We start from the raw sequence: 72,089 nt of genomic DNA, 5'->3' as shown, positions 1-72,089 counted from the left end.
ATCTTCGTCTACTTTGCATGCATCTCGATCAACTCTATTTTATAACAAAGATTGTCGATTTTGGCTAGCTTAAAGTGGGAATTAGCTAATTTCGTGGGGGGCAATTGAGTTCTTGTTACAGGCAGAAGGAGAGGCGCCATTATTGGAACTGATGAGTTTTGTTCACTGACTATTATATATTGAAAGGATATATATTTTCTCCTAGAGGACACGGACTATTAGATATATTAAGGTTTATTAAGATATAGTGAATTTTATTTCTTTTTTTGTTTTTGTTTTTAAGCTACTGCCTACTGTGGTTACTCCCTCCGTCCCGGAATACTTGACCTGTTTTCCTTATCGGGCCGTCCCTTAATACTTGACCTGTTTCTAAAAATGGAAATATTCTAACAATATTATATTATTTCTCACTCCACCCCTATTAACCCACCTACCCCATACTCCATACAAAAAATAATTAAAAATTCAACCCTTACTCTCCCCCAACCCCACCTCTTAACCCACCCCCCACTAACTACATTAAAATAATACCCCACTATCAACTACTACCTATTAAATTAAATAAGTCAATTCAAGTCCCTTAAACTCTGTGCCGGTCAAACCGGGTCGAGTATTCCGGGACGGAGGGAGTATTAATTGTGATATGTGAGCGTCATATAATTTTATATTTTACACTATTTACACTACGACTTTGATCATTTTTTGTGATTTATACATAACTAAATTTTATTCATGTGGGGTCATGTTAGATTCGTATCGATATATATTTCTAAATATTAATTTTTATAATTCTTACTTAGACAAAATTTGAGATATTAAGAGTCAAAGTAATGGTTAGAGGAGTAAAAGTCAACCATGGCGCGCGATATTCCCGAAACGGGGGAAGTATATGTTATTACACACCATCAGTTATATCAACTACTTGTTAAGGGCACTAGATTATATAAATCACAAAGAGTTCATGTTTGGTCTTATTTGATCTGAAAAAAGTATTATTCTAATTATTTTTTTTCTAAAATTATTTTTGTTTAGACGTAGTGTTCGGAAATTAGAAAAAGTATACTGATTACATAGGTTGTGCAAGATATAATGTACAAGAACCATAAGTTAGACCACCCCATGTAATTAGCTCCATTAGTATATAAATAAAACTAACGGTATATCACTATGTATTTTATAAGCCTATAAGTCTAACAAACAACATAATGTGTTACGTGCAACGCACGTATTTCTAACTAGTTGTATATATAAACATAGAATAACCAATACATATTTTTGTCGAATATCAATTTTGTAAAATTAAAAGCATAGTAATTGATCGTCTTTTTTTTACAATATGATTATTTTTGTAAAATTAAAAGCATAATAATTGTATGTTTAAATTAACTTATAAAGGTAAACTTGTAAAACGAATTATTTATAGATCGAGATTAACTGTTGAGGATAACTAGTGGATATAATATTATATGAGACGATAGAGTAATTTTATATGATATGAGATACTCCCTCCGTTTCTAAATAAGTGTCACATTTGGGCTCGGGCACGGTAATTAATAAAATTGTAAAGTGTGTAAGAGTTATTGATTGGGAATTTTTTTGGCGTTCCTAAATAAGTGTCACATTTCCATTTTTGGCGTTCCCTTATAAGTGTCACATTTCCATTTGGGTTCGGGCACGGTAATTAATGTCTATAGGACTTAGGAATCATACGAAGTGTAGGACATATAGTTTGTAATATAAATAGAGACGTATGCCCACGAATAATTTGAGACAAATATCAAATAATATATTGCTCCATATTTTAAACGACCCAATCTCGTGGACATGTTCACGAATCATGACTAGTATGAAAACCAACTTTAACCAATTCAAATGTAAACGCATCTATATGATCTTAATTTGACATCGCTTAAACTTGCTGCAAATTATATACCAACTCTAAACAACTCTATCAATTTGTACCAATAAATAAATGTTAAAAGAGAATTTTTCAAAACGAATCAGTCTAAATTATGCATTAAATTGTTTGATTAATCTTACACACGCTTAGTTAGAATGTAGTAAAATATTTAGCTTTATATTTGCCAAAAAAATATTTAGCTTTATACAATTATACCTGACAATAGAATTGTTGTCATATGTGTATTCGACAGCAAACATAAAAAAAAACTCTATCAAAAAATAAATTAAATAAGTGTTGATAAGTTCAGGTTGATAAGGGCTCATTAGGCTAGATTATACTCAAGTTGGCCAAGTATAGTTTATAATTAAATAAGTTCTAAAAAGTGTGATAATTCAGATATGTTTAGACAATTTCCGTTATTCAGATAAGTAAAAATTAGCCGAGTAGAAGTAGAACATATCCTAACATGTAATTTGTACATGATTAATAATTGGATTTTGAACTAGCTTTTATAAATGGAAGTTATTAAAAAAATAAATTATTAAACTTATAAAAAACTTGTTTTATGGATCTCTATTCTACAAGGGAATGACTGACTTAGTGTATCCTTTTTGGATTTCCTATGTATTATGCTCACATACTTTGTGGTTAGTGAATTGTCTGTAAAGTAGTACTCCATAGTATCTATTACGAAGTATGTTATACTTGAATGTGGTAATCTATTACTATATACTAAAAGAGACATCTGGAATGACACGTGTCACTTCCTGGTGCGATTTTTTTCCGTCAAAATATTTTTTATATTTTTACTTTAAAATAAATAAATTACATTACGTTCTTTTAGGAAATTAAGATAAAAATATATATTAATTACCATAGATGTGTACTGCATAATATATTATAAGAGGAAACCTAAATCAATATTATTTTTCCTTTATGATATAATTTTATTTATGTATTAGCATAACTTTTTAGTCTGATAAGAAATATTAAAAATATTGATAAATGAACTTCTAATGTTAGTCTACTATTAATAATATAATACATGGTAACTGGTAAGTAAGAATGTTAATTAAAGTAATAATACATGGTAAGTAGACTAACATATAAGTTTATTTATCAAGGTTTTACTCAATTCAAAATATGTTGTATTTGACTAACTCGGTTATGCTCGGGTCTCTTCGAAAATTAATCTTGAGTCATTCGGGTTTTGTTAACGTTGTTAAATCGTTCTACATACAAGTAATCGACTATAATTTTTAACTTTGTATAGTAACATACAAATTTAGTTCATTTTTACACAACTTTGAATTTATACTTTTTCATATATCCTTTTTACTTTCATGTTTTCCTAATATCACAAGTCTTTTAGTTACTATTAAAATAATAAATTGTTTTAGTAAGGCACGGGGCCTAAACTAGTATCATGTTATATCTTAGTCATCTATATATAAATAAAGTAAAAAAATTAAAAAAATAATAAACTACACCAAAAAAAAAAAGCATGCAAATATGCAATGACAAGTTTTATGACATGATGACCAGGTCTGCCTGTGGGACTAGCGTAGATTGGCCCAATACATCCAGTTCTGAACTTCTGGTAAAGACAATCAATCGCTAACTGCTGTATCCGGGTACAGCCAGCTCTGGTTGTACCCCCAAAAATGATGCGTTCATATTGTTTGTTCATTCTTGTCGACTGTTTGTTCTTTTTTATTGTATTGTTTGTTCTTTCTTATTGTACTGTTTGTTCTTTCTTGTTGTACTGTTTGTTCTTTCTTGTTGTACTGTTTGTTCTTTCATGTTGTTTTTAAAATTCATCATCAAATTTTCATAAATGTTGTATTTTTTGTTCTTTCTTCTGGAATTTTTTGTTCTTTTTTATATTGTTTGTTCTTTCTTGTTTATTTGTTTGTTTATAATAATCATATGGTTAATGTTTATAATTAAACTCTTCATTAATCTTTTATTCTTTCTTTTTGTATTGTTTGTTCTTTCTTGTTGTACTGTTTGTTCTTTCTTGTTGTTTTTTAAATTCATTCATCAAACTTATTGTTGTGTTGTTTGTTCTTTCATGTTGGCTTTAAAATTCATCATAAAATTGTTCATAATTGTTGTATTGTTTGTTCTTTTTTCTGCAATTTTATGTTCTTTTTTATATTATTTGTTCTTTTTTGTTGAATTATTTGTTCTTTCTTGTTTATTTGTTTGTTCACAATAAATATATGGTTAATGTTCATAATGAAATTGTTCACTTCATTGGTCTTTTATGTTTTTACAAGCGCCTATATTGTTTATTTCCAAATAAATAAATAAATGTTCATTTCCAAAATAGAAAATGTTCATTCCAAATAAATAAATAAATTCTCATTTCCGAAAAAGTAAATGTTCATTTTTGTAGTTTATTTCCAAATAAATAAATAAATGTTCATTTCCAAAATAGTAAATGTTCATTCCAAATAAATAAATAAATGTTCATTTCCGAAATAGTAAATGTTCATTTTTGTAGTTTATTTCCAAATAAATAAATAAATGTTCATTTTCAAAATAGTAAATGTTCATTCCAAAAAACTAAATAAATGTTCATTTTCGAAATAGTAAATGTTCATTTTTGTACCAATATATTAATGTTCATTTTAAACAACACAAAACGATATCGTTTTGGATGGGGGTACAGCCAGCTTTGGCTGTACCCGGGTACAGCCAAAAATTCCTTAAAGACAATACCCAGTTCTTGAATTGGGCCACGGGTCCACAGTTGCTTGTAGAATCCAAATAGCCAAATATTCACAGAAGCTAATACTTTCTCCGTTTTACGAAATTCCTTAATTATTAATATAAAGATAGGTATCCACCTATCTATATATGCATATGCAACAATACAGCGTCGTTTTGATCATTAAATTGAACGCGCGAAGCACATGCTTCTTACCAGCAACAGGTATAAAAGTTGCTCCTGACGTCATTGGAAGAGAAATCGACATTTTCTCTATCCTCAACATCTCGCCATTTTCTCTCTCATCAAACCGCCCACTCTCTCTCATCAAACCGCCCACTCTCTCTAATCAAACCTCCCACTCTCTCTCATCAAACGTCGAATTGCAGTACAAAAGCGCAATTCAGTGACAAAACTGAACATCGAGGCGGTTTCGAAACCCTAAAATGGATATTCGTGAGGAAGTGAAGCTCAGTAGAACAAAAATTACATTTAATAGAGGAAAAAACGCAAAAGTAAGTAATGTACATAATTTTTCGTGTTTTCCAGATTTTAATTTGATTTTTGTTCATAATTTTTTGCATTTTCCAGAAAAAAGAACAATCGAGTGGAATCGAGTACTGCGGATGCTGTATTGTAAGTGAATTTAAGTGTTCTAAACATTTCAATTTAGAAGTTGTATGTGAATTTACGTTTTGAAATTGATCATGTTCATAATTTTGGACCAAATGTTCATTATCCTTTACTATAAGATCTGAAGTGTCCCTGTCTAAATATCATCATAGTTCTAGAGCGTGTGGAAACATGAAATATTCATGTTCAAAATATGAAATATTCATGTTCAAAATATGAAACAACATGTTCAAAATGTGAAACATCATGTTCAAATAGGTTATAATAAAATTTTTGGTTTGATTAGCTGTTCAAATATTCGTGTTCAAAATATGAAACAACATGTTCAAAATGTCAAATAACTTGTTCAAATAGGTTATAATAAAAATTTTGGTTAGATTAGCTGTTGAAATATTCATGTTCAAAATGTGAAACATAATGTTCAAAATGTCAAATAACTTGTCAAATAGGATATAATAAAAAATTTGGTTAGATTAGCTGTTGAAACATTCATGTTCAAAATATGAAACAACATGTTCAAAATGTTAAACTACATGTTCAAATTGTGAAATAACATGTTCAAATATGTTATAAAATTTTTTTTGGTTTGATTTGTCTGTGCAGAAATCAAAAACCGTTGAATTCTGTGAAACCAGTGACAGCAGATGAATCTGATTCTGAAACATGAGTGAATTTTTATGTTAGAAACTGTTTGGCAGTTGATCATTATATGAAACTAATAGTTATATTTGCAGCCTAAGGATGATCGATGAAGAAGAACATATTCCATTAGCAATCCTAAAGAAAAGAAAGCAACAAGAACCTGCAACAACTTCAAAAGTGGTGGATCCAATACTTCTGCAAAACATAAATGAATCATATACAGAGGAAGCTCTGAATGATGCGTATGTAACTGTTTATGTTCACTTCTATAATTATAATATACATATTTGAAGGAAATAATGCCCTTGGTCCAAGTATGCATTCTATGTTAAGTCTAACAAATGCGGTTCAGTATTAATTAACAAGTTAATAATTCAGTGAGATCAAGTGAGCTGAATGCCTAGCTAGAGGCCGCTTCAGTTCAAGTGGAATTAATGATATTAATCCACAGCTTACTCTTGACTGAACCCGTAGGGTCACACAAATAGTACGTAAACGGATCAAGTATTTAATGGCATTAAATACTCTATCTATGGATATTCGGAATCGACGGATCTTGGTTTCAGTGGGAGCTGAGATCGTCACAGGCAAGAAATGAATACTCCGGAAACGATGATATTGCCGGAAACGGAAATATGGATCGTATCGGAAATATAAATATTATCCAAGTCGTAGATGTTGCCGGAAACGGAAACATGGTACGTATCGGAAAATATTATCGGAAATGGAAATATTACCAGAATCGGAAATATTGCCGGAAACGGAAATATTGTCAGAATCGGAAATATTACCGGAATCGGAAAATAATTCCGGAAACGGAAATATTAAATATTTGTTCGAAACGGAAATTAATTCCGGAATCGGAAATGTTAAATATTGTTCGTATCGGAAATGAATTCCGGAATCGGAAATTTAATCGGAAGCGTATCGTACGAATAAGCATCGGACGAGGCTTGCCGGACGAGGCCCAGCACGAAGCCAGGCCATCGCCCAGCAAGCCAAGCGCGCCGCACAAACAGCCACGCCAGGCCCAGCGCAAGGCCAGGCCCAGCAGGCCGTGGCAGCGCGCACAGCGCGCGCAGCGCGCGCGGGAGCTTCGTGGGCTTGCAGCTCGCGCAGGCCTCGCTGCGTGGGGTGCTGCTCGTGCGCACGCATGGGCGGCCCATCGTGGCTGCCGTGTGTGCGTGTGTAAGTGTTTGTGTTCGTGCACGTTTCCTAAAACGTGCAGAGTTCGGTTAATGATTAAATTCCTAATTCTATTTGATAAATTAATTAAATTAGAGTTCTTGTAGGATTCTAGGTTTAATTAATTTGTATCTGAATAGGATTCCAATTCCCTTTCCATACCCCTATAAATATGTGGCCTGGGTTCACAATTTATGACGAGTTTCAAAGTATTCAAAGTGAGTTTTTGAGAGAAAAATTCAGCCACACATCTTGCTCAAAAGTGCCGAAAATTCTAGTACCTTAAGGGCGATTCTAGTTGGTCAATCTTAAGGCGGATCCGGACGTGCTGTGGACTATCTACGGAGGGACGACACTTGGAGTCCTAAAGACTTGTTCTGGTTCGGTTCGGGCGCAGCTAGGGAGGGCACGCAACAAAGAGTATGCATCTAAATTATGCTATATGATTATGTGTAAATAATATGTAATCCTGGGTTAATGGTTGTTTCCGCATGATTTATGTAATATCATATGTATCATAACCTAACAGTGGTATCACGAGCCCCTTATTATTTTCATAATCTAAATTGCATGAACATGGTTAAATATTACAAATTTGCAAGAATTAAAAGGGGTGATTAATTTTCGTAATTGTTAATTAATTGCAAATTGCGTTTATTTAATTATACGTACGCAGTTTTTCGGCAGTTTCTTCGTTACTCATCCAAATCGAGTGATTTTTGTGTCAATTTCGCATGTAAAAGGCATTCTAAAATTTTGACAAAAATAGTAATTTTCTGCCGAACCCAGAATTCTCAAATTCGAAGCCTAACTATGACTTTTTGAAGGTTTTAGTTTTTCGAATGCAAAATTTCGTAAATTTAAGATGTTAAATTAAATATTTGCGATTCTTGTTGATAAATCTTGAATTTTTGATTGACCTACTGTATATGTTTAACAAGTTTGAATGCCTAGCCTTGTTAATTATGCAATCTAATTTGTAATTATGATTAATTTGTTGAAAATTAGAATAATTTAGAATTAATTTGATTTTCATAATTAATTATAATTTAATTAGAAACCTATGATTAAAAACCACCATAAAAATTGTAAATTTTTGATAAATTTTAAATTTTTATGACCTAGACTTGAATCCATGTAAATCGAAAATCAATTGAATAATAAATTTTCGATTTTTCGCCCTAAAATTATGAAATTAATAATATTTATTAATTTGTCATTAATTTTATAAATTTTAAATTTTTTATGCGATTCGTTCATATAACTTGCACGCACAAAGCAATGGACGCTTCGTGTTACCCTTAAGGGGTGTTGTATAGTGCGGGCATGCGACGACGAGCAAGGGAGATCGTCGCCCGTGCGGCACGAATGCAATGAGCAAGGCATGGTGCACGTGCACAAGGCAGCAGCCCTGCCTTGTGTCGTGGGCCACGAGCAATGGACGAATGGGCATGGGCGAAGGGCGAGCCAAGGCAGTCGCGTGTGGGCAGCAAGCGAGCTGCGCCACAACGCGCACTGCCTCGCGCAAGAGCGCGCAGCCTCGAGCGCAGCGAGCGCAAGCTCGCGTGCCACGAGCGCTGCGCCCAGCGTTGCTCGCGCGCACAACGAGCGATGTCGCGCGCCCAGCGAGCGATGTCGCGCGCCCAGCGAGCGATGTCGCGCGCCCAGCGAGCGATGGCTCGCACGCATAGCGAGCGATGTCGCGCGCACAGCGAGCGATGTCGCGCGCCCAGCGAGCGATGGCTCGCACGCACAGCGAGCGATGTCGCGCGCCCAGCGAGCGATGTCGCGCGCACAGCGAGCGATGGCTCGCGCGCACTGCGAGCGATGGCTCGCGTGCGACGAGCGCTGGCGCGCGCGCAGCGTGCGATGGCTTGCGATGGAAATGCAGCAGCTATGCGACGAGCGCATGGGCTGCGCGCACATGGCCAACGATGGCTGTGTGCGAGCGGCCCATGGGCGTGCAATGCGTAGGGTGTTTGCGTTACGATTAGATCGTTTTGAATGTTTAATTTGAAAATTTCAGTTCACGTAATTTTAATTAATTTTAAAATTAATAATTTAAATTATTTTCTTGGATTTTAATTTTGAATATTGTAATTATAATAAATGTTATTTATTCTAATTATTTTACTAAAATTAAAATCATGAATTAATTTAAATAACGACTGAAATTAAATTAAACTTTTTGGATTCAATTATAAATTTATATGAGCTTTAAATTTTAATTAAATTTGTATGTTTCCGGTTAGACTAGAAATACATTTTTATGTTTAAAATTAGTAAAGCATATGAATTTTTTGGTTTAAGTGGGAGCGTTTTTTTTTTTAGTCATAAACTCTTGATTAGGTCTACAAATCCTTAAGGTTAAAACAACTTGATTAGAATTAATAAGGACTGAATAATTGGTAGATTATTGGTGCCCTTGATTAATTGCTGCAAATGTTTACGTGATGCATAATGTGTTTTACTAACTAGCTATGTGGGCCATTCATGATAATGAATGGGTGAATGGTATATATTGTATATGTACTATTTTGCAGGTTATGAAGTGACTAGTATGGCCCAAATAGGATAGAAAATATGGTCTGCGTACCATTAATTTGAATGTAATTGGTCTGAAGTACCAAAGTTATTTTTCAATTCAAATATGGTCTGCGTACCATCAAATAGTTGTAATTAGTTATAGCTTATCCTATTTGAAGAAAATGGTGCCTCCCACGGAGATTTTCAAGACGGACTTTGAAGTTAAAGCTTCAAGATGAAGTCGGGCCATACTAGATCACAAATATCTTATGCATGTTTTAAGTTATTTATTGCTTTTAAATATGTCTTAAAATGCATGAGATCAAAAGCTTGATTATGTTGCATGATTAAGGATTTTAGTTCACTTAAAATCTAACCAACATAGTAAGAGCTTTAAGTTCCAAACTTAAAAATTGAGTTAAAAGGTGCCATGCCAAAATATACACTTGCTTGGATATCCTTTACATCAATCTAGTAATAGTTTTCGCTCAGCGAGGTGTTACTTATTGGTCCTAAAGGGGCAAGGTACACAAATAATTGTGAGTACATGTTAGTTTTGGTGAAACTCAACGATATAAGTAAGGAGTCCTTTTATGTCGTGGCAAATTCGATAGGTTTACCTAATAAGTTCTTAGACGTACCTATCAACCAAGAATAGTTTCTAGACTATTAGCAAAAGGCTTTTGCTTACCTAAGATGTTCTAGGATTAAGTCGACAAACTGTGCTTAGTTCTTCAATGATTTTAGGATCTTGGAATCATTTTATTCACACCTGCCGGAACACATAATTTGAATAAAATGCTTAATAAACATTGAATTATGCATGTATGCTAGAATTTAAGTTTATTAAGAGAAACTGTGAATGGTTATTTATTTGTTTATTCTTTTCAATTGTAGTTTTTAATATGGCAAACAACAATTCATTCAACATTCGATCAATTCTCGAAAAGGAGAAGTTGAACGGGAAAAACTTCCTTGACTGGCAAAGGAACTTGCAAATAGTTCTTATGCAGGAAGAAAAGGAGTATGTCCTAGATGAGGCGATGCCCGAAGCTGCAGGCGACGGGGTCACTCAGGCAGCCCTCAATCGTTGGATTGATGCCAACAAGGATGTGAAATGTCTAATGCTCGCCACCATGAGTGCGGATCTGCAGAAAACGTTCATCAACTCAGATGCTTTCACAATCATCAGTGAGTTGAAGAACATGTTCCAAGATCTGGCTCGAGTCGAAAGATTCGAGACTCATAGGCAAATTCTTGAGACCAAACTTAAGAAAGGCGAGCCCGTAAGTCCACATGTTCTCAAAATGATTGGACTCATTGAGAATATGAGTCGGCTGGATCAGCAATTTTCTCAGGAAATGGCTATAGACACCATCCTCCATTCTCTTCATAGCGGGTATGATCAGTTCAAACTGAACTACAGTATGAATAGTCTGGACAAAACGCTCACTGAGCTTCACGGTATGCTGAAGACCGCTGAAAAGACGCTCAAAAGTGATAAGCAGGATGTGCTTATGGTGCGTGGGGGCAAGTTCAAGAAATCTGGAAAGAAGAGGAATGCTAAGAAAGGTGGCAACAAGGCCAGCCCAACTAAGCAAACTGGCGCCAAATCTGCAAAGAGGAAGGTCAGTCAACCCACTTCTGAATCCGAATGCTTCTACTGCAAGAAGAAGGGACATTGGAAGAGAGATTGATTGAAACTAAAGGAAGATCAGAAGAACGGAACAGTCGTTCCATCTTCAGGTATTTTCGTTATAGACTGTATACTTGCTAATTCAACTTCTTGGGTATTAGATACAGGTTATGGCTCACACTTATGTTCCAATCCACAGGGACTAAGAAGAAGTAGAAAGTTAAGCAAGGGTGAAGTCGACCTACGAGTGGGAAATGGAGCACGGATTGCTGCATTAGCTGTAGGAACTTACTATTTGTCGTTGCCCTCCGGGCTAGTTTTGGAACTGGAAGAATGTTTCCATGTTCCAAGTCTTACTAAAAACATCATTTCAGTTTCTTGCTTAGATGCTAAGGGATTTTCCTTTTTAATAAAAGACAATAGTTGTTCGTTTTATTTTAAAGAGATGTTTTATGGATCTGCTAGATTAGTCAATGGACTTTATTTATTATATCACGACAAACAAGTATATAACATAAATACCAAAAAGGCCAAAAAGAATGATTCAGATCTCACCTATCTGTGGCATTGTCGATTAGGCCATATAAACTTGAAACGCTTAGAAAGACTTCAAAAGGAAGGAATTCTAGAACCATTTGACTTAGAGGATTATGGTAAATGCGAATCATGTTTACTTGGCAAAATGACAAAGCAACCTTTCTCTAAAGTTGGAGAAAGAGCAAATGAACTACTGGGTTTAATCCATACAGATGTATGTGGACCAATGAGTACAAATGCTAGAGGTGGTTTCAGCTACTTTATCACTTTCACTGATGACTTTAGTAGGTATGGTTATGTCTACCTAATGAAGCATAAGTCTGAATCCTTTGACAAATTCAAGGAATTTCAAAGTGAAGTAGAGAATCAATTAGGCAAGAAGATTAAGGCACTGCGGTCTGATAGAGGCGGTGAATATCTGAGCTATGAATTTGATGACCATCTGAAAGAATGTGGAATTCTATCAGAATTGACTCCTCCTGGAACACCACAATGGAACGGTGTGTCGGAACGGAGGAACAGAACCTTGCTAGACATGGTCAGGTCAATGATGGGTCAGGCCGAACTTCCATTAGAATTTTGGGGACATGCACTAAATACAGCTGCACTCACTATAAATAGAGCTCCGTCTAAAGCTGTCGAAAAGACTCCATACGAATTATGGTTTGGAAAGCCTCCAAATGTGTCCTTTCTTAAGATTTGGGGATGTGAAGTATACGTCAAACGATTAATTTCAGACAAACTTCATCCAAAATCTGACAAATGTATCCTTGTGGGCTATCCAAAGGAAACAAAGGGGTATTACTTCTACAATACATCTGAGAACAAAGTGTTTATTGCTCGAGATGGTGTCTTTTTGGAGAAGGATCACATTTCCAAAATGACAAGTGGGAGAAAAATAGACCTCGAAGAAATTCGAGTCGAACAACAAACTCTAGAGAATGCTCAAGATGACATTCAGGATGAAACTCAGAGATCTTTAGAAGAATCTGGTGAGAATCATGGTCAATCTAGAAATGTTACCCCGCGTAGATCGCAAAGATATAGATCTCAACCGGAAAGGTACTTAGGTATTTTGACGAACGAGAGCTATGACGTTCTATTACTTGAAAGTGATGAACCTGCGACTTACAAACAAGCTATGACGAGCCCTAGCTCCAAGCAATGGCAAGAAGCCATGCAATCTGAATTAGACTCCATGTCTGAAAACCAAGTATGGGATTTGGTCGATTTGCCAGATGGCTACCAAGCCATTGGAAGCAAATGGGTTTTCAAACTGAAAAAGGACAAGGATGGGAAACTTGAAGTTTTCAAAGCTAGATTGGTTGCAAAAGGTTACAGGCAAGTCCACGGTGTGGATTACGATGAAACCTTTTCACCAGTTGCAATGTTAAAGTCTATTCGGATAATGTTAGCAATCGCTGCATATTACGATTACGAAATATGGCAGATGGATGTCAAAACTGCTTTCTTAAACGGCGTTTTAACAGAAACTGTGTTTATGACACAGCCTGAAGGTTTTGAGGATCCAAAGAATGCTAAAAAGGTATGCAAGCTAAAGAAGTCAATCTATGGATTGAAGCAGGCATCCAGGAGCTGGAATATACGTTTTGATGAAGCAGTCAGTGACTTTGGTTTCATCAAGAACGCAGACGAATCTTGTGTATACAAGAAGGTCAGTGGGAGCAAAATTGCTTTCCTAGTATTATATGTCGACGACATATTACTTATCGGAAATGACATTCCTATGTTGAACTCTGTCAAGATTTGGCTTGGGAAATGTTTTTCGATGAAGGATCTAGGAGAAGCACAGTACATATTGGGCATCAAGATTTACAGAGATAGATCTAAAAGGATGATTGGACTTAGTCAAAGCACTTATATCAATAAGGTGCTTGATAGGTTCAAGATGGCGGACTCCAAGCGAGGCTACATACCCATGTCTCATGGAATGACTCTAAGCAAGACTCAGTGCCCAAAAACACTTGATGAGCGTAGAGGAATGAATGGGATTCCATATGCATCATTGATTGGTTCAATAATGTATGCTATGATATGTACACGCCCGGATGTTGCGTACGTACTCAGTGCTACGAGCAGATACCAGTCAGACCCAGGAGAGGCGCATTGGACTGCTGCCAAGAACATTCTGAAGTACCTGAAAAGGCACAAAGATGACTTCCTGGTCTATGGTGGAGATGATGAATTAATTGTTAAAGGCTATACGGACGCAAGTTTCCAAACCGACAAAGATGATTTCAGATCATAGTCTGGGTTTGTCTTCTGCCTCAACGGAGGAGCAGTAAGCTGGAAAAGTGCTAAGCAAAGCACCATTGCGGATTCTACAACTGAAGCGGAGTACATTGCTGCACATGAAGCAGCAAAGGAAGCTATATGGCTAAGGAAGTTCATAGGTGAACTTGGTGTAGTCCCCTCCATTAAAGGACCAATAGCCCTGTATTGTGATAATAACGGAGCTATTGCACAGGCAAAAGAGCCTAGACACCACCAGAGAGTCAAGCATGTACTTCGTAGATTTCACCTTCTACGAGAGTTCGTTGAAAGAAAAGAAGTCGAGATAAGCAAAATTGGAACTGATGACAACATATCAGATCCATTAACTAAACCTCTGCCGCAAGCGAAGCACAACTCGCACACTGCAGCTATGGGAATCAAGCATATTGGAGAATGGCTTTGATGTCTCTGTTTAATGTTTTAAAGTTTTAGAGTTTAAATCTTTGTAAAACATTATTGGTTAATCATTCACAATAAATGAAAAGAATTCATTTTTCCATTTAATTTGTGGTTTATTAAATGATGAGTCCCTTCAATTTGACGATATATTCAAGATAGACTGTCAGGACCAGTCCTGTGACTAAGAAATGTCTATCAAGTGAACTTGAATGTCAAATGTTGAAAATGGTCCCTAATCGAAGTTTTCTATAAAATTGGACGCATAGAAAACGTTAGACGATTAGAATGCAAGATGACTAGTAGTTCTGTTTCTTGAACTATGTGGACATGGCAATGTCATAATCATTTGCATAGATACTTACTTTGGGAAGACTAGTATCGGACAAGACCTATGAAACTTTACTGTAAGAGATGAAAGTCTGCCATAAGTAAATTTCATTAAATTATTAGACACTAAATCCTCAATACCTGAGTGATTTGAGATTACTTGTTTGAGAACTGGTTGCTTTGACGTTGACCAACCGTCGCACCGTAAAAGGAGGCTATAAAGGCAACGCTCAGGTAATCACCTATCAAACGAAGTCTAATCTCAAGATCGCAAGATTGGGATTGTCCTCCCATAAATCGGGATGAGATGCTTAAAAGTTGTACAAGGCCACTCGGAGAGTTAGAAACTGTGAAATGCATGGCCGTGCTCGGATGAATCATAGGCTATGATTATCTGTTTATTTGATCAGTTGAACTCTGAAACCGAGGAACACCTCTGGACATAATAAGGATGACAACTCTTACCTTATGTTCAAGAGCAAGCATCGAGCGACAAAGGAATTAGGAAATGCACACTTGTCCCTAAGGACAAGTGGGAGACTGAAGGAAATAATGCCCTGTTAGGTTATGATACATATGACATTTACATAAATCATGCGGAAACAACCATTAACCCAGGAAACATATTATTTACACATAATCATTTAGCATAGTTTAGATGCATACTCTTTGTTGCGTGCCTTCCCTAGCTGCGCCCGAACCGAACAAGAACAAGTCTTTTAGGACTCCAAGTGTCGTCCCTCCGTAGAAAGTCCACAGCACGTCCGGATTCGCCTTAAGATTGACCAACTAGAATCGCCCTTAAGGTACTCAGAAAATTCGGCACTTTTGGGGCAAGATGGGTGTTTGAATTTTCTCTCAAAAACCTCACTTTTGAATACTTTGAAACTTGTGTATAAATTATGACCCCTAGGCCTTTATTTATAGAGTTATGGAAAAGGAATCGTAATCCTAGTAGGATGCGAATTAATTGGAATTAGAATTCTACATGAATTCTACTTAATCAATTTATCCAATAGGAATAGACATTTAATCATACACTGACTCTTGCAGATTCAGGAATCTCGCATGAGCTCAAACTCACACACACACGGCAGCCACAAGGGCTGCCCACGCATGCGAGCAGCAGCCCACGCAGCGCGGCCCACGCATGCGTGGCCTTGTGCGCGCTGGGCTGTGGCGTGCGTGCTTGCTGGGCGATGGCCTGGCTTCGTGCTGGGCCTTCGTCCGGCAGGCCTCGTCCGATGCTAATTCGTACGATACGCTTCCGATTAAAATTCCATTTCCGGAATCTATTTCCGATACGAACAATATTCAATATTTCCGATTCCGGAATTAATTTCCGTTTCGAACAAATATTTAATATTTCCGTTTCCGGAATTATTTTCCGATTCCGGTAATATTTCCGATTCTGACAATATTTCCGTTTCCGGCAATATTTCCGATTCTGGTAATATTTCCATTTCCAACAATATTTTCCGATACTTACCATGTTTCCGTTTCCGGCAACATCTACGACTTGGATAATATTCATATTTCCGATACGATCCATATTTCCGTTTCCGGCAATATCATCGTTTCCGGAGTATTCATTTCTTGCCTGTGACGATCTTAGCTCCCACTGAAACCAAGATCCGTCGGTTCCGAATATTCATAGATGGAGTATTTAATGCCATTAAATACTTGATCCGTTTACGTACTATTTGTGTGACCCTACGGGTTCAGTCAAGAGTAAGCTGTGGATTAATATCATTAATTCCACTTGAACTGAAGCGGCCTCTAGCTAGGCATTCAGCTCACTTGATCTCACTGAATTTATTAACTTGTTAATTAATACTGAACCGCATTTATTAGACTTAACATAGAATGCATACTTGGACCAAGGGCATTATTTCCTTCAGTCTCCCACTTGTCCTTAGGGACAAGTGTGCATTTCCTAATTCCTTTGTCGCTCGATGCTTGCTCTTGAACATAAGGTAAGAGTTGTCATCCTTATTATGTCCAGAGGTGTTCCTCGGTTTCAGAGTTCAACTGATCAAATAAACAGATAATCATAGCCTATGATTCATCCGAGCACGGCCATGCATTTCACAGTTTCTAGCTCTCCGAGTGGCCTTGTACAACTTTTAAGCATCTCATCCCGATTTATGGGAGGACAATCCCAATCTTGCGATCTTGAGATTAGACTTCGTTTGATAGGTGATTACCTGAGCGTTGCCTTTATAGCCTCCTTTTACGGTGCGACGGTTGGTCAACGTCAAAGCAACCAGTTCTCAAACAAGTAATCTCAAATCACTCAGGTATTGAGGATTTAGTGTCTAATAATTTAATGAAATTTACTTATGACAGACTTTCATCTCTTACAGTAAAGTTTCATAGGTCTTGTCCGATACTAGTCTTCCCAAAGTAAGTATCTATGCAAATGATTATGACATTGCCATGTCCACATAGTTCAAGAAACAGAACTACTAGTCATCTTGCATTCTAATCGTCTAACGTTTTCTATGCGTCCAATTTTATAGAAAACTCCGACTAGGGACCATTTTCAACCTTTGACATTCAAGTTCACTTGATAGACATTTCTTAGTCACAGGACTGGTCCTGACAGTCTATCTTGAATATATCGTCAAGTTGAAGGGACTCATCATTTAATAAACCACAAATTAAATGGAAAAATGAATTCCTTTCATTTATTGTGAATGATTAACCAATAATGTTTTACAAAGATTTAAACTCTAAAACTTTAAAACATTAAACAGAGACATCAAAGCCATTCTCCAATATGCTTGATTCCCATAGCTGCAGTGTGCGAGTTGTGCTTCGCTTGCGGCAGAGGTTTAGTTAATGGATCTGATATGTTGTCATCAGTTCCAATTTTTCTTATCTCGACTTCTTTTCTTTCAACGAACTCTCGTAGAAGGTGAAATCTACGAAGTACATGCTTGACTCTCTGGTGGTGTCTAGGCTCTTTTGCCTGTGCAATAGCTCCGTTATTATCACAATACAGGGCTATTGGTCCTTTAATGGAGGGGACTACACCAAGTTCTCCTATGAACTTCCTTAGCCATATAGCTTCCTTTGCTGCTTCATGTGCAGCAATGTACTCCGCTTCAGTTGTAGAATCCGCAATGGTGCTTTGCTTAGCACTTTTCCAGCTTACTGCTCCTCCGTTGAGGCAGAAGACAAACCCAGACTGTGATCTGAAATCATCTTTGTCGGTTTGGAAACTTGCGTCCGTATAGCCTTTAACAATTAATTCATCATCTCCACCATAGACCAGGAAGTCATCTTTGTGCCTTTTCAGGTACTTCAGAATATTCTTGGCAGCAGTCCAATGCGCCTCTCCTGGGTCTGACTGGTATCTGCTCGTAGCACTGAGTGCGTACGCAACATCCGGGCGTGTACATATCATAGCATACATTATTGAACCAATCAATGATGCATATGGAATCCCATTCATTCGTCTACGCTCATCAAGTGTTTTTGGGCACTGAGTCTTGCTTAGAGTCATTCCATGAGACATGGGTAGGTAGCCTCGCTTGGAGTCCGCCATCTTGAACCTATCAAGCACCTTATTGATATAAGTGCTTTGACTAAGTCCAATCATCTTTTTAGATCTATCTCTGTAAATCTTGATGCCCAATATGTACTGTGCTTCTCCTAGATCCTTCATCGAAAAACATTTCCCAAGCCAAATCTTGACAGAGTTCAACATAGGAATGTCATTTCCGATAAGCAATATGTCGTCGACATATAATACTAGGAAAGCAATTTTGCTCCCACTGACCTTCTTGTATACACAAGATTCGTCCGCGTTCTTGATGAAACCAAAGTCACTGACTGCTTCATCAAAACGTATATTCTAGCTCCTGGATGCCTGCTTCAATCCGTAGATTGACTTCTTTAGCTTGCATACCTTTTTAGCATTCTTTGGATCCTCAAAACCTTCAGGCTGTGTCATAAACACAGTTTCTGTTAAAACGCCGTTTAAGAAAGCAGTTTTGACATCCATCTGCCATATTTCGTAATCGTAATATGCAGCGATTGCTAACATTATTCGAATAGACTTTAGCATTGCAACTGGTGAAAAGGTTTCATCGTAATCCACACCGTGGACTTGCCTGTAACCTTTTGCAACCAATCTAGCTTTGAAAACTTCAAGTTTCCCATCCTTGTCCTTTTTCAGTTTGAAAACCCATTTGCTTCCAATGGCTTGGTAGCCATCTGGCAAATCGACCAAATCCCATACTTGGTTTTCAGACATGGAGTCTAATTCAGATTGCATGGCTTCTTGCCATTGCTTGGAGCTAGGGCTCGTCATAGCTTGCTTGTAAGTCGCAGGTTCATCACTTTCAAGTAATAGAACGTCATAGCTCTCGTTCGTCAAAATACCTAAGTACCTTTCCGGTTGAGATCTATATCTTTGCGATCTACGCGGGGTAACATTTCTAGATTGACCATGATTCTCACCAGATTCTTCTAAAGGTCTCTGAGTTTCATCCTGAATGTCATCTTGAGCATTCTCTAGAGTTTGTTGTTCGACTCGAATTTCTTCGAGGTCTACTTTTCTCCCACTTGTCATTTTGGAAATATGATCCTTCTCCAAAAAGACACCATCTCGAGCAACAAACACTTTGTTCTCAGATGTATTGTAGAAGTAATACCCCTTTGTTTCCTTTGGATAGCCCACAAGGATACATTTGTCAGATTTTGGATGAAGTTTGTCTGAAATTAATCGTTTGACGTATACTTCACATCCCCAAATCTTAAGAAAAGACATATTTGGAGGCTTTCCAAACCATAATTCGTATGGAGTCTTTTCGACAGCTTTAGACGGAGCTCTATTTATAGTGAGTGCAGCTGTATTTAGTGCATGTCCCCAAAATTCTAATGGAAGTTCGGCCTGACCCATCATTGACCTGACCATGTCTAGCAAGGTTCTGTTCCTCCGTTCTGACACACCGTTCCATTGTGGTGTTCCAGGAGGAGTCAATTCTGATAGAATTCCACATTCTTTCAGATGGTCATCAAATTCATAGCTCAGATATTCACCGCCTCTATCAGACCGCAGTGCCTTGATCTTCTTGCCTAATTGATTCTCTACTTCACTCTGAAATTCCTTGAATTTGTCAAAGGATTCAGACTTATGCTTCATTAGGTAGACATAACCATACCTACTGAAGTCATCAGTGAAAGTGATAAAGTAGCTGAAACCACCTCTAGCATTTGTACTCATTGGTCCACATACATCTGTATGGATTAAACCCAATAGTTCATTTGCTCTTTCTCCAACTTTAGAGAAAGGTTGCTTTGTCATTTTGCCAAGTAAACATGATTCGCATTTACCATAATCCTCTAAGTCAAATGGTTCTAGAATTCCTTCCCTTTGAAGTCTTTCTAAGCGTTTCAAGTTTATATGGCCTAATCGACAATGCCACAGATAGGTGAGATCTGAATCATCCTTTTTGGCCTTTTTGGTATTTATGTTATATACTTGTTTGTCGTGATCTAATAAATAAAGTCCATTGACTAATCTAGCAGATCCATAAAACATCTCTTTAAAATAAAACGAACAACTATTGTCTTTTATTATAAAGGAAAATCCCTTAGCATCTAAGCAAGAAACTGAAATGATGTTTTTAGTAAGACTTGGAACATGGAAACATTCTTCCAGTTCCAAAACTAGCCCGGAGGGCAACGACAAATAGTATGTTCCTACAGCTAATGCAGCAATCCGTGCTCCATTTCCCACTCGTAGGTCGACTTCACCCTTGCTTAACTTTCTACTTCTTCTTAGTCCCTGTGGATTGGAACATAAGTGTGAGCCACAACCTGTATCTAATACCCAAGAAGTTGAATTAGCAAGTATACAGTCTATAACGAAAATACCTGAAGATGGAACGACTGTTCCGTTCTTCTGATCTTCCTTTAGCTTTGGACATTCTCTTTTGTAATGGCCTATTCCATCACAATAAAGACAGCTTGATGTGGACTTGTCCTGCTTTGATTTAGCATTGCCCTTGGACTTTCCACCTTTCTTGAATGGTCTCTTTCTAGCCTTGAGTAAATCCTTGGCTTCACAGTCCAGTACTATTTCAGCCTTTCTGACAAGGTGAATAAATTCTGCAACTGTTTCTTCTCTTGGTTCACTTAGGTATTGTTGCTTGAAGCGACCAAACCCACTGTGTAGTGAATTGAGCAAGACAGAGACTGCCATCCTTTCGCTTATTGGTGTTCCTAGTAGACTTAGGCGATCAAAATATGAACACATAAGATCCACATGGAACCTCAGTGGGACGCCTACCCTCTGTTTAGTGCGAAGGAGCTGAACATGTGTTTCTTGGACTTCCATCCTATAACACCTGTTGGGAGAACTAACCTTTAGTCCAGACATTGATTCAATCAACTCATGGACGTTCAGGTCCCTGTCCTCCGTACTTCCACGACAGATATCCCTCAGATTCTTGATGAGCGTAAAAGGTTCATAGGCTACAAACCTTCTAGCCCAATCATCAGGGATATTGTTCAGCATGAGACTCATAACCTTTTTGAGATCCGCATCCCAGGCGTAAAATCTCTCAGGGGTCATGTCTCTGGCATAGTAGCTTGGCATGGGATGTGATAGTACATACTCAAGTCCATTGAGTTTGACTATTTCAACTAGCTTAGCTTCCCATTCAAGAAAATTTGTCAGGTTCAGCTTGACCATAAGCTCAGAACCCATGATGATGTTTTGATTGTTGTTTGCCATATTAAAACTACAATTGAAAAGAATAAACAAATAAATAACCATTCACAGTTTCTCTTAATAAACTTAAATTCTAGCATACATGCATAATTCAATGTTTATTAAGCATTTTATTCAAATTATGTGTTCCGGCAGGTGTGAATAAAATGATTCCAAGATCCTAAAATCATTGAAGAACTAAGCACAGTTTGTCGACTTAATCCTAGAACATCTTAGGTAAGCAAAAGCCTTTTGCTAATAGTCTAGAAACTATTCTTGGTTGATAGGTACGTCTAAGAACTTATTAGGTAAACCTATCGAATTTGCCACGACATAAAAGGACTCCTTACTTATATCGTTGAGTTTCACCAAAACTAACATGTACTCACAATTATTTGTGTACCTTGCCCCTTTAGGACCAATAAGTAACACCTCGCTGAGCGAAAACTATTACTAGATTGATGTAAAGGATATCCAAGCAAGTGTATATTTTGGCATGGCACCTTTTAACTCAATTTTTAAGTTTGGAACTTAAGGCTCTTACTATGTTGGTTAGATTTTAAGTGAACTAAAATCCTTAATCATGCAACATAATCAAGCTTTTGATCTCATGCATTTTAAGACATATTTAAAGCAATAAATAACTTAAAACATGCATAAGATATTTGTGATCTAGTATGGCCCGACTTCATCTTGAAGCTTTGACTTCAAAGTCCGTCTTGAAAATCTCCGTGGGAGGCACCATTTTCTTCAAATAGGATAAGCTATAACTAATTACAACTATTTGATGGTACGCAGACCATATTTGAATTGAAAAACAACTTTGGTACTTTAGACCAATTACATTCAAATTAATGGTACGCAGACCATATTTTCTATCCTATTTGGGCCATACTAGTCACTTCATAACCTGCAAAACAGTACATATACAATATATACCATTCACCCATTCATTATCATGAATGGCCCACATAGCTGGTTAGTTAAACACATTATGCATCACGTAAACATTTGCAGCAATTAATCAAGGGCACCAATAATCTACCAATTATTCAGTCCTTATTAATTCTAATCGAGTTGTTTTAACCTTAAGGATTTGTAGACCTAATCAAGAGTTTATGACTAAAAAGTGCTCCCACTTAAACCAATAAATTCATATGCTTTACTAATTTTAAACATAAAATTGTATTTCTAGTCTAACCGGAAACATACAAATTTAATTAAAATTTAAAGCTCATATAAATTTATAATTGAATCCAAAAATTTAATTTAATTTCAGTCGCATTTAAATTAATTCATGATTTTAATTTTAGTAAAATAATTAGAATAAATTCCATTTATTATAATTATAATATTCAAAATTAAAATCCAAGAAATTAATTCAAATTATTAATTTTAAAATTAATTAAAATTACGTGAACTGAAATTTTCAAATTAAACATTCAAAACGATCTAATCGTAACGCAAACACCCTACGCGTTGCACGCCCATGGGCTGTACGCACACAGCCATTGCTGGCCATGTGCGCGCAGCCCATGCGCTCGTTGCATAGCTGCTGCTGTCCCATACGCAAGCCTCCGCACAGCGCCCCATCGCACGCGAGCTATCGCTCGCAGTGCGCGCGCGAGATCGCTCGCTGGGCGCGCTGGTTCGCTCGCTGGCGCGCGAGATCGCTCGCTGGTGCGCGCGAGCCATCGCTCGCTGGCGCGCGAGATCGCTCGCTGCGCGCGCGCGAGCCATCGCTCGCTGGTGCGCGACATCGCTCGCTGGGTGGGCGACGTCGCGCGCTGTGCGCGCGAGTGATGCTGTGCGCAGCGCTCGTGGCACGCGAGCTTGCGCTCGCTGCGCACGAGGTTGCGCGCTGTTGTGCGAGGCAGCGCGCGCTGTGGCGCAGCTCGCTTGCTGCCCACATGCGACTGCCTTGGCTCGCCCCTCGCCCATGCCCATCCGTTCATTGCTCGTGGCACACGACACAAGGCAGGGCTGCTGCCTTGTGCTCGTGCACTACGCCCTTGCTCATTGCATTCGTGCCGCACGGGCGACGAGCTCCCTTGCTCGTCGTCGCATGCCCGCATTATACAACACCCCTTAAGGGTAACACGAAGCGTCCATTGCTTCGTGCGTGCAAGTTATTTGAACGAATCGCATAAAAATTTAAAATTTATATTTAAAATTAATGACAAATTAATAAATATTATTAATTTCATAATTTTAGGGCGAAAAATCGAAAATTTATTATCCAATTGATTTCCGATTGATATGGATTCAAGTCTAGGTCATAAAAATTTAAAATTTATCGTAAATTTACAATTTTTATGGTGGTTTTTAATCATAGGTTTCTAATTAAATTACAATTAATTATGAAAATCAAATTAATTCTAAATTATTCTAATTTTCAACAAATTAATCATAATTACAAATTAGATTGCATAATTAACAAGACTAGGCATTCAAACTTGTTAAACATATGCAGTAGGTCAATCAAAAATTCAAGATTTATCAACAGGAATCGCAAATATTTAATTTAACATCTTAAATTTACGAAATTTTGCATCCGAAAAACTAAAACCTTCGAAAAGTCATAGTTAGGCTTCGAATTTGAGAATTCTGGGTTCGGCAGAAAAATACTTTTTTTGTCAAAATTTTAGAATGCCTTTTACATACGGAATTGACACAAAAATCACTCAATTCGGATGAGTAATGAAGAAACTGCCGAAAAACTGCGTACATATATTTAAATAAACGCAATTTGCAATTAATTAACAATTACGAAAATTAATCACCCCTTTTAATTCTTGCAAATTTGTAATATTTAACCATGTTCATGCAATTTAGATTATGAAAATAATAAGGGGCTCGTGATACCACTGTTAGGTTATGATACATATGACATTTACATAAATCATGCGGAAACAACCATTAACCCAGGAAACATATTATTTACACATAATCATTTAGCATAGTTTAGATGCATACTCTTTGTTGCGTGCCTTCCCTAGCTGCGCCCGAACCGAACAAGAACAAGTCTTTTAGGACTCCAAGTGTCGTCCCTCCGTAGAAAGTCCACAGCACGTCCGGATTCGCCTTAAGATTGACCAACTAGAATCGCCCTTAAGGTACTCAGAAAATTCGGCACTTTTGGGGCAAGATGGGTGTTTGAATTTTCTCTCAAAAACCTCACTTTTGAATACTTTGAAACTTGTGTATAAATTATGACCCCTAGGCCTTTATTTATAGAGTTATGGAAAAGGAATCGTAATCCTAGTAGGATGCGAATTAATTGGAATTAGAATTCTACATGAATTCTACTTAATCAATTTATCCAATAGGAATAGACATTTAATCATACACTGACTCTTGCAGATTCAGGAATCTCGCATGAGCTCAAACTCACACACACACGGCAGCCACAAGGGCTGCCCACGCATGCGAGCAGCAGCCCACGCAGCGCGGCCCACGCATGCGTGGCCTTGTGCGCGCTGGGCTGTGGCGTGCGTGCTTGCTGGGCGATGGCCTGGCTTCGTGCTGGGCCTTCGTCCGGCAGGCCTCGTCCGATGCTAATTCGTACGATACGCTTCCGATTAAAATTCCATTTCCGGAATCTATTTCCGATACGAACAATATTCAATATTTCCGATTCCGGAATTAATTTCCGTTTCGAACAAATATTTAATATTTCCGTTTCCGGAATTATTTTCCGATTCCGGTAATATTTCCGATTCTGACAATATTTCCGTTTCCGGCAATATTTCCGATTCTGGTAATATTTCCATTTCCAACAATATTTTCCGATACGTACCATGTTTCCGTTTCCGGCAACATCTACGACTTGGATAATATTCATATTTCCGATACGATCCATATTTCCGTTTCCGGCAATATCATCGTTTCCGGAGTATTCATTTCTTGCCTGTGACGATCTTAGCTCCCACTGAAACCAAGATCCGTCGGTTCCGAATATTCATAGATGGAGTATTTAATGCCATTAAATACTTGATCCGTTTACGTACTGTTTGTGTGACCCTACGGGTTCAGTCAAGAGTAAGCTGTGGATTAATATCATTAATTCCACTTGAACTGAAGCGGCCTCTAGCTAGGCATTCAGCTCACTTGATCTCACTGAATTTATTAACTTGTTAATTAATACTGAACCGCATTTATTAGACTTAACATAGAATGCATACTTGGACCAAGGGCATTATTTCCTTCATGCCCTTGGTCCAAGTATGCATTCTATGTTAAGTCTAATAAATGCGGTTCAGTATTAATTAACAAGTTAATAATTCAGTGAGATCAAGTGAGCTGAATGCCTAGCTAGAGGCCGCTTCAGTTCAAGTGGAATTAATGATATTAATCCACAGCTTACTCTTGACTGAACCCGTATGGTCACACAAATAGTACGTAAACGGATCAAGTATTTAATGGCATTAAATACTCTATCTATGGATATTCGGAATCGACGGATCTTGGTTTCAGTGGGAGCTGAGATCGTCACAGGCAAGAAATGAATACTCCGGAAACGATGATATTGCCGGAAACGGAAATATGGATCGTATCGGAAATATAAATATTATCCAAGTCGTAGATGTTGCCGGAAACGGAAACATGGTACGTATCGGAAAATATTATCGGAAATGGAAATATTACCAGAATCGGAAATATTGCCGGAAACGGAAATATTGTCAGAATCGGAAATATTACCGGAATCGGAAAATAATTCCGGAAACGGAAATATTAAATATTTGTTCGAAACGGAAATTAATTCCGGAATCGGAAATGTTAAATATTGTTCGTATCGGAAATGAATTCCGGAATCGGAAATGAATTCCGGAATCGGAAATTTAATCGGAAGCGTATCGTACGAATAAGCATCGGACAAGGCCTGCCGGACGAGGCCCAGCACGAAGCTAGGCCATCGCCCAGCAAGCCAAGCGCGCCGCACAAACAGCCACGCCAGGCCCAGCGCAAGGCCAGGCCCAGCAGGCCGTGGCAACGCGCACAGCGCGCGCAGCGCGCGCGGGAGCTGCGTGGGCTTGCAGCTCGCGCAGGCCTCGCTGCGTGGGGTGCTGCTCGTGCGCACGCATGGGCGGCCCATCGTGGCTGCCGTGTGTGCGTGTGTAAGTGTTTGTGTTCGTGCACGTTTCCTAAAACGTGCAGAGTTCGGTTAATGATTAAATTCCTAATTCTATTTGATAAATTAATTAAATTAGAGTTCTTGTAGGATTCTAGGTTTAATTAATTTGTATCTGAATAGGATTCCAATTCCCTTTCCATACCCCTATAAATATGTGGCATGGGTTCACAATTTATGACGAGTTTCAAAGTATTCAAAGTGAGTTTTTGAGAGAAAAATTCAGCCACACATCTTGCTCAAAAGTGCCGAAAATTCTAGTACCTTAAGGGCGATTCTAGTTGGTCAATCTTAAGGCGGATCCGGACGTGCTGTGGACTATCTACGGAGGGACGACACTTGGAGTCCTAAAGACTTGTTCTGGTTCGGTTCGGGCGCAGCTAGGGAGGGCACGCAACAAAGAGTATGCATCTAAATTATGCTATATGATTATGTGTAAATAATATGTAATCTTGGGTTAATGGTTGTTTCCGCATGATTTATGTAATATCATATGTATCATAACCTAACAATATTATCAAATGTTGTTGTGGTTTGTGGTGCTGTTGTTGGGGTTGTGAATTTTGTTGCTATATGGATTATAATTTTAAAATGTTGTTGTTTATATAGGAACCCTCAACTAAAGAATAAGAAAAAGTCCAAAATCACATTCACATTAAAAGCTCCGGTTGAAAAAATTATTGATCCAGTTCAAGCTGCTCCGGTTCAACCTGCTCCGGTTCAAGCGCCTCCGGTTCAAGCTGCTCCGGTTCAAGCGCCTCTGGTTCAAGCTGCTCCGGTTCAGGAGGAAGACAATGACGATGGTATGCATGCTGCTAGGACAAGGATTCTGCGTAATGTATTGAAGTTTTCTAAACATAAAAAGCATATTCAGCATAACCATCGCAGGATAACTATGTCCCCTGGAAGGTAATAATTTGATCAGTTATTACGTTCTGAATAAATATTCTATTGTTGTTGTCTTTAGGTTTGGGGTGTTCAGTTTCTAAAGGATCATGTTCAAGTTTTAAATTCTCATGTTGAAAAGGTTTTAAAGGATCATGTTCAACTTTTAAAATCTCATGTTCATATTTTAAAAACTATTGATCAATTTTTAAATAATACTAACTATATTTGTTGAATTAATTGTGGTATTCATTTTTTTAGGGTTCATGTTCAACATTTTAATAATAATGTTCAACTTATAAGAAACCTAGTTCTATTTATCAATTCACTTTAAACTTATAATAACCTATGTTCAACTTATTACAACCTATGTTCAACTTTCCAAAACTAATGTTCAATTTCTTAAGTTTAACATTCATATTCACCATATGTGCTGTAGGAATGAAATGGCAAGTTCCAGAAGCAATAGCATCAAAAATAAGCAGCAAAAAAAGAAAAAAGATGCTGAAGAAGAAGAAGAAGAAGCCGAAAGAACAAGAAAACAAGAAGTTGAGAGGAAGAAAAAAGAGGAGGAAGAGAGGTTGATAAATGAAGCTGAGATTAAGAAGAAGGAGGAAGCTGAAAGGAAAAAAATCTGAAAAAGAGGAAGCTGATAAAAAGAGAAAGGAAGCTGTCGAAGCTAAAAAATTAGCTGCGAAAGAGGAAGCTGAAAGAAGGAAATTAGCTGTAAAAGAGTTAGCTGAAAGAAAGAAGGCCGAGAGGGAAGCTGCGAAATTGGCAGCACAAAAAAAGAAAGCTGAATTGGAGGCAGAAAAATTGAAAACTAAATTTGCAGCCGAAAAGAAGAAGGCTGAATTGGAGGTTGCAAGGAAAGAGAAGGAGAGAGAAAAGCACGCTGAAGATGAAGATGAACCACCTTTGAAAAGAAAGCATATTTCTAATAGAAAGCAAAAGTAGAAAAAGGTGATGGATTTCTCTTTCGAAAAGAGAAAGACTAGAATTCAGACATCTGGAAATGATATGGAGCCTCAAGAAAATGATAGGGAGGAAAGTGAGAATGGGACCTCATCTGAAGATGATGATGAAGATGATGAGGATGTCGATATTACACAGTTGTCAGAATGTTCAATTTCTAAAGCTGGCAAAGAGGAGGATCAGAAAAAGGAAATGAAATCATGGAATGGGTTCCTAAACTAACCGTTCATCAAAGAAACTTTATTCAAGAGATCGGGTTAGGACCATTGCTAACTATTAATCTGCCCCAAACTGATCAGGTAATTTTTAATTTTTAATGTTCAAATTCTTAATTTAGCATGGCCAATATATAAAGAATTATGTTCAACACATATAATGTTTAAAATGTTTTTGTTTAGGTTGATATTCAAATTCTTAATGTAGCATGTTCAATATATAAAGAATTATGTTCAAAACTTATAATGTTTAAAAAATTTAAAAGTAAAAAACAGGCAGTTTGTTTTGGTTGATGTTCAAATTCTTAAAGTAAATTTTAAATATGAATGCAGGCATTTTGTTATTGGCTTCTTGATCAATATGAAGAAAATTCTTCAACATTGTACTTACCGCGTGGGAACACAATCCGATTGGAGGTGGAAGATGTACACGTTGTGTACGGTCTTCATATGGGCGGTCGCAGAATCATTGAATCCAAGTTTGACACTGATACAGAGGAATACAAAAATTTTCTCACAGAATGGAGGAACACCTGGAATATCAGAACTGGAGCCCCTAGTGTTTCAAAGATAATCAAGCGATACACAAGTGATGTTGCATTCATAGGTTGTGAACCGCATGATAACTTCATCACTGACTTCTTAGTGGTTGTGGTGAATATGTTAATGAAGTCCAGTCAAAGTACTCAAGCAAACTACAGATTTCTGCTATCCATGATGGATCGTAACGAGATCAGCAATTTGGATTGGTGTGAATATGTGCTATCGAGTTTGGATGCTACAGTTGAAGACTGGAAAAAGAATATGACAGGATTTTTCAAAGGACCAATGCCTTTCATACAGGTATTCAACATTTAACCAATAATATTTAATACTTTTTTAATTCAATGTTTAGAACCAGAAAATCAACTTTAATGCATGTTGTTCAATTGTTTTTATGTTCAATGTTCAATACCTGTTATTCAACTTTTAATGAATCATGTTCAATAGTTTTATGTTCAACTTTTAATGATTCCATGTTATGTTCCATACTCATGTGCAACTTTTAATTCACTATGTTCAACTTTTAATTCATCATGTTCAATTGTTTAATGTTCAATGTGAAACTTTTACTACAACATGTTCAACTTGAAATACAATATGTTCAATATATTATGTTCCATGTGCAACTTTTACTATAACATGTTCAACTTGAAATACAATATGTTCAACTTTAAATACATCATGCTCAGTATACAGTCATGTCTAATTTAACTTATTGTCATTGCCAGAAACAAATATTAAATTTTTAATCAGCATGTGCAAATGTTTTTAACTATTAATATGTTTTTTAATTTTAACGCGTAGCTATTCAATTTTGACCGCGTCATGAAGAAAAGGGTAGAACAACCAAGAACATTTCCCCTAATATCAACTTGGACAAAGAAAATGGTCAAAAATAGAATAATAGAAGAAAGGAAAGGTTATGGGCTTGGCCGAATTCTAGGCAGAATACTATTGCCGGGACAGGAAGTGCCTCAAGAAAACGTGCAAGGAGAAGCTGTGCAACAACCTGTGCAACAACATGTGCAAGGTGAAGCACATAATGTTCAACAACAAGAAAACTCAAAGGTAAATATTGGATGTTAAAATCGATAAATATTGGATGTTCATATTTGAAATATTTACATGATTTTTTTTTACAGGATTTCATGATGGACTTCATTATGTTAATGAATAATTTAGGTGCTAACTTGTCTATGTTGAGCACAAAACTGAAAAGAGCTCAAGAACTCTTCCCGAACAACAATTTGGTGAAGAATGTTGAAGAGTTCATGGGAAAAATGGCAAGAGAGCCATCAATTCTTAGTCAAGAAGAAGAATTGTATGGGACTGAAGAATTCTTGATGGCAGTGACAGAAATAGAAAGGAATATTGCACAAGAGAACATTAGGATTGCAAATGAGGAAGAGGAATACATCCCATTTAATCCCGATCGCCCCTTTAGCCTAGGAATTGGCCTAACCCCAGAAGTACGCAAAGATAACGCTGAAGCATCAACCTCGAAAACCCCGGGAGAAAATGATGGCGAGGACCTGAACCTCGATCTAAAGCTGGGATCAAAACCAACTGATGATGATGTTTTGAAATCCCCACAGACTGAGAATGTTGGGGAAGGCACAGTAGCAGTGGGGAATGCACCACAGACTGGTAATGTTGGGGAAGGTTCAAATGTTGGGGAAGTCCCAAAGGTTGGGTAAAGCACAGCAGCAGTGGCAGGTGGACCAGTGGCGGTTGAACCAGTCGCTACCGTTACTAAAGTCACAGAAGGGTAGGATTCAAGTCATATGCAATTATTAAACAAATATTTTTATGTTATGAATGATAATATATAAAATAATATATGTAATTAAAATGGTTTTTGGTAAATGTTCAACTTTTAATTTTATATGTTCAAATCTATTATTTTGATGTTATGAATGATAAGTTGTTTTTGGTAAATGTTCAACTTTTATTCTTATATGTTCAAATCAAATATTTTAAAGTTATAAATGATAAAATGGTTTTTGTTAAATGTTCAACTTTTACTGTTATATGTTCAAATTAATATTCGTACAATTATATGATGTTAAATATGTGTTTAAGTGAAGGTTTAATTTTCATGTTCAAAATTCTTCTGGTTGATGTTCAAATGTTTGTTTCATACATATATTATTTTAATGCAGAACACAAAATCCCCAAAAACGGCCTCAACGGGAACTCCGAGACGTACCTGCTTGCTTCAAATCACCATTCATGGTCAAGTACCAAGACTTATTCAAGACTGTCGAAAAGATGAGAGCAATAATTTCAGACTATGCATTTGATGATGGAGACGAAAAGTACGTAATTAATCTAAGATTTATTTTATTAGACTAATTTGTATCTTTTGGGATGATTTTTCATAACATCGTTGTATCAGTATTGTAGGGAAGTTTTAAATTTTGATGGAGAAAACTCAATAGACCGAGAGGAGATACAAACATTGGGTCGTGATGATTACATAGACAGCGCTATTGTTGATGCATGGTCTGCAATTCTTAACGGCAAATGCTCCAAGACTAAGTTCTATTTCTCCACAGTGCCCTTTGTAAGTATAATACTTTTAGGGTACAGTTCTGGATAAGTTGTTGTATTATTATTGTTTTAAATGTTCAGAATTTTATTTTCAATGTGCAGAATTGTATGTCTTATGTTTAGAATGTTATATCTTATGTTCAAAATGTTTTGTCTTATGTTTAGGAAATTATTTTCAATGTTCATAGAATGTTCAGAATTTTATGTCTTATGTTCAGAAAGTTATGTCTTATGTTCAGAATGTTATGCCTTATGTTCTGAGTTTTTGTCCTAATGTTCAGAATGTTATGTCTTATGTTCATATCTGTTAAATGCAGTTGATCATCAACACCTTCAGAATAAGTCCAGAAACAGATAGCTGGGACACAAGGCTTCATAAATTCACCAACAGATTGACATCTGAAATGAGGAATGCTGGTATTCATAGCCTTAAGATGTATAAGGATATATACTTTCCGGTATGTGTAAGTGCGCATTTTTATGTGTTGTGCGTTAACTTCTATGAGCACTCAATAGATATTATTGACAACCGAAAGCTGCCACACCATGTCAAAGTTGGCACAAAATACCAAGGACACCCAACAAAAATGGTAGGTTAACATTTAATGTTCATTGAATGAATATATATATATATATATATATATATATATATATATATATATATATATATATATATATATATATATATTAAAAATACTTACTTGCTCTTTCAAATTCGTAAATATAGGTTCAAGCTCTAGAATATTTTTACAAATATAGTGATTATAGAATACAAGAAGAATTGTCAAAGTTCAAAGAGGAACTGATTAAGATGAAAAGGCGAAGCAATGAGGATGCAATAAACTGTGGAGTCTACATGTTGAAACATATGGAAACATACACAGCAGACCCTGAAATAGAGGGGAATCCTGAGTTAAAAGCAAACAATGTAGGAGTCTTTTCTATAATGTTCATTTTCTGAAAGAGAATGTTCAATATATTATTATAAATATTCAATATCTTGTTTAATTTTTTCTGGGTGCTTGCAGCTTGATCAGATAAGGAAATTAAGGATGCATTATTGTGCTAACAATGGAAACAGACATAAGTACCGGATCCAAACTGCTGCTAAAAGAAAAACGAGGAGAACTGGATGCAAAGCGGAAGGTAGATGAAGTCAGGTGGATTGCCTTGGAATTATAGTTCATTGTTTGTTTATAGTTTATAATAGATTTGATATGACATTCTTGTTGACAACATGAATTTGAAATGTTTGGTTTGGAACAATTTGCGAATTAAGTACATATAGTTAAAAGCCATTTATGGGCTATATTTTCATTTATTCAGTTTCGCATTTAAAATGTTCAATGATAAAGACAAAATGTTCAAATAAAACATGATACAGTAACAATGTTGTAAGAAACATCAAAACTAATCTTAAACCAAAGTAAAAAGTTTAATATAATTCAAAAAAAAGAGTTGATCAAACGTATCACATATGAAATTCAAAAAATAGAAAATATCGGTAATTACATATAACGAAAATTATTTATCAAAATTGGCCATAATCTCGTCATAAAGCGATACACGAGCAGCAGGAGAATTCAATTCCGTGTTAGCAAAAATTGGAGAGCATGTTGAATATATTCCTTTCATTTTCTTAGATTGAGAACCTAAACCACCCTACATTATCAAAAAACAAAAATATTAGAAGACAATGTTTAAAATATGACTGATAATGTTCATAAGTAAGACATATATGTTCAAATACCTGGACAAGACATTTCAAAGAGTCCACAACATCTGGTATTTCTTTCTTACCACAAATATCCTCCTACATATGCATCAAATTCGTATATTCAATTAATCAAATGTAATATTCAAAGTATGAAGAACAATGTTCATAAATAAGATAATACCTGAACTGAATCAGGTACTACACACTTTTCAGAAATACCTTTCTACACATTATAAAGAAATATATTTAGTTTTGAAAGCATATTCTCAAACTATTTTTTTATTCATATTCATACACTAACCTCAAGGGATGAACCTAATACACGCAACTCTGAGCCAGAACTTAGATGAGAATAAAGGAGAGGATTTCCCAAAGCATCAAACTCCTAAAAAATTTGATGTTCAACTTTTCAGAAACAATGTTCAACTTTTAAAATAACATGTACAACATAGAAAATTCATCTAAAAAAAATAACCTGAACAGAAGCTTGGGCTTTAGCTTTAGCATTTTCAGCATGTTTTTCAGCACGTTTCCTCCAAGCCTTCTTTTTGTTACACTCCTTCTCAACAATACCCTTAGGCCTCTCGTTTGTCTCACCCTTTTTCCTACGCTTTTTTGGATCTTTAATGGATGGACCATCCTTTCCATCGTGACCAGGAACATCAATGCCCTCAACCGGCTCTGAAAAATCAATAGCACCCCTAACACTCTCAACCTTTTGCCTTAACAAATCAAATGCGGTATCAATTTCTACTCTAGCTTCAAGGAAATATTGAGAAGATGTAACCAAACGAACAAAATTCCTCATAGTTTGAAATTTCCAAACAGAAGCGGGAACAACATTTGCTTTGGAGGATTGTTCATCCACAACAGCGTTGCACATACCTGCTTTCGTCCACCTCTTCAAAATGTATTGCTCAGGTAACATAGCAACACAATGTATACTATATATACGAAGAATATGAGAACACAATAAACCCACTTCAGAAAAATGCTTGCATGTACAATTGGACTGAAATGTAATTTTGTTAAACGTAACCTCATGCCTATTCAAATCAACTGTAGCAGGCTTCCATAACAGATAAACAACTTTTTCTGCATCTTCAAATGTACGTTCCTGATTCAATAAAATTCCTCTCAAAAAATGCTCCTCAAACATCACATATAGATAACCAGTGTACACCTTCCTTGCATGCACAAGTATACTAACATTGGCAGCAGCCATATGCCGATTGCCCCTCAATACACGATAATCATGGTGATTTTCTTTGCTTCGCCATGCAGATATAACATCTAAAAACAAGTGATAAAAATCACATAAACCATCTGTCTCCCTCAACCTATCTTTAATAGAATTATTAGTCGATTCACTCCTTTGAGAAGACAAAGCTCCACCAGAGAAAGAATCCTTAGAATACGCACGGCACCAATGCTCTCTAATCACATACAAATTATTCAACCATACATTCTTCTCACACTTATAGTTCTTAATGAATCTGAAAGTTAAAATGAATATGAATATTACATGTTATGAAATGAACAATACTTATAAAGAATTGAACATAAGAATAAAAGGAAATATACCTTGGCCAATAATGTTCAAACTCAGCAACAGTATCATAGTACTTCAGAAGATAACTAAACAACTCAGTAAAACCTTTCATAGCTCTCTGCGTAGCAATATTCTTCTTTGAATTCTCTCCAAGAGGCCATGTACACAAACGGTGACTAGCACCCGGAAACACATCCCTAATAGCAGCAGGAATGGCAGGAGCTTGATCTGTCATTATAGTTTGGGGTATTCCACCACCCATTGATCACGAAAAATATTCAAACAACCAAATAAATGATGGAATACGCTCATTACCCAGAAACCCCAAACCAAAAACAACATTATTGCAATGATGATTCATTCCAACAAATGGTGCACATATAATATCATACCGATTTGTCCGGTATGTCGTATCAAACACCAATAAGTCACCAAAATATTCGTAATCCCTTTTCATCCTTCCATCCCTCCAAAAGAAACTAATTAAATGTCCATGTTCATCTAACTCAAAATCATAATAAAAATCACTCTCATAAGATTGTCTTTGAGCAAAGTACCTAATTAACTGATTACAGTCTTTACCATCAAGTTTCATTGCCTTTTCAGCAGCCAAAGCGTTGTATGCATCAGCAGTAATAAACCCTAAATTAGGAGATCCTCCGACTTCTTTTCTCATTGCACGAAGCAAATCAGACACTCTACAACCACTGGCTTTCATTGCACTAAGATACTTGAGCTGCTCCCCTGTAATATCTCTTTGAGACCTAAGCAAGTATCTCTTGTCAGCGGGAATCATATGATGATTGTGAGTCATGTTATGCCTCACCACAGTCCAAACACCATCGTTGGTAATAGAAAACTGAATGAAAGCAGTACAACCTGTACGCAATTCAGACCTCTCATACTTCCTCAATGTTTCCGTCTTAACATCTTTAAAGCCAGAATTAGAACAAAGAAATCTGCGCATAATCCACAAACCAATTCTACGACTAGTCCTAATTAATCCCTTACGAATACTGAAACCCTTCCTAAATGCATAATCATTATACATTTCATAAGCTTCATCATCACTCCTAACTTCTTTTAACATTAATTCTAATGCAGATGCTTCTTCAACCACTACTACTTCTTTAGACACTGTCAAAAATAAAGGGTAAAGATGATGTTCAATTTAAAATGTACAATGTTCATATATTAAAACAAAATGTTCATAATAACAAACTTCAATACATGTGTTGTAATAAAAACGTAATAACCACAACAAAATATTCACAAAAGTGAATAACAAAAATCATGTTCATAATATAAGTGAAATATGTTCAAAATCATCAAACACAAAATCTGTGAATTTTCCAGAAAATAATAGAATCGGGAAAAATTCAAAATCATAAAAAACGATAAACAATTTTTAAAACTAAAACCTAATAAAACTATGAACGTAAAAAAAACAAATATAACAATGATTTTAAGCATAATTGAATCAAAAACTAGAATCGAAAACCAAAATCGCAATAACAGAATCGCAAAAAAATCATAAAATCAGAATCGCAAATTACAAAAACAAAAGAAAAACTAAAAAACAATTCAATCAAAACTCACATTCCTTCATCAACGCAGAGAGAATTGAGGAATTATCAGCATTAATTTCAGCAAGTATAGAATCAATGGAACTTTTGCTAGTAAAATCATGAACAGAGCTTAATGTAGAAACAGAAGAAGCCATGGATGAGATTGGAATAAATGAAATTCAAAGAGGAAAACTGCGTAAATGCGAGAAGGAAGAGGAGAAAGAAATTTTGAATTAATTAGCGTGATTACTAACCCAGATTTAAGCTCATCAATATGCAAAAGGAAAGAGGGAAAATAGGAAAGAGGCGCTAAGGAAGGAAGGTTGGATTGGAAGGTAAGTAAGCAAAACGACGTCGTTTAACCTCCTATGCACGTTGAGATGCGTGCATAGGTATCCAGCCAAACATTTGGGCGAAATTCCTTACATTTGCCTTTTCACACTCACTGATTGACTTTTGGCAATTAATATATTTACTCATATAGTAAAATCATAAAATATTTGATAACAAAACACTCATTGTCACGAATTAAACAAATACTCCCTCCGTCTCTTTTTTTTTTTTTTTTTTTTTACATTTGGTATTTTGCATGCGTTTTAACGTTTAGTTATTGTGTATTGAAATTCCTTTATTTTTTATTTAAACAAGGAAAATTAGAGATTGAAAAAATGAGAAAACATTAATGCCCCAATAAAAAAGTATGAGAGATTAAATGACCCGTAAATTTAATTGGTTTAAATGATAATTGGCCACAAAATTTTGATAGAATATTAAAATATTTATGTGATAATATAAAAGAAAATGTAAAGAACATTTTGGAACGCCCAAAAAGGAAAATATAAAGAACAAGAAGAGACGGAGGGAGTAATATTTTGTGCTTGCATTGGTGGCAAACTAGATTAGATCCCGTGCATGCACGGTATTCAAAAAAAATATTTTACCATTTTTTGTAAAATATTTGAATAACAAAATTTTGCATATTTTCAAAAGATTAATAAATATGATATTTTATGATTTTTCAAATATTATTCTTAAGGGAAAAAAATAGTTAGAGTTTAAAATTTATACTTCGTATTGAAGATCAAATAAATGGGAAAAGATAAAACTTTAATCAATATACTAAATCTTTTCTATAAAAGTTAATTGAAATTTATAATCTAATATATTATATTATGTTATATTATATATATATATATATATATATATATATATATATATATATATATATATATATATATATATATATATATATATATATATATATATATATATATATATATATATATATATATATGATGAGGCCTAAATTATAGATTGCCACATGGCTTTACTGGGATGACCCAATAAGGAAGCCAAAGGTCTTCCTGAGACGAATACCTTGACTCCATACAGAATCCATATTCACATCCAGAACGAAGGCCCATCACTTAGGCCCATAAGCCATCTGATTGGTAGAGTTCCTAGATAAATCATGTCTGAAAGTCCAAAACTTGCAGGCAAGCCTAAACATGCAAACGGTCCAACAAGTCTAATCAGACCTCCCACTATCGGACACGTACATGTCCTAAATCTCAGAAAGAATCCAATCATGCAGCCAGGGTCTAAAGGATCAAATCCCAAGAAACCCTAGCACTATAAATAGTGCAGATCCCTAGGTAAAAGGGGCATTCAATTCATTCCCACCTACCTTAAAACTATCTTTGCTCTGCCTTCTCTCTTAAAATTACTTCTCTCTCTAGCTTATACTTACTTAGGCATCGGAGGGAATATTCCTACCGGAATATTATTGTTTTGCAGGTTGCCAGAGGATCGTGCCAGCTCATACTTAATACCTCCGAGGAACGCGTGACACGTCATCACCGTAAAAGATCCCACAATATTTGGCGCCGTCTGTGGAAAGATATAGTATCACGGCCGAACTGCAATCTGAAGGAGAGTATAATGGTGAATTAGAGGAGCGACGGCCCCGGGAAAGGAGTCAACGCCATATAGAGGAAGCAAACCGACTCGCAAACGCTGGAAGCACGCCGCGCCGAGTTCAGGAGGCCGAGGTAATTGTGGAGGAGGAACCAGACCTGGAAGCACGTCCACCAGGCGCCCATCTAAGCCCCAGTGTCAGGGACGCTGTGCTAGATGAAAACTTGGACCTGCCTGTCTCGGTGGGATCACTGCGTGAAATCCTGGAAGGATTCCAACAACAAATGAATCAAACTTTCCAACAGCAGATGAGCACCACGTTGCAAGATGAAATACGAAGGAACATGTTGATCTATAGCACTTAAAGGACGGCTCCGCAAAGGCCTCTCAGCCTTGGCATCAATCGGATAAACAGAATGCCACTCAGATCCAACGTATGGAGAGCAGGAGAAAGTTCCCGTCCACAAGCTAGCTGAGGAGCCCGTCCTTTGGCAGAACGCTCGGAGATTGACCGCGGCCATCAAGCCTTTCTGCCTCGGCGAGAGCAGGCCACGCAACCACCTTCCCGGGTGAACCCACCAGCCATTCTGCGGCCATCCTCAAGATGTCAGGAACACTTTGAAACTGAATCTGAATTAGCAGACACTAGATCTACTCCGGTTATGGAAGATCCCCCATTTTACCCCTCTACTCGAGGACAAACTCAGATGACACCCCACAGAGTGAGCATGCATCCTCGTATGATCTCAAGCCGCCATGAAACAACTTATCATATCCAACAGGGATTGAATAACTTGACGTTGAGACACATGAGCACTCCCTTATGTGAAGACATGATGAACGCCCTGAAAGTGCCTAAAGTCAAAACTCCCACCGTTGAAGCTTATGACGGTACCACCGACCCGGACATGCACCTAGTTGCATACCGTCACCACATGTATGTTCAAGGAACCAATGAGGCCACGCGGTGCAAATATTTTCCAGCTACCCTTATAGCAGTCACTACTATAAAACGCGCGGTTTAAAGACGCTTTTTCAGCCTTTTTTGACGCCAAAAAGCGTCGAGAAAATCGGCCTCGACGCTTTTCGAAAGCGACGTCAAAAAGTCAGTCTAGATTTTTCTCGACGCTTTTTGTGGTCCAAAATCTCGACGCTTTTACTCGACTCGATCATTTGCCTGGCGTCGAGATTCTCGACGCGTCGATATTTTTTGTATGGCGTCCAGGATAATCATTGAGCCGCCATGCTCAAATTTATTCTTCTTAAATTCTCGACGCTTTTGGAAGTCGACTTAAAGCACTTGGCGGCAAATTTCAATTTTAATGAGCACGATATAACATCAAAAAGAAAATTTTTTATATTAGCTTTTTTTCCACCTATATTTACATGCACAAATATGCATAAACCTACAATATTCATCATGATTATAAAACTAAAATTAAAGTAACAAGAATAATGAAACTTGAATTTTTAAAAATTGGTCTTCATCAACATTAAAATTAACTCAAGTACTTAAAATCTATAATACCTACCTGTTACTAACCAAAATCCATATTGTATTACTTATCCATATCAACCATTTGTACAGTAGAGTAAGCATAAAAGCAAAACTAATAAGTAAAAAGCTAATACAACTTCTTAACAGTTGAGGCAATTTAAATATTACGATCTACTTTTGTTCTCCTGTGAGCTCCATTACCAGTTTGGACCTTCAATAAAAGTAAAAGGTAATTAGTACGGATAAAACAAACAAGAAGTTAAAAAAGAGGAAGATGGACTTTTAAGCTAGCAGTGTATGATTTCATTAAATATGTTATACAAACTACAACTCAAACAAAATTCTAATAAAGCATACTCCATACCATAATAAAACTAAAAAAGCATTGCACATGATAGAGCGCACAATGGAAACCAGAGCCACAATCACATTGGAAGTAGTGGAACATAAAATTAATGAGATAGGACATAAAACTTATATTGCAACAAACCCGCTGCGATAGATAAAAACAAACTGTGCAAGATCCAAATGCAAACAGAGGTCTTGACTTGGTTATTCATTTATGCTACTCGGAATTTCAGTGCATTCATTCCAAGGGAACATCGCTACATGTTTCTGCAAAAAATAATGCAACAAGCAAAAACTATATTATCACACAGTTACCACCAAAAATACAAGAAGCATATTACCTAGTATAAAGACATGAAAGAGAGAAACGATACCAAAAATTCCGATGAGATACTAAAATTATCATCACTTCATGGTAGAAGATCAGATCCTGCATGAGATTAGAACTAAGTTGATCCTTAGAAATAGTACATGAGAAACAGAACTAAGCCAAAATGGTTCACAACAGATACACCTAACTAAAAAGCACCTCACCTGAACGGAAGCAAAGCACGACATCAGAATATTATATATCTAGATAACCTTAAGTAATAAATATCCCAACATCTGACCATAAAAGCACATCGATAGAAAAATGACATCAGAATTCCCGAGTATGAAACGCAATTGTCATAAACTTAATCATATGCACGATATACCAAAATGATCTCATTAATCCTGCACCAGTTTGCTTAGAAATTAATCTCGGCTTTTGACGGAAAATGACGAGACTTAACAGATTTGTAGCACTTGTCCATTTTGAAAAGAAACAAGCTACATAGATCATCCAACATATTAGGTGGTTTTGATTTAAATAAAAGGTGCAGAATAAACAAGTATGATACTTAATAAGTCATATTTTCTAAATAATAGCTAAGAAACCATAATTAGTTTCTTGTAGAAACAACATCCATTACTACACCGTGTAAATATATGTTCATTCTAGAATATACCTGTGAATCCACTACCTCTAAGCTACAATCAATTTCTCGGTTATCCACCATCACCTCATGTGTTTCGGTGTGTTTTTGACCTCTTATGCTGGCATGAGTTGTTTTTAAGTTTGATGACAACTTAGAAAGTCTTGTCTTACAAACAACACTATAAAAACTCTGGATACTCCTAAGAATAGATTGTAATGTTCACCCCCTTATCGGTTTTTTCATTTCTTCTTCTTCATTATGTCTTTTCCTTGAACTTTTATATATTTTAGCTTTGCTATTCAGGTTCTCGATGTCAATCGTAGTGATTAACTCATTGACATAGCTGATGATGGTTTTTTAATTACAAAAATGTCTAATGTGGTTTTTCTTGACTTGAGATTTTATTCTTTGGTTGTCTGTCTAAGCCAAATAAAATTTTAGATCAGCCTGCTGACTGAGAGTTGAGGTACCAAGGATGACTTGAAGCTGCCACTAGACTCTTCTTAAACAGGCATTTAATTACCTACAATATGCTGCTACTTTTAGCATATTCTGTCCAGTGGTCTTTATATGACGACACAAAAATCTTACAAAATAGGCCAACTGTAGTGAATATTTGTAAATGTTCTGTCTCAAACATCTTATGCTATTTATGTCCTCCATAAACTTGTCAACCCTCTTAAAATAGAACATGAGCTTAAGTCATCAGGAATAAGAAACCAAACAAGAGTTGCCCAGATTATACGAAGTTTAATTGATGAGTACAAGTAAATTTGACAATCTCACAATAAGGAAATCTACCACCACATATATTAATCAGATAAATCTGACATCACAATGCAAGTGATATTTAGTTTTATGCAAAAACCACTATTTGATAAAAAAAAAAAGCACTTGAATAAAGACCTAACAAGCTAACATCATCAAAGTATCTAAGTTCAGTAGAACACTGGAATAAGGGATCGAGTAAAGAGAACCTCGTCCTGAGCAGCTCAACAAGTTCAACTTTTCTCTCTTAACCAGGTAGCCAAAGCCTAGACATGAAATCCTCATATAAAAACCCTAAAGATGGAAAAATAAAAATCTGAAAGAAGATAGTAATAATAATTGAATAAATCGGTACACATACCGAAAAACTGAAACCAAAGAGAAAAAACTGAAACAGAAGAGACCCTTCTCATATCTGCAACTTCAGTAACATCGTACAGAGAATATCAAACAATTATTAAACCCAAGCAGCTTAATTAACTCAATTACTGTAGAATATGACTATAATTGCCCAATTTGGAATCATGTCGTGCTAATGTCCATAAAAATTCAAGCTTAATATGGTCAAACTATGCAATTTATTTCATTAAACCAATAAATGAACCCATATTCATTGATAAAATACAAGTAGACAGATAATTGCGTTCCACTAAAGCTTCAGTTCAATCTCACATGATTCTCAAGACAACAAATTGCTGCAAATAATGCCCATATGTTACTGTTAAAATTGAGTTCATCAGTTGATTTAATCAACCATCAGCAAGTAATTAATAAAAGATATATATTTGAGATTGCAACAAATTACAAGATATATATTTTCCTATTAAAATTGAGTTCATCAGTTGATTTAATCAACCCTCAGCAAGTAATTAATAAAAGGATTTTATAGTTGGAATGCTAGTCAACATATTCCAGAATTTAACTGTAAATTTCGCTCTTTGAATATTTTCATGTAAATTAAATCTACTGGCCAACTATTTCTTCCCCAAAATTCTTAAAAAATATAGGAAACGCCACAAATTCAATATTAAATAATCATGTTCCAAAATTACAAACGATAATTTCAAACTTCAAGGATGATAAACAGATAATAGAAGAAGATAATTAACAAAATTCTGCCAAAAATTCCTTTCCAAAGATGTGGATTGCAATTGAAAGAAAAACATTGATTCTCAGAATAATCGAAAGAAAACCCTAGAAACTAATAACAAGATCTGAAAAAAAAAACATGAAAGAAACATGTATGAGGAAACCCTAGAAATCAAGAACAAGAGAGGAGAGAAAATTTATTACCTTTTCAAGATTTTCATCGAGCTTTTCATCTTAGCAGTTCTCAATTGTGAAGCGTGAGAGAAAGAGAACTGTGAGGCAAGAGAGAGAATAATTTCGGTGAAACTGTTTTAGGAGTTTGCGAATTGCGAGGGCAGGGAGCACTTGGGACGATGGATAAGTTTGGGCTCTTATTAAATTCCTGCTAAACTGAGTACACGTGCAAGGCACGTGCCCTATCGACGACAAATGTTGTCTACAAAATCCTCGACTACTATAGGCGTCGACAAAAAGCGGGAATTGATTTCCCACCCAAAGCTTACACCTGGGCGTCGAGCTAACAGCGTCTACAACTTATGGGTTTTGTAGTAGTGAGTGGCGTCCAAATGGTTTGAACGACTGCCCCCAGGATCAATTGCTTCCTTTAACGAGCTACAAACCTTGTTCTCCACCAGGTTTATGGCATACAAGGAAAAAAGGAAAACAAGCATGTATTTGGGACGCATTCAACAAGGAAAGGACGAGTCATTGCGAAGCTATGTTAAGCGCTTCAACCTAGAAGTCGGACAGATCCCAGATCTGCCCAATGGCGTCTCTTTCGATAATTTTATTAGAGGATTGAAGAAGGGGTCACTCAAGTTTGACTTAGTTAAGAAAAGTGTCCGGACTATGGCTGAAGTCTTGGACGAGGCCGAAGTCTTTATTCATGCAACAGAAATATGTAGTGCGTCCAAGGTTGGAAAGAATGGTGAAGCGACAGACTCCTCAGAGAAGAAAGAGAAGATAGACAGGAAAGTCCCACGAGTAAATGGTACATGGGCTCTTTCGAAAGAACATGATACCAATTCTCCCGGATAGAAGAGAGGACGCCCACAAGAAAGAGAATATTTTGAATACAATACATACCTTCTCACAATCCTAGTGGACGTCGGGACCAGGTTGGATCTTGAACGGCCCTTCCCCATGAAATCTCCTGCTGAGAGTCGAGATCCTAAGCTGTATTGTCAGTTCCACGAATATATAGGGCATGACACCAAGGATTGCAGAAGCCTGAAGAGAGCCATGGACGACCTAGCCTCCAAGGGGCACCTAAAGAACTACCTGCAAAGAAGCACTCACGGCACTAGAAAAAATCATTACAAGAAAAACAAGTCACATGTCTCAGATACAGAAGGAAATCACAGCGAAGGAGGATTTTTAGCCGTCATATCAGGAGAACCAGCTGCTGGTGGGCCCACCATGAGGGGACAAAAAGATTATGCTCGCTGTCTAGGACAAGTAATGTTATCAGGAAAATCACCAGTGGACCCATTCCCTCGGATAGAAATATGCGAGTCAGACGGTGGACGTGTAGCCACCCCACATGACTACCCTCTCGTGGTCGAGATCAAAATCTCTAACATGAGAGTAAAACACTTCTTGATAGATACAGGAAGATCATCTGATATAATGTGCATGGAGTTCCTAAGCCGCCTAGATCATGACCCTAAGACCACAAAGACCATCCACTACCCTATCATTGGCTTTGGAGGAAGCATTATACATCCAGTAGGCGTCATCAACTTGTCGGTTCGAATTGGAGGGCGAAAACATGGACGAAAGATGGGGTGGACTTCCTAATCGTCAAAGATTTGACAGCATACAATGTCATTTTGGGACGCCCCACCTTGAACAAGATTAAGGCAGTGGTTGTCACCCATCTCATGCTTCTGAAGTATGTGTGTGACGATGGGACAATAGGAACTATACACGGAGATCAACAACAAGAAAGAGACAGCTACCTCACAACTCTTAACCCATCAGCATGGAGGAAAGATCTGGCTGGGACCAAAGGCAAAAGGAAGTATGAAGAAGAACCACCAACGGCCGGCGAGGGTATCCTAGTTAAAATAGAGAAAAGTGGCTGAAGAGTAGAATGTCAATAGACTAGTCAGAATACTTTATGTAATATGAGCCTACAAAACGGCCTAGCAATTGTGTAAGAGCCAACAAAACAGCCAGTAATTCACGCCTACAAAACGATAATATTCCTCCTATCAAACTCTGATAAACTTATGGCCCAATAAGGCCACTCATTGAATGAAACACTCAAAATCATATAACAAACGCAAGAAAGTGACTCAATCAAAGAAGTCCCTCCACATTGATGACCTCCGACTTGGCGGCGTCACGAGCGGTTAATTGAACGACGGCCTTAGAAGTGGCCTAAATTAATCAACAATATTAAAGACGTGAAAACGCAAACAAGACATAACAAAGAAATCATTCAATATGGACACCCTCTTTTTTGAAGGCGTCACAAAAGACTAATCGGTTGACTGCCTGAGGAGTGGCATAGATTAGCGCCCCAAATTAGGGTGATCACCTAAAACACTAGGGTAACCGTCCACAATTGGACAATAAAGCATGTTCCTGAAAAGTTAGTATAAAACTGAGATGCAATAAAAACATAAGTGCACAGAAGGCACAAAATATTCATACATACGCACAAGGCGCAACAAACCCAAATAAAAATAATGCCCAAAGGCATCAATGTTATTACAAGCGCCTACGACGCCACAGAAACCAACACTAGAATAAAGCAGTCTACGGATGAGGGGTCGTCGTGCTTCTGTCCTGGACGTCTTGATCTTCAGGAGAGTTCACCTCCTCTTCCTCTGCGTCCTCATCCTCCCCCTCACTAAGAAACTCGGGAGGATCAAGACCAAGGCGTCGAGCAGTCGAAACGACCATCTGGTACGAAATCCGGCGTCTAAACCAGGAAAAGTCCTTCCCATCCATCGACTGATCCCAAGCCCGCCGAGCATTCTCCAGAATGGCCTCCTCCCCAATCTTGAAAGAACTAGCGGCTTTCCCCCGAATAGTTTCAATCTCGTCTTGGGTGGCCTTGAGCTTCTTCTCCAGGGCGTCCACCTTGGTAGAGAAGTTGGTGACTCGCTCCGAGACAGCAGCATACCCAGTCCTAAGAGCAGTCAACCTCTCCTCATGCTCCAACAACTTCTTCTCATAGTTCTGGCCATCCTCCTCAGCCTCTCAGAGAGCAGCCGTCTCCGACCTGATCTGGACATCCGCGTCCTCATTGATCAGTCTAGCCTTCTTCTCACCGTACTGCTCATGATTCTCAATCTGGTCCTTGTGCTTCAACATCTCTTGGTGCATGTCAAAGTGGTACTGTCTACCTTCGGCACAACGGATGAAGAGCTGCCACGAACCAAAACAGATTTAAATCACTCCCAAAACATTAGGAGGAGAACTAAAGAAGGTGTAAAACCAAACTTAAGAAAATACTTACGTCAAGAACGAGGGACTGCATGGCCCCAAAGTACCCCTGGTCAATTCGAGGCAGAGAGTTAACATACTCCTCGGGAATAGCATCATAGACGGCAGAAAGGATCTTGTCCTTTTCCTCTAAGCTAAACCCACCAAAAGGAGGAATATGCGCCAATTTGGCCCGCCTCATTCGCTCGAACATATCACCTGAGCCAACATCAATATATCAATCAATATACCAAACCACTAAGTTGTCAGGACGTCCTAAATATTAAAGAACTAACCAGTTGACAGAGCAGGCGGAGGCATTGATGCGTCCCCAGCAGGAGAAGGGTCTTTGGACTCCTTGCCCTTCCTCTCTCTAGACGAGGGAGCAGCTGCACGACCAACATCTGCAGCTTCGCCAAATGCACCAGCCTTACCAGTAGCTGTCCTAGTAGCAGTCGCCTTGGCTTCCGAATCACCCTCATCCGCCACCTGGGGAGACGTCTCCTTTGGCACAGGAGGGAGATCTGTCACCTGTGGAACAGAGGCTCCCTCGCCCCCAGCAAGAAGGGCTGACGGCTTCATTGCCGGCGGCTTCACCGCAGCATCAGTACTGCCCAGCTTCTTGAAAAAGGGCCGCTTGGGCTTAGGGCTACCGACTAAGAGGCAGGACGCTTCTTCGTAGCCGATGAAGTAGGCCCCTAGAAATGAAAAGGGTGAAAACCGGCATAGACTTTAAAGACTCTAGAAATGCATCCAACTGAATCCAGTTGCCCCCTCATCCGCCTTCATCGAGGATTCTTTCTTCTTGGCCTCCACGGCTTTAAAGACATCGTCCGTATACACTTGGGACAACCAGGTGGGCACGTCCACTAATCCCTTGTCTTCTGGGGACAGACGACTCATAGCAGAATCTACACAAACCAAGGGGATCAGCGAAAGACAAGAAAACAAGGTTATTTACGAAAAATAGACGCAATACTACCTCTATGTAAGTAAGGGCAGAGACCAACGGCCGCAAGAAAGACCATGTTGGTAAACTGACCCACATGGGGAAGCCAAATATTAGGCACCCACGCGTGACTCTTTGTAGATAGCCGATACATTTCGGCCTGAAATAAAGGCTTCATGAGCATCCATTCTCTTGACAGAAGGCGAGGATAGGCGTCAGTTTTAGACAAGAAGTGAGGACAGTAATTCCAGCGAGAAAGACGCTCTGAAAGAGGAAGGTCCTCCATTCGGATAATAGACCATTTCGTCCTCCACCATACCCAGCTAGAGGACTTAACCACTACCGTCTTATAACCCCGTCGGCTATACAGGGTAAGCCATCCCTGGGGAGAACGAGAAGAAGGAGCGATATCTACAAGTCTAACAAAAGAAGAAAAGGAAGGGGTGACGTCACTCAACGCACACTTGGAAATATAGCCAAAAATATTCGCCCAAGAATTAGGGGTCAGCTGGGCTAAGCCAATATCATAACCACCCAAAACGTCCATTACAAAAGGGTGCAAGGGAAACCTAAGGCCCAATCGGAAGGCGACCGTATAGACATCAACCTCTCCCAAGGAAAGACGGTCTACATAACTATGGGGACGAGAAAACCTAAAACTAAAGCCACGAGGCAAGAGCAAAAAAACTCTGAAAGTCACGCCCTTGCTCCCTTAGGTACCTCAACCATTTCCTGCTAGGGAGCACATCAGAAGGAAACAACTCCACGTCCTCCTTTCCACGAACCATAGGAGGAAGATTTTTTTGCAAACTCCTCGTTCGAAGAACTGGAAGAGTCATCTTCGAAATCCTCACGTGGGATATGAGGACTGCAAGCCACACTCTTCCTTCTCCTTGAAGAACAAGCCGTCTTGGAACCCCCGTCTCCTGAATGATGTGAGGAACTAACTCCTCCCCTATTTCCTTGTGACGAGTTCGAAAAAGGAACCCTGGTATCCCTCTCTCGTGGTGCTCCCCATGCACCTACGTTGGTCGTCTGCTTAATACGTGTCATGCCGTCCTGCATAAGCAACATGACGTCTGACTTAAGAAAAGAGGAAAAAAGCAAAGAACGGGTACGCCATCCAGATACCAGAGAAGCGGCGACTGACAGGACGCCTCCCCAAGAAATAGAGGCATCAAAAGGAAAAATTTCAAAAACATGCATAGCTAAAGAAACAGGAAACTAATTCTATAACAAGAACTCTTGCCAATAAGTGATCAAACTGCTGAAACTATCAGGAAAATTGTCCAAACTCCAAGTGTTAGGTTATGATACATATGACAATTCATAAATCATGCGGAAAAACCATTTAGCCAGGAATACATATTATTTACACATAATCATATAGCATAGTTTAGATGCATACTCTTTGTTGCGTGCCTTCCCTATCTGCGCCCGAACCGAACAAGAACAAGTCTTTAGGACTCCAAGTGTCGTCCCTCCGTAGATAGTCCACAGCACGTCCGGATCCGCCTTAAGATTGACCAACTAGAATCGCCCTTAAGGTACTAATAATTTCGGCACTTTTAGGCAAGGTATGTGACTGAATTTTTCTCTCAAAAACTCACTTTGAATACTTGAATAATCTATGTAAATATGTGACCCTAGGCACCTATTTATAGAGTTATGGAAAAGGTTTTGGAATCCTATTAGGATACTAATTTATTTAATTATAATCCTACTAGGACTCTAATTAAATAATCATTATCTAATAGTTTTAGGATTTAATCATATTTCGAATCCCGATTGCTTTAGGATTCCCGCACAAGCATTGCATGAGCACCGTACACCCGCGCAAGCCTTGCGGCCCACGCTAGGCGCACAGCGCTCGGCCCACTGCTGTGCTCTCGCGCGCGCGCCCCAGGCCTTGGCTGGGCCTGGCCTTGCGCTGGGCCTGGTCGAGGCTTGGCATGCGATGGTGCGTGTTGGCTTGCTGGGCGATGGCCTGGCTTCGTGCTGGGCCTTCGTCTAGCGGGCCTCGTCCGATGCTAATTCGTACGATACGCTTCCGATTAAATTCCCGATTCCGGAATTCATTTCCGATACGAACAATATTTAATATTTCTGATTCCAGAATCAATTTCCGTTTCGAACAAATATTTAATATTTCCGTTTCCGGAATTATTTTCCGATTCCGATAATATTTCCGATTCTGACAATATTTCCGTTTCCGGCAATATTTCCGATTCCGGCAATATTTCCATTTCCGATAATATTTTCCGATACGTACCATGTTTCCGTTTCCGGCAACATCTACGACTTGGATAATATTTATATTTCCGATACGATCCATATTTCCGTTTCCGGCAATATCATCGTTTCCGGAGTATTCATTTCTTGCCTGTGACGATCTCAGCTCCCACTGAAATCAAGATCCGTCGATTCCGAATATCCATAGATGGAGTATTTAATGCCATTAAATACTTGATCCGTTTACGTACTATTTGTGTGACCCTACGGGTTCAGTCAAGAGTAAGCTGTGGATTAATATCATTAATTCCACTTGAACTGAAGCGGCCTCTAGCTAGGCATTCAGCTCACTTGATCTCACTGAATTATTAAATTGTTAATTAATACTGAACCGCATATATTAGACTTATCATTGAATGCATACTTGGACCAAGGGCATTATTTCCTTCAGTCTCCCACTTGTCCTTAGGGACAAGTGTGCATTTCCTAATTCCTTTGTCGCTCGATGCTTGCTCTTGAACATAAGGTAAGAGTTGTCATCCTTATTATGTCCAGAGGTGTTTCTCGGTTTCAGAGTTCAACTGATCAAATAAACAGATAATCATAGCCTATGATTCATCCGAGCACGGCCATGCATTTCACAGTTTCTAGCTCTCCTAGTGGCCTTGTACAACTTTTAAGCATCTCATCCCGATTTATGGGAGGACAATCCCAATCTTGCGATCTTGAGATTAGACTTCGTTTGATAGGTGATTACCTGAGCGTTGCCTTTATAGCCTCCTTTTACGGTGCGACGGTTGGTCAACGTCAAAGCAACCAGTTCTCAAACAAGTAATCTCAAATCACTCAGGTATTGAGGATTTAGTGTCTAATAATTTTAATGAAATTTACTTATGACAGATTTTCATCTCTTACAGTAAAGTTTCATAGGTCTTGTCCGATACTAGTCTTCACAAAGTAAGTATCTATGCAAATGATTATGACATTGCCATGTCCACATAGTTCAAGAAACAGAACTACTAGTCATCTTGCATTCTAGTCGTCTAACATTTTCTATGCGTCCAATTTTATAGAAAACTCCGACTAGGGACCATTTTCAACCTTTGACATTCAAGTTCACTTGATAGACATTTCTTAGTCACAGGACTGGTCCTGACAGTCTATCTTGAATATATTGTCAAATTGAAGGGACTCATCATTTAATAAACCACAAATTAAATGGAAAAATGAATTCTTTTCATTTATTGTGAATGATTAACCAATAATGTTTTACAAAGATTTAAACTCTAAAACTTTAAAACATTAAACAGAGACATCAAAGCCATTCTCCAATATGCTTGATTCCCATAGCTGCAGTGTGCGAGTTGTGCTTCGCCTGCGGCAGAGGTTTAGTCAATGGATCTGATATGTTGTCATCACTTCCAATTTTGCTTATCTCGACTTCTTTTCTTTCAACGAACTCTCGTAGAAGGTGAAATCTACGAAGTACATGCTTGACTCTCTGGTGGTGTCTAGGCTCCTTTGCCTGTGCAATAGCTCCGTTATTATCACAATACAGGGCTATTGGTCCTTTAATGGAGGGGATTACACCAAGTTCACCTATGAACTTCCTTAGCCATATAGCTTCCTTTGCTGCTTCATGTGCAGCAATGTACTCCGCTTCAGTTGTAGAATCCGCAATAGTGCTTTGCTTAGCACTTTTGCAGCTTACTGCTCCTCCGTTGAGGCAGAAGACAAACCCAGACTGTGATCTGAAATCATCTTTGTCGGTTTGGAAACTTGCGTCCGTATAGCCTTTAACAATTAATTCATCATCTCCACCATAGACCAGGAAGTCATCTTTGTGCCTTTTCAGGTACTTCAGAATATTCTTGGCAGCAGTCCAATGCGCCTCTCCTGGGTCTGACTGGTATCTGCTCGTAGCACTGAGTGCGTACGCAACATCCGGGCGTGTACATATCATAACATACATTATTGAACCAATCAATGATGCATATGGAATCCCATTCATTCGTCTACGCTCATCAAGTGTTTTTGGGCACTAATTCTTGCTTAGAGTCATTCCATGAGACATGGGTAGGTAGCCTCGCTTGGAGTCCGCCATCTTGAACCTATCAAGCACCTTATTGATATAAGTGCTTTGACTAAGTCCAATCATCTTTTTAGATCTATCTCTGTAAATCTTGATGCCCAATATGTACTGTGCTTCTCCTAGATCTTTCATCGAAAAACATTTCCCAAGCCAAATCTTGACAGAGTTCAACATAGGAATGTCATTTCCGATAAGTAATATGTCGTCGACATATAATACCAGGAAAGCAATTTTGCTCCCCTGACCTTCTTGTATACACAAGATTCGTCTGCGTTCTTGATGAAACCAAAGTCACTGACTGCTTCATCAAAACGTATATTCCAGCTCCTGGATGCCTGCTTCAATCCGTAGATTGACTTCTTTAGCTTGCATACCTTTTTAGCATTCTTTGGATCCTCAAAACCTTCAGGCTGTGTCATAAACACAGTTTCTGTTAAAACGCCGTTTAAGAAAGCAGTTTTGACATTCATCTGCCATATTTCGTAATCGTAATATGCAGCGATTGCTAACATTATCCGAATAGACTTTAGCATTGCAACTGGTGAAAAGGTTTCATCGTAATCCACACCGTGGACTTGCCTGTAACCTTTTGCAACCAATCTAGCTTTGAAAACTTCAAGTTTCCCATCCTTGTCCTTTTTCAGTTTGAAAACCCATTTGCTTCCAATGGCTTGGTAGCCATCTGGCAAATCGACCAAATCCCATACTTGGTTTTCAGACATGGAGTCTAATTCAGATTGCATGGCTTCTTGCCATTGCTTGGAGCTAGGGCTCGTCATAGCTTGTTTGTAAGTCGCAGGTTCATCACTTTCAAGTAATAGAACGTCATAGCTCTCGTTCGTCAAAATACCTAAGTACCTTTCCGGTTGAGATCTATATCTTTGCGATCTACGCGGGGTAACATTTCTAGTTTGACCATGATTCTCACCAGATTCTTCTAAAGATCTCTGAGTTTCATCCTGAATGTCATCTTGAGCATTCTCTAGAGTTTGTTGTTCGACTCGAATTTCTTCGAGGTCTACTTTTCTCCCACTTGTCATTTTGGAAATGTGATCTTTCTCCAAAAAGACACCATCTCGAGCAACAAACACCTTGTTCTCAGATGTATTGTAGAAGTAATACCCCTTTGTTTCCTTTGGATAGCCCACAAGGATACATTTGTCAGATTTTGGATGAAGTTTGTCTGAAATTAATCGTTTGACGTATAATTCACATCCCCAAATCTTAAGAAAAGACGCATTTGGAGGCTTTCCAAACCATAATTCGTATGGAGTCTTTTCGACAGCTTTAGACGGAGCTCTATTTATAGTGAGTGCAGCTGTATTTAGTGCATGTCCCCAAAATTCTAATGGAAGTTTGGCCTGACCCATCATTGACCTGACCATGTCTAGCAAGGTTCTGTTCCTCCGTTCCGACACACCGTTCCATTGTGGTGTTCCAGGAGGAGTCAATTCTGATAGAATTCCACATTCTTTCAGATGGTCATCAAATTCATAGCTCAGATATTCACCGCCTCTATCAGACCGCAGTGCCTTAATCTTCTTGCCTAATTGATTCTCTACTTCACTCTGAAATTCCTTGAATTTGTCAAAGGATTCAGACTTATGCTTCATTAGGTAGACATAACCATACCTACTGAAGTCATCAGTGAAAGTGATAAAGTAGCTGAAACCAACTCTAGCATTTGTACTCACTGGTCCACAAACATCTGTATGGATTAAACCCAATAGTTCATTTGCTCTTTCTCCAACTTTAGAGAAAGGTTGCTTTGTCATTTTGCCAAGTAAACATGATTCGCATTTACCATAATCCTCTAAGTCAAATGGTTCTAGAATTCCTTCCTTTTGAAGTCTTTCTAAGCGTTTCAAGTTTATATGGCCTAATCGACAATGCCACAGATAGGTGAGATCTGAATCATCCTTTTTGGCCTTTTTGGTATTTATGTTATATACTTGTTTGTCGTGATCTAATAAATAAAGTCCATTGACTAATCTAGCAGATCCATAAAACATCTCTTTAAAATAAAACGAACAACTATTGTCTTTTATTAAAAAGGAAAATCCCTTAGCATCTAAGCAAGAAACTGAAATGATGTTTTTAGTAAGACTTGGAACATGGAAACATTCTTCCAGTTCCAAAACTAGCCCGGAGGGCAACGACAAATAGTAAGTTCCTACAGCTAATGCAGCAATCCGTGCTCCATTTCCCACTCGTAGGTCGACTTCACCCTTGCTTAACTTTCTACTTCTTCTTAGTCCCTGTGGATTGGAACATAAGTGTGAGCCACAACCTGTATCTAATACCCAAGAAGTTGAATTAGCAAGTATACAGTCTATAACGAAAATACCTGAAGATGGAACGACTGTTCCGTTCTTCTGATCTTCCTTTAGCTTCAAGCAATATCTCTTCCAATGCCCCTTCTTCTTGCAGTAGAAGCATTCGGATTCAGAAGTGGGTTGACTGACCTTCCTCTTTACAGATTTGGCGCCAGTTTGCTTAGTTGGGCTGGCCTTGTTGCCACCTTTCTTAGCATTCCTCTTCTTTCCAGATTTCTTGAACTTGCCCCCACGCACCATAAGCACATCCTGCTTATCACTTTTGAGCGTCTTTTCAGCGGTCTTCAGCATACCGTGAAGCTCAGTGAGCGTTTTGTCCAGACTATTCATATTGTAGTTCAGTTTGAACTGATCATACCCGCTATGAAGAGAATGGAGGATGGTGTCTATAGCCATTTCCTGAGAAAATTGCTGATCCAGCCGACTCATATTCTCAATGAGTCCAATCATTTTGAGAACATGTGGACTTACGGGCTCGCCTTTCTTAAGCTTGGTCTCAAGAATTTGCCTATGAGTCTCGAATCTTTCGACTCGAGCCAGATCTTGGAACATGTTCTTCAACTCACTAATGATTGTGAAAGCATCTGAGTTGATGAACGTTTTCTGTAGATCCGCACTCATGGTGGCGAGCATTAGACATTTCACATCCTTGTTGGCATCAATCCAACGATTGAGGGCTGCCTGAGTGACCCCGTCGCCTGCGGCTTCGGGCATCGCCTCTTCTAGGACATACTCCTTTTCTTCCTGCATAAGAACTATTTGCAAGTTCCTTTGCCAGTCAAGGAAGTTTTTCCCGTTCAACTTCTCCTTTTCGAGAATTGATCGAATGTTGAATGAATTGTTGTTTGCCATATTAAAAACTACAATTGAAAAGAATAAACAAATAAATAACCATTCACAGTTTCTCTTAATAAACTTAAATTCTAGCATACATGCATAATTCAATGTTTATTAAGCATTTTATTCAAGTTATGTGTTCCGGCAGGTGTGAATAAAATGATTCCAAGATCCTAAAATCATTGAAGAACTAAGCACAGTTTGTCGACTTAATCCTAAAACATCTTAGGTAAGCAAAAGCCTTTTGCTAATAGTCTAGAAACTATTCTTGGTTGACAGGTACGTCTAAGAACTTATTAGGTAAACCTATCGATTTTGCCACGACATAAAAGGACTCCTTACTTATATCGTTGAGTTTCACCAAAACTAACATGTACTCACAATTATTTGTGTACCTTGCCCCTTTAGGACCAATAAGTAACACCTCGCTGAGCGAAAACTATTACTAGATTGATGTAAAGGATATCCAAGCAAGTGTATATTTTGGCATGGCACCTTTTAACTCAATTTTTTAAGTTTGGAACTTAAGGCTCTTACTATGTTGGTTAGATTTTAAGTGAACTAAAATCCTTAATCATGCAACATAATCAAGCTTTTGATCTCATGCATTTTAAGACATATTTAAAAGCAATAAATAACTTAAAACATGCATAAGATAAATGTGATCTAGTATGGCCCGACTTCATCTTGAAGCTTTAACTTCAAAGTCCGTCTTGAAAATCTCCGTGGGAGGCACCATTTTCTTCAAATAGAATAAGCTATAATTAAAACTAATTACAACTATTTGATGGTACGCAGACCATATTTGAATTGAAAAACGACTTTGGTACTTTAGACCAATTACATTCAAATTAATGGTACGCAGACCATATTTTCTATCCTATTTGGGCCATACTAGTCACTTCATAACCTGCAAAACAATACATATACAATATATACCATTCACCCATTCATTATCATGAATGGCCCACATAGCTGGTTAGTAAAACACATTATGCATCACATAAACATTTGCAGCAATTAATCAAGGGCACCAATAATCTACCAATTATTCAGTCCTTATTAATTCTAATCAAGTTGTTTTAACCTTAAGGATTTGTAGACCTAATCAAGAGTTTATGACTAAAAGGGCTCCCACTTAAACCAATAAATTCATATGCTTTACTAATTTTAAACATAAAAATGTATTTCTAGTCTAACCGGAAACATACAAATTTAATTAAAATTTAAAGCTCATATAAATTTATAATTGAATCCAAAAAGTTTAATTTAATTTCAGTCGTATTTAAATTAATTCATGATTTTAATTTTATTAAAATAATTAGAATAAATAAAATTTATTATAATTACAATATTCAAAATTAAAATCCAAGAAAATAATTTAAATTATTAATTTTAAAATTAATTAAAATTACGTAAACTGAAAATTTCAAATTAAAATTTCAAAACGATCTAATTGCAACGCAAACACCTCACGCATCACACGCCCATGGGCCACACGCACACATCCATCGCTGGCCATGTGCGCGCAGCCCATGCGCTGCGTCGAATAGCTGCTGCTTCTACCCTTCGCAAGCCATCGCGCGAGCTGGTGCTCGCTGCGCGCGCGCCAGCGCTCGATGCACACGAGCATGTGCTCGCTGCGCGCGCGCCAGCGCTCGATGCACGCGAGCCATCGCTCGCTGCGTTCGCTCGCTAGCGCTCGCTGCACGCGGGCCAGCACTCGCTTCGTGCACTTGCCAGCGTATGCTGTGCGCGCTCGCTAGCGCTCGCTTGGTGCGAGCCAGCGCTCGCTGCGCGCGGCATCGACGCTGGGCGCAGCACTCGTGGCACGCGAGCTTGCGCTCGCTGCGCGCGAGGCTGCGCGTGCTTGCGCGAGGCAGTGCGCGTTGTGGCGCAGCTCGCTTGCTGCCCACACGCGACTGCCGTGCCTTGCCTTCGCCCATGCCCATTCGTCCATTGCTCATAGCCCACGACACAAGGCAGGGCTGCTGCCTTGTGCTCGTGCACCATGCCCTTGCTCATTGCATTCGTGCCGCATGGGCGACGAGCTCCCTTGCTCGTCGTCACATGCCCGCACTATACAACACCCCTTAAGGGTAACACGTAGCGTCCATTGCTTTGTGCGTGCAAGTTATATGAACGAATCGCATAAAATTTAAAAAATTTATATTTAAAATTAAATGACAAATTAATAAATTAATATTAATTTCATAATTTTAGGGCGAAAAATCGAAAATTTATTATTCAATTGATTTCCGATTAACATGGATTCAAGTTTAGGTCATAAAAATTTAAAATTTATCATAAATTTACAATTTTTATGGTGGTTTTTAATCATAGGTATCTAATTAAATTATAATTAATAATGAAAATCAAATTAATTCTAAATTATTCTAATTTTCAACAAATTAATCATAATTACAAATTAGATTGCATAATTAACAAGGCTAGGCATTCAAACTTGTTAAACATATACAGTAGGTCAATCAAAAATTCAAGATTTATCAACAATAATCGCAAATATTTAATTTAACATCTTAAATTTACGAAATTTTGCATTCGAAAAACTAAAACCTTCGAAAAGTCATAGTTAGGCTTCGAATTTGAGAATTCTTGGTTCGTTAGAAAAATACTAATTTTGTCAAAATTTTAGAATGCCTTTTACATGCGGAATTGACACAAAAATCACTCGATTTGGATGAGTAACGAAGAAACTGCCGAAAAACTGCGTACGTATAATTAAATAAACGCAATTTGCAATTAATTAACAATTACGAAAATTAATCACCCCTTTTAATTCTTGCAAATTTATAATATTTAACCATGTTCATGCAATTTAGATTATGAAAATAATAAGGGGGCGTTTGGTTCACACAGGGTAAACGGAATGAAATCAAGAATGGGATAGAAGGGGAATGGGAATGAAACCCTTTGATTTAAAATGTTGTTTGGGATGTATTTTTCATTTTCCATTCATCTTCTCCCTCCCTTTCTCCCTTGCTCCCTCCCTCCTCCGCCCACCCTCCCTTGCTCCCTCCCTCCCTCCGCCGCTCACCCTCCCTCCGCCGCGCACCCTCCGCCGCGCACCCTCCCTCCGCAGCCCACCCAACCACCTTCTCTTGCTCAGCACCCTCCGCCACCATGCACCCCCTCCCTCTAATCTTATTTTCTCACAATTTTATGGATGAATTTGATGTTTAAATGTTCTAATTCGACTATGAAATCCTCAGATCTGAAGATTCCATAGGCGAATTTGACCATTTCAAGACATAAATTGCATAAAAAAAAGGTAATTTCATTCTAAATCTTGTTTTTTCTTCAATTTTTTAGGGTTGGGGTGGAATTTGGGGTGGTGGTGGTGGGGGGTGGTTTCGGGTCATGGGGTGGTTTCGGGTGGTGGGAGTGGATCAGGGGGTAGTTTCGGGTGGTGGGGGGTGGGTAAGGGGTGGTGGTTTTGAGTCATGTAGTGGTTTCGGGTGGTGGGGGTGGGTCAAGGGGTGGTTTCGCGGGGTGGTGGTGGAGTCATGGGGTGGTTTCGGGTGGGTAAGGGGGTGTTTTCGGGTAGTGCTGGTGGGTTTAGGGTGGTGGTGTCGGGTGGTGGGGGTGGTTTTGTGGGGTGTGGTGGGGTCATGGGGTGGTGGTTCAGGTGACTTTGGGTGTTATAAGGTGGTAAATGTTTTTTTAGAAGTGTTGGGGGAATGGGAATGGAAAAGTCTAGGGGGGGGTGGGGAATCAGTGTAGAAGGTTTTTGGGGTAACCCAAAAATGAAATTGGGTAAAGGGAATGGTGAAACATGCCAACCAAACAATAACAAAGGGAATGATATCAGTCCATTCCCATTCCCTTTCCTGAAAACCCCCAACCAAACGCCCCCTAAGAGGCTCGTGATACCACTGTTAGGTTATGATACATATGACAATTCATAAATCATGCGGAAAAACCATTTAGCCAAGAATACATATTATTTACACATAATCATATAGCATAGTTTAGATGCATACTCTTTGTTGCGTGCCTTCCCTAGCTGCGCCCGAACCGAACAAGAACAAGTCTTTAGGACTCCAAGTGTCGTCCCTCCGTAGATAGTCCACAGCACGTCCGGATCCGCCTTAATATTGACCAACTAGAATCGCCCTTAAGGTACTAATAATTTCGGCACTTTTAGGCAAGGTATGTGACTGAATTTTTCTCTCAAAAACTCACTTTGAATACTTGAATAATCTATGTAAATATGTGACCCTAGGCACCTATTTATAGAGTTATGGAAAAGGTTTTGGAATCCTATTAGGATACTAATTTATTTAATTATAATCCTACTAGGACTCTAATTAAATAATCATTATCTAATAGTTTTAGGATTTAATCATATTTCGAATCCCGATTGCTTTAGGATTCCCGCACAAGCATTGCATGAGCACCGTACACCCGCGCAAGCCTTGCGGCCCACGCTAGGCGCACCGCGCTCGGCCCACTGCTGTGCTCTCGCGCGCGCGCCCCAGGCCTTGGCTGGGCCTGGCCTTGCGCTGGGCCTGGTCGAGGCTTGGCATGCGATGGTGCGTGTTGGCTTGCTGGGCGATGGCCTGGCTTCGTGCTGGGCCTTCGTCTAGCGGGCCTCGTCCGATGCTAATTCGTACGATACGCTTCCGATTAAATTCCCGATTCCGGAATTCATTTCCGATACGAACAATATTTAATATTTCCGATTCCGGAATCAATTTCCGTTTCGAACAAATATTTAATATTTCCGTTTCCGGAATTATTTTCCGATTCCGATAATATTTCCGATTCTGACAATATTTCCGTTTCCGGCAATATTTCCGATTCCGGCAATATTTCCATTTCCGATAATATTTTCCGATACGTACCATGTTTCCGTTTCCGGCAACATCTACGACTTGGATAATATTTATATTTCCGATACGATCCATATTTTCGTTTCCGGCAATATCATCGTTTCCGGAGTATTCATTTCTTGCCTGTGACGATCTCAGCTCCAACTGAAACCAAGATCCGTTGATTCCGAATATCCATAGATGGAGTATTTAATGCCATTAAATACTTGATCCGTTTACGTACTATTTGTGTGACCCTACGGGTTCAGTCAAGAGTAAGCTGTGGATTAATATCATTAATTCCACTTGAACTGAAGCGGCCTCTAGCTAGGCATTCAGCTCACTTGATCTCACTGAATTATTAACTTGTTAATTAATACTGAACCGCATTTATTAGACTTATCATTGAATGCATACTTGGACCAAGGGCATTATTTCCTTCACCGAGAACAACGAACGAAGAATCCAAGAATACTCAATGCAAACACAAGAAGATCTACGAAGGAAAAACGCTTTCTCTCTCTAAAAATCTCTTTGAAATAACAAAAGCCAAATGAGAGAAATAAACGATTTCGGAAGATTTTAAAGGCAAAACCAGGCTCTGAAAAGCAACCACACGTGGCACTCCACCATGACAAGAAGGTTACCCTACCTGGGCAAAGGGCACCCTTCTTGAGGGGCAAATGATGTGGCCTAAAGTATAGGTTGCCACATGACTTTACTGGGATGGCCCAATAAGGAAGCCAAAGGTCTTCCTGACACGAATACCTCGACTCCATACAAAATCCATATTCACATCCAGAACGAAGGCCCATCACTTAGGCCCATGGGCCATCTGATTGGTAGAGTCCCTAGATAAATCATGTATGAAAGTCCAAAACTTGCAGCCAAGCCTAAACATGCAAAAGGCCCAACAGGTCTAATCAGACCTCCCACTATCGGACACATGTCCTAAATCTCAGAAAGCATCCAATCATGCAGCCAGGGTCTAAAGGATCAAATCCCAAGAAACCCTAGCACTATAAATAGTGTAGATCCCTAGGTAAAAGGGGCATTCAATTCATTCCCACCTACCTTAAAACTATCTTTGCTCTGCCTTCTCTCTTAAAATTACTTCTCTCTCTAGCTTATACTTACTTAGGCATCGGAGGAAAAATTCCTACGGGAATATTCTTGTTTTGCAGGTTATATATATATATATATATATATATATATATGTACATATATATATATATATATATGTACATATATATATATATGTACATATATATATATATATGTACATATATATATATATGTACATATATATATATATATGTACATATATATATGTACATATATATATATATATATATATGTACATATATATGTATATATATATATATATATGTACATATATATATATATATATATATATATATATATATATATATATATATATATGTACACTCTCCATACGGTAAGAACACTTTTACACTCTCCATGTTCTAAATTTTTTCAACCATGTTCTAAATTTTGTCAACCATGTTCTAAATTTATTCAACAATGTTCTAAATTTTCAAGCTCATGTTCTAAATTTATTCAACCATGTTCTAAATTTATTCAACGATGTTCTAAATTTGTTCAACCATGTTCTAAATTTATTCAAGCATGTTTTAATGTTATTCAAGCATGTTCTATATTTTTAAGCTCATGTTCTAAATTAATTATTCAAGCACGTACTAAAAGTATTCAACCATGTTCTAAATTTTCAAGCTCGTGTCCTAAATTTATTCAAGCATGTTCTAAATTTATTCAATGATATTCTAAATTTGTTCTACCATGTTCTAAATTTATTCAAGCATGTTCTAAATTTATTCAAGCATGTTCTAAATTTATTCAACAATGTTCTAAATTTAGAACATGAGAACCTAGTCAACACATATACATATATACATGTTCTAAAATTTCAAGCTCATGTTCTAAATTAGTTCAAGCATGTTCTAAAATTACTAAACTTGTTATAAATTTATTCAACCATGTTCTAAATCCATTCAAGCATGATCTAAATTTACTCAAGCATGTTCTAAATTTATTCATGTTCTAAATTAATTCAAGCATGTTCTAACTTTATTCAACAATATTAAAAATTTATCCAAGCATGTTCTAATTTCATCCAACAATGTTCTAAATTTATTTAAGCATGTTCTAAAATTATTCAAGAATGTTCTAAAATGTATTCAAGAATATATACATTATAGCTTGTTTTTTTATTAATTTATATATGTTTGTAGGGTTGTGATGCATTTGTGCTAGTAGATCCAACCGCCTCCAACAACCTAACAGAGAAGATAGCGGTTCCTAACACAACACTTCGAGGACTTGAAGTCATAAACGCATGAAAAATATAATTGTGAATTTGATTTTGAATTAAAAGCGCTGATTGAAAAATTGAAGGAGGGAGGAGATGCGACGCCACCGGATAACATGAATCTGGTTTGAGGAATTGGAATTGGAATTGGAATTTAGAACATGAATTCGGATAAATTCCGGATAAATTTAGAACATGGATTCGGATAAATTGAGGAATTGGAGGAGGAAGGAGGAGACGTCGACGTCGCCGACGAGCTATGAGCGGCGTCGACTTGCTACGAGCGGCGACCGACGAGATTGAAAATCCGATCGGTTTTGAAGAATCGATTGAAATCGATTTTAATTTTGGAATTGAGAAATCGATTTTAGTTTTTGAATTGAGAATTCGATTGAAATCGATTTTGATTTTGAAGAATCGAATGAGAATTGTTGAATTGAAATTGTGTATACCTGATTCGCGAACCATAACCACCACCACCACCATTTTGGGATTTCAGGTTCGGCGACCGGCGATTGAATTGCTGCGAGCAGCGGCGGCGATCAACAAGAGAAGTGTTCGAAAAGGAGAGAGAGGGGAATTGAAGAGAGAGAAAGAGCGCCTGAAATATGAAAAAATGCGGTGAAAGAATAATCAAATTGGGGTATTTGTTCATAAATATTACGAAAATTCCATTACCATATAGTGTTCTTACCGTAAGAAGTGTTATTACCGAGTAAAGTGTTCTTAGGAGGGTCTTTCTCTCTCTTTCTATACAAAAAGATGTTTTATATATATATATATATATATATATATATATATATATATATATATATAATGAGAAGATTACTATAATGAGAAGAATGAGAAGGGATCTTGACCGTTTAAAGGAACTAAATCTAAAGGCTCAAATCTCGCGCGGGAAAATTAAAAAAAAAGAGCTGAATCCAAGCAATTCAAATAATTAAATCACTTCCCTAAAAAAACACAAATTTTCTTTCCCTTTCTTCTTGTGCTCTTCTTCCATGGAGGAAATTTAACCTCTAAGCTCTAATTAATCAATTTCTACTCTCGATTCTGGTTCTCAATAATCGTAATTTCCGAAAAGCTGTGAATGATTTCCAACATTAAGGTATGTTTTCTGTTTTGTTGTAATCAATTAGTTTTTTATTTCCCAATCAGGCTTTCGAAATTACAAATTGATTGCGAAATTGACTTGATTAGTAAATTATGATTTCGAAATATATAGAATTGATCAATGAATTTTGACTACGAAATTACGTCAATTATTAACACCTTCTTTAGGTTTGATTTGCTCATATTTTTTTCTCGGGGGTTTGAATTCCTCATGTGCGAGTTTCTTGATATCAGTCATATCACAAATCGAATTTGTTAACCCTTAACTCAATTTTGATTTGGGGGTTTGATTTGCTCATTGTGTCGAAATTACAAATTGATTGTGAAATTAACTTGATTAGTAAATTTTGATTTCGAAATATATTGAATTGATTAGTGAATTTTGACTTCTAAATTACGTCAATTATTAACAACTTTTTTTAGGTTTGATTTGCTCAATTTCTTTCTTGGGGGTTAGATTTGCTCATGGGGAATTTTCTGGATATCAGTCATATCACAAATCGAATTGGTTCACCCTTAACTCAATTTTGTTAGCAATGGATAGAAGAAGATGACTATTATTGTGATGGGCCTTCTGATTTTTTAGCAGTTTAGCATTACTCTTCTTGTCAAAGAAGTCTTAGCCTTGCTCTTATATAGTGGCAACGAAAGCTCATAAAAGTCTTTTGAAATCACAAACTATTGAAGTTGTTGTATCTTATTTGTGATTTTCTTTAACTCGTGGGAACTTCAAAAGGATATTTTCATATTTCTGTTATATAGTGGCTTGGTAATGATATAAGTACACTCTTTAAAAGTTGTTGAATGTGGCATAGGTTTATCAGTTTTGATTGAAGTTTCGGCTTCAGTTGTTGAAATTCAGCAAAAAGATCATCACTTCAGGTGTTTATCTAAATCTGAGAATTTGTTGCTTTGAATTTGTGACTGTTTAGCGTAGTGGTTGTTTCAATTGCTCATTGTTTATTGGATTTTAGTGAGGGGTTTAGTAATGGAGCTTCAGAATCATGTAGTGCTTACTTCACAGTTTGGGCTTTTCCATCAGTCTGACAATCATCACCTATAGGAGGAGTACTAATTGGAGCTAATGATTGGGATCCAACACCATTTGATGTTACAGATACATCATTTTTTAACAACCCTCTTTCTGATGTGATAATTGAGTGAGAACTCTTTGTTGCTTGGGCACTCAATGATGCAACATTCTGTTTGTGCTTCTGGCTGTGGCAGAAGCAATGACTTGCGCTACTGGCCGAGAATTTCTTGGTGGCATTTCTCTATTTTTTGTTGTTGAGCGCCACGAGCTTGGGTCTGGTGTCATGGGGAAAGGCTAAGGCTTCTACCTCGCTAGCTCCCTTGATGGTGAGAGACTGGGAGTCACACCATGGCCTTTACCGCAATTTTCCATGGTGAGGGTAATGAACAGGAAACCGATGACACTCTCAGCTTCTTCAGTGTCGGCAGAACAACCTCTCCGACAGCCAGCTAGGGATTGCATACTCTCGGTCTTGAATAGTATCATTATGTTCTATTTGTATTAGCTGTATAGATCTTGAGAAGGCTTCATGCTTCTGGAAAATTACTAACTTTGATGTTTATGTTTTAGGTTCATATATGTGGACTGGTCTATGCCTCATACTGCAGCTAGATTGAAGTATCCATACTACTGGGACGAACAATGTTTCGACTTGCCAGTAAAAGATGAGCTTTAAAACATTTTCACTCAGAAGCTTTAAAGCATTTTCCTTGTTATGTGATTGAATTGCTTGAAAGGCTTAGTACGTATAGTAAGCAATGTGTGGATATTATAAAGTCGTGGTTTGGTTCTATGGTGCAGTTTAACTCTTTGCATAGCATGTACAAATGGAATTCTAGGTTCAAGTGCAAAAAAGTGAGAAAAGATGTGTTTGCTACAGTTATGGCTGCTGTCATCTTTCATCTTTGGAAGAGCAGGAACAATATTTTGTGTAACAAAGCATTTTTGCCCCCAGCTGCTTGTAATTAGAATTAGAAATGGTGAGAAAAACAGGATTCTTAATATAATGAGTTGTAAAGTGACTTGGAAAGATGGTTTCGCATTGTGTTGGTACCGAAATACAAGTTATGCCTATTAGCTCAATTGGTAGAGCTTTGTGCGATTGCACAATGATGTAGGTTCTAATCCTACATAGGCAACCCTTTGTATTTTGTTTATGACATTAGTTCTCCTACCAGATTATCCTTTACTTTTGAATCCTACATAGGAAATGATAGGTTATGATACATATGACAAAACATAAATCATGCGGAAAAACCTTAATGCCAGGAAACATATTATTTACACATAATCATTTAGCATAATTTAGGAGCATACACTTTGTAGCGTGCCCTCCCTAGCTGCGCCCGAACCGAACAAGAACAAGTCTTTAGGACTCCAAATGTCGTCCCTCCGTAGATAGTCCACAGTACGTCCGGATCCGCCTCAAGTTAGACCAACTAGAATCGCCCTTAAGGTTACTAGGAAATTCGGTTAAGTGTTTGAAAGTGTTTGGCTTATTTTTCTTTCAAAACTTACCCTTAGAATACTTCAATCCCATGTCCATAAATTATGACCCTAGGCCCTTATTTATAGAGGTTTGGAAAGGGAATTGGAATCCTAGTAGGATACGATTTAATTAAACTTAGAATCCTACAAGGAATCTAATTAATTAAATAATCCTTTTAGGAATAGGAATTTAATCATACACCAAATCCTAATAGATTTAGGAATTGTGCATGGACACAAACACACACACGCACGGAGCCACGAGGGCGCCCGCACGCCTGCGCTCGGCCCATGCAGCCCACGCTACGCAGCCTCGCCGTGGCGCGCTGGGCCTGCCTTGCGGTGGGCCTGGCGCTGCCTTGGGCTGGGCGTTGGCGCGCGTCTTGCTTGCTGGGCGATGGCCTGGCTTCGTGCTGGGCCGTCGTCCGGCAGGCCTCGTCCGATGCTTATTCGTACGATACGCTTCCGATTAAATTTCCGGTTCCGGAATTTATTTCCGATACGAACAATATTTAATATTTCCGATTCCGGAATTAATTTCCGTTTCGAACAAATATTTAATATTTCCGTTTTCGGAACTATTTTCCGATTCCGATAATATTTCCGATTCTGACAATATTTCCGTTTCCGGCAATATTTCCGATTCCGGCAATATTTCCATTTCCAATAATATTTTCAGATACGTACCATGTTTCCGTTTCCGGCAACATCTACGACTTGGATAATATTTATATTTCAGATGCGATCCATATTTCCGTTTCCGGCAATATCATCGTTTCCGGAGTATTCACTTGCTTGTGACGATCTCAGCTCCCACTGAAACCAAGATCCGTCGATTCCGAATATCCATAGATAGAGTATTTAATGCCATTAAATACTTGATCCGTTTACGTACTATTTGTGTAACCCTACGGGTTCAGTCAAGAGTAAGCTGTGGATTAATATCATTAATTCCACTTGAACTGAAGCGGCCTCTAGCTAGGCATTCAGCTCACTTGATCTCACTGAATTATTAACTTGTTAATTAATACTGAACCGCATTTATTAGACTTATCATTGAATGCGTACTTGGACCAAGGGCATTATTTCCTTCAGGAAACTCTTTACTTTAAAATTTTAAAATGAGCAAAAATATTTTCCCATTTGTGTAAACTATAAAAAATGAGCAAAAATATTTGCTCATTTGTGTAAATTATAAACAATGAGAATTTATTTTGATTGTTAAGTAATTGGAGATTTTCAAATATTTGCTCATTTAGACACAATGAGCAAAAGTTTTGAATATTAACAAACCCGAATTTTAAAAATGAGCAAAAATATTTGCTCATTTGTGAAAACTATATAAAATGAGCAATAATATTTGCTCATTTGTATAACCTATAAAAATTAGCAAACTTTTTTAATGTTAAGTAATACGTAGTATGAGATTTTAAAATATTTGCTCATTTAGACAGAATGAGCAAAAGTTTTTGCTCATTGTGTCTAAATGAGCAAATATTAAAATCCGAACTTTAAACTGTTGCTCATTGTTTCTAAATGAGAAAATATTATAGTTTTAATTATAAATTATTTTCTCATTGTTTTTACAGGAGTAAATATTAAAGTTCGGATTTTAAACATTTTCTCATTGTGTCTAAATGAGCAAATATTAAAATCAAAACTTTAAACTTTTACTTATTGTGTCTAAATGAACAAATATTAAAGTTCGGATTTTAAAATTTTGTTCATTTTGTCTAAATGAGAAAATATTAAACTTCGGATTTTAAACATTTGCTCATTGTTTTTAAATGAGCAAATATCAAAATTCGATTTTAAACTTTTTCTTATTGTGTCTAAATGAGCAAATATTATAGTTTACAATATTAACAAATCCGAACTTTAAAATTTTAAAAATGAGCAAAAATATTTGCTAATGAGCAAATATTTTGAACGTCACGTAATTTTAGATTTTAAAATATTTTCTCATTTAGAAACAATGAGCAAAAGTTTAGAATATTAATACATCCGAACTTTAAAAATTTTAAAAATGAGCAAAAATATTTGCTAATGAGCAGATTATTTGAAGGTTATGTAATTTTACATTTTAAAATATTTTTTCATTTAGACACAATGAGCAAAAGTTTGGAATATTAATAAATCCGAACTTTAAAATAAAAAAAATGAGAAAAAATATTAATAAATCCGAACTTTAAAATCTAATGCAGTTCACTAACTGTTTTTCTGAACTTTATTTATATACTGTTGCCGAGCTCCAAAACAAGTACCCATGTCACAATCCCAATCCAGAATTCATTGTTGATACTCACTAGCCAAACAGGGTACGAAGGATTCCTCATAAATCCAATCAGCATAGATGTCAACCAACTTCTTAATATTTTTCTTCTTGAATAAGCAAACTCTTTGGTGCCACTGGTGGCAGTTTCTGCTTCAAAGCACTGGGTTTCTGAGCCTCATTAGGTACGGTATTTTTTACCAGGGGTATTGGAGCAATAGGTGTGTATCCAGATTTTGATGCAAGGGTGGGTGCAGATCTTCTTAAATCTGAAACAAAACATGAGAGATTTGGTAAAAGTCAGTCATAAAATCAAGATCCTGATGAATGAGTGAATCTAAGCAGCTAAAACCCAGCCTGCTACATAACAGAACTGTTTGAAAACTAGTCTGCAATCTTCTTTGAACATAATGCATGATAAGCTACATATAGATTCAGTCCTGATGAACTCGAAGCAGCCATGTTAGAGAAACATGGTGTCACGGTAATTCATATCAACAAATCAATGATCAATGCTTACAGATAACTATGACTAGAAACCTTTTATTGGTCCGTAGTCACCTTCAGTTTTCCAGAAATATAGTTGCAGTATCTAGTTATAAAACTATATCCACCAACATAATCCCATATCATTCCCTGATTACTAAAAGATCGTATCAGTTCAAAATTACAGACCCTTACATGATTCGATATCTCCTCCAGATTGAAAACATAGTTGAAAGAAAATAGTTCTGCAACCTTATGTACTGAAGCTTCACATCTCTTATCCATCATACCACGAAGAACTCTAATCTCAAAAAGAGACGACTCAGCACCAAGATGACAACCACATTAGCGAGGATCAAGATTCAAGACCTAGCCTCACCTGCTTGACTTCCCTTCTCGATCACCTCCAATACTTTGTTGCTCATATTAACATGGGAAAATATACTTTGCAACTAAAGAAATAGTAAAAGAAAACTATTAAAAGTAAGACAGAACAAAAAGTAAAGATTGATCTACGTGGGATTCGAACCCACATCTTTTGTGCATTTGCACAATGCTCTACCTATTGAGGTAGTAGGCTAGTGTTTTTAAATAGAATCAAATGAGAAAAATAAATTTACTCATTTGTGCAAATGAGTAAATTTTTTGCTCATTTAATCAAATGAGCACAAAACTAAATATACATAAATGGTTGTTGAGTTATAACAGAACCAGATAAATCTTTGTAGGAGCTACAAATTCCCCCCTAATCACTAGCTAAGTCAAGGACTCTGAGGCCTAATATACAACTGTCAGTTATCTTGACTAAAAAGCGTATCAAAATCTTCCATAAACAACAAGGCTAATTGAAGGAAATAATGCCCTTGGTCCAAGTATGCATTCAATGATAAGTCTAATAAATGCGGTTCAGTATTAATTAACAAGTTAATAATTCAGTGAGATCAAGTGAGCTGAATGCCTAGCTAGAGGCCGCTTTAGTTCAAGTGGAATTCATGATATTAATCCACAGCTTACTCTTGACTGAACCCGTAGGGTCACACAAATAGTACGTAAACGGATCAAGTATTTAATGGCATTAAATACTCCAACTATGGATATTCGGAATCGACGGATCTTGGTTTCAGTGGGAGCTGAGATCGTCACAGGCAAGAAATGAATACTCCGGAAACGATGATATTGCCGGAAACGGAAATATGGATCGTATCGGAAATATAAATATTATCCAAGTCGTAGATGTTGCCGGAAACGGAAACATGGTACGTATCGGAAAATATTATCGGAAATAGAAATATTGCCGGAATCGGAAATATTGCCGGAAACGGAAATATTGTCTAAATCGGAAATATTATCGGAATCGGAAAATAATTCCGGAAACGGAAATATTAAATATTTGTTCGAAACGGAAATTAATTCCGGAATCGAAAATATTAAATATTGTTCGTATCGGAAATAAATTCCGGAATCGGGAATTTAATCAGAAGCGTATCGTACGAATAAGCATCGGACGAGGCCTGCCGGACGAGGGCCCAGCACGAAGCCAGGCCATCGCCCAACAAGCCAAGCGCGCCACACAAACAGCCAAGGCCACGCCAGGCCCAGCGCAAGGCCAGGCCCAGCAGGCCGTGGCAGCGCGCACAGCGCGCGCAGCGCGCGCAGCTGCGAGCAGTGGGCTGCGAGCATTGCTGCAGCTCGCGTGGGCTTGTAGCTCGCGTGGGCCGTGCGGCCGTGTGGGCTGTGCGCGGGCATGGCCTGCAACGCTTGCGGGTCATGCTCGCGTAAGTGTTTGTGTTCGCATACGAAACCTAAAACGTGCAGAATTCGTTTAATGATTAAATTCCTAATTCTATTTGATAAATTAATTAAATAAGAGTTTTATTATAATTCTAATTTAATTAATTCGTATCCTAATAGGATTCCAATTCTCTTTCCATACCCCTATAAATATGTGGCCTGGGTTCACAATTTATAACGAGTTATTCAAGTATTCAAAGTGAGTTTTTGAGAGAAAAATTCAGTCACACATCTTGCTCAAAAGTGCCGAAAATTTATAGTACCTTAGGGGCGATTCTAGTTGGTCAATCTTAAGGCGGATCCGGACGTGCTGTGGACTATCTACGGAGGGACGACACTTGGAGTCCTAAAGACTTGTTCTTGTTCGGTTCGGGCGTAGCTAGGGAAGGCACGCAACAAAGAGTATGCATCTAAACTATGCTAAATGATTATGTGTAAATAATATGTATTCCTGGCTTAATGGTTGTTTCCGCATGATTTATGAATTGTCATATGTATCATAACATAACAGTGGTATCACGAGCCTCTTATTATTTTCATAATCTAAATTGCATGAACATGGTTAAATATTACAAATTTGCAAGAATTAAAAGGGGTGATTAATTTTTGTAATTGTTAATTAATTGCAAATTGCGTTTATTTAATTATACGTACGCAGTTTTTCGGCAGTTTCTTCGTTACTCATCTAAATCGAGTAATTTTTGTGTCAATGCCGAACCCAGAATTCTCAAATTCGAAGCCTAACTATGACTTTTCGAAGGTTTTAGTTTTTCGAATGCAAAATTTCGTAAATTTAAGATGTTAAATTAAATATTTGCGATTCTTGTTGATAAATCTTGAATTTTTGATTGACCTACTGTATATGTTTAACAAGTTTGAATGCCTAGCCTTGTTAATTATGCAATCTAATTTGTAATTATGATTAATTAGTTGAAAATTAGAATAATTTAGAATTAATTTGATTTTCATAATTAATTATAATTTAATTAGAAACCTATGATTAAAAACCAGCATAAAAATTGTAAATTTATGATAAATTTTAAATTTTTATGACCTAGACTTGAATCCATGATAATCGGAAATCAATTGAATAATAAATTTTCGATTTTTCGCCCTAAAATTATGAAATTAATATTATTTATTAATTTGTCATTAATTTTAAATAAAAAATTTTAAATTTTTATGCGATTCGTTCATATAACTTGCACGCACAAAGCAATGGACGCTTCGTGTTACCCTTAAGGGGTGTTGTATAGTGCGGGCATGCGACGACGAGCAAGGGAGCTCGTCGCCCGTGCGGCACGAATGCAATGAGCAAGGGCATGGTGCACGAGCACAAGGCAGCAGCCCTGCCTTGTGTCGTGGGCCACGAGCTATGGACGAATGAGGCATGGGCGAAGGCAAGGCATGGCAGTCGCGTGTGGGCAGCAAGCGAGCTGCGCCACAACGCGCACTGCCTCGCGCAAGCGCGCGCAGCCTCGCGCGCAGCGAGCGCAAGCTCGCGTGCCACGAGTGCTGCGCCCAGCGTCGATCGCGCACAGCGAGCGATGGCTCGCGTGCATCGAGCGCTGGAGCGCGCGCAGCAAG

General features: G+C 37.7%; 3 protein-coding genes and 1 long non-coding RNA gene across 4 annotated transcripts; 1 reads left to right on the top strand and 3 right to left on the bottom strand.

The window, feature by feature from the left end:
• Positions 1–33,352: 33,352 nt before the first annotated feature.
• Positions 33,353–35,359, bottom strand: LOC130467350 (protein FAR1-RELATED SEQUENCE 5-like). Its single transcript, XM_056835843.1, has 6 exons — positions 35,130–35,359; positions 34,021–35,041; positions 33,847–33,930; positions 33,727–33,768; positions 33,579–33,641; positions 33,353–33,490 (listed from the first exon to the last, which is right to left on the bottom strand). Exons 1-6 carry the CDS (start codon positions 35,357–35,359, stop codon positions 33,353–33,355), a joined length of 1,578 nt encoding a protein of 525 aa, XP_056691821.1.
• Positions 35,360–35,362: 3 nt separating this feature from the next.
• Positions 35,363–36,820, bottom strand: LOC110794018 (protein FAR1-RELATED SEQUENCE 5-like). The gene is made up of 2 exons (XM_056835842.1): positions 36,697–36,820; positions 35,363–36,234 (listed from the first exon to the last, which is right to left on the bottom strand). Exons 1-2 carry the CDS (start codon positions 36,818–36,820, stop codon positions 35,363–35,365), a joined length of 996 nt encoding a protein of 331 aa, XP_056691820.1.
• A 3,229-nt stretch (positions 36,821–40,049) lies between these two features.
• On the bottom strand, positions 40,050–43,825 carry LOC130467817 (uncharacterized). Its single transcript, XR_008927759.1, has 2 exons — positions 40,803–43,825; positions 40,050–40,695 (listed from the first exon to the last, which is right to left on the bottom strand). It is a non-coding gene; the product is annotated as an uncharacterized lncRNA (long non-coding RNA).
• A 61-nt stretch (positions 43,826–43,886) lies between these two features.
• LOC130467349 (uncharacterized) lies at positions 43,887–45,334 on the top strand. Its single transcript, XM_056835840.1, has 3 exons — positions 43,887–44,238; positions 44,350–44,975; positions 45,104–45,334. The coding sequence occupies exons 1-3, from the start codon at positions 43,887–43,889 to the stop codon at positions 45,332–45,334; spliced, it is 1,209 nt and encodes a 402-aa protein (XP_056691818.1).
• The last annotated feature ends 26,755 nt before the right edge of the window (positions 45,335–72,089 follow it).

Source organism: Spinacia oleracea, chromosome 2 (assembly GCF_020520425.1).
Source record: "Spinacia oleracea cultivar Varoflay chromosome 2, BTI_SOV_V1, whole genome shotgun sequence".
Classification (NCBI taxonomy): domain Eukaryota; kingdom Viridiplantae; phylum Streptophyta; class Magnoliopsida; order Caryophyllales; family Amaranthaceae; genus Spinacia; species Spinacia oleracea.
This window is presented reverse-complemented; position numbering and strand designations above follow the sequence as displayed.

Excerpts from the sequence above, each read along its gene's own strand:
- LOC130467350 (XM_056835843.1), bottom strand. The coding sequence starts at position 35,359 with ATGGGTGGTGGAATACCCCAAACTATAATGACAGATCAAGCTCCTGCC. Across the intron at positions 33,769-33,846 it reads TATTAGGTTCATCCCTTGAG|AAAGGTATTTCTGAAAAGTG; the intron begins GTTAGTGTATGA and ends TATAATGTGTAG. Across the intron at positions 33,642-33,726 it reads TAGTACCTGATTCAGTTCAG|GAGGATATTTGTGGTAAGAA; the intron begins GTATTATCTTAT and ends ATGCATATGTAG.
- LOC110794018 (XM_056835842.1), bottom strand. The coding sequence starts at position 36,820 with ATGGCTTCTTCTGTTTCTACATTAAGCTCTGTTCATGATTTTACTAGC. Across the intron at positions 36,235-36,696 it reads CTCTGCGTTGATGAAGGAAT|TGTCTAAAGAAGTAGTAGTG; the intron begins GTGAGTTTTGAT and ends TATTTTTGACAG.
- LOC130467349 (XM_056835840.1), top strand. The coding sequence starts at position 43,887 with ATGGCATACAAGGAAAAAAGGAAAACAAGCATGTATTTGGGACGCATT. Across the intron at positions 44,239-44,349 it reads GAAAGTCCCACGAGTAAATG|TGGACGTCGGGACCAGGTTG; the intron begins GTACATGGGCTC and ends TCACAATCCTAG. Across the intron at positions 44,976-45,103 it reads GAGGAAGCATTATACATCCA|ATTAAGGCAGTGGTTGTCAC; the intron begins GTAGGCGTCATC and ends ACCTTGAACAAG.